The sequence below is a fragment of the Dermacentor silvarum genome, chromosome 1 (assembly GCF_013339745.2).
Source record: "Dermacentor silvarum isolate Dsil-2018 chromosome 1, BIME_Dsil_1.4, whole genome shotgun sequence".
Lineage (NCBI taxonomy): Eukaryota > Metazoa > Arthropoda > Arachnida > Ixodida > Ixodidae > Dermacentor > Dermacentor silvarum.
In genome coordinates, this window is record NC_051154.1 from 101004630 (window position 1) to 101070113 (window position 65484).

Here is a 65484-nt window from a genome sequence, read left to right on the forward strand (position 1 = left end):
CGGAAATAGGATTTTTTTTCTGCGTTGAGCTAAGAGAAACTGCTGAAGGTGCTCTATTGCTGTACTTAGCATATACATGATTTCTAATGCAGCATCTTAGCGCAACACATGATAGTGGATATGCTTTGAGGAAAATACCTTTTTAATATATATATATATATATATATATATATATATATATATATATATATATATATATATATATATATATATATATATTGGTTGTGCAAAACTGCGTGCACGTACTTTCTGTCAAACTCACACTAGTTTTATTTCTTCCATACTTCTGGTATTAAGATAAACAAAATGTGAAACCATGACGCTAAGGAAGAAAGGGAAACAATCGCTACGCATAGCAAATAACAAAACAACGATTGCGGGAACAGTCTCCTTTGCAAAAATTCGTCAGGTCGTCAGAAGAAAAAAAAAAAAGAAGAGAAAGAAAACACAAACGGATGCAGTCTGCTTCATTGACAAACAGCTTCGACAAACGACAAGGAAGTGGGAGAGATGTAAGATCGATTCTGTCGGTGTCCAACAATGAAATAAAATCGGCGGTAGCAGCCTAAGGAACTTGTTGCATGCATCGTCTGAGCGGTGCATGTGCCTTAGTATCCTGAGAGGGGAGGGACCCCTAAGTGAGCATCGGGGTTGGGGGACGCCGAAGCTACATTGGCGCAAAAGGTTTCTGTGCTATTGGGCTGAAGGCAGGCCGATAGGGCATATACATATGTACTCTGTACACAGCGAGCATATCGCACTCTCCTGACTCATGTCTCCGCGAAGCACCATCTAGGTAGGGTACGCTCGAAATGTGCCGCCCCGTTGTCGATTAATAAAATTTGAAGATTACACGCTTTCAACAAGAGGTCAAGGTCCGTTGTAGTGAGCGTCCCTGGTATATTCAGAGACTGCCTTCTATGCAGTACTCGGAAACAATAAGTAGTGAATGAAAATAGAAAGATTGTGACAATGCGCCCGTTTTGATGTGTCTGTGCATTTGTGTAACATTACTTTTTTGCCACACTAGCCGACGTTCTTATTAACTGCCTCCCAACTATACAGAAGACATACAGAACAAGGGCAGGCCAAAAAGTTCATCGGGGGAACTGGTGGGAATTCGGGTGCCGTTTTCTAGCCTCTATCGCCACGCTGTAACGGCTAGGCTGCCATTGAGAGGCAGGTGTAGCCGAGCATGCAGTGGCTCCTTAGTCGGTGATGTGGCCGTCCGAGCTGCTCAAAGCGCTTTTTTAAGCATGATGTCGGCCAGTAATTTGCTACCCGCGAGGAGTACGAAGCAACAGGGCAGTTTGGAACCCAACACTTGAGCACCGAGCATACAAATGTTTCCCCTTGGGGCGCACCCCTGGCCCCACAGCCGTAACGGCGACAATTCCCCAGTGTCTTCCCTGTCCGCGACCTCACGCTTACGATGATGTATGCAAGATATCTTACGGGCTGTCAAAAGTGCGCATGCGAAGGCTGGTGTGCGAGCTTCAAAATTTACAGCTTGTAACACGTTGCGCAATGCGCAAGACTGAGTTATGGTCAGTTATGTGAATGCTGCTTTTAACGTTCTAGCTGACAGTATGCGAAGGTACACATTGACTTTAAATCGCGTGTCATCAGGATTGTACTGTCTGTTGTTCGCGGCAGGTAGTGTGCTCATGTTTGGTATAGTGAAAAAAAAAAATTGGCCCGCAAGGAACCACCGCTTTTCAGCACGGGGGTTATAACTACTGGGACATGCGCAGCTAGCGAACACTTCGGGTATAGATAGAACATATTTGACCACGGTGCCCGAAATGCTAAAGCCGCACATGCATTCCATGGCAAGGTAGTTCTCCCACCTAAGGAAGATTTCCTACCGTGATCACGTGCATGTTACCGAATAGATAAACAATAAGAGGGAAAGAGAAAGAAGAAGCGCTTGGAGTGTTCTTCGCGTACGTGGGGGCCTCTCTTTAGGTTGAACCTCCATAGAACTCTGTCGACAGAGCGGGGAAGCCGTCTTTATGGCCAGGCAGCACCACTCCTTCTCTTCGAGCAGCAGCACACCCGTAGAATCCGCACTGCGGGCCCTCCAGAATTCGAGCGACGCAAGCGCAGTCTATCAGCGCGCGCCTCCGGCGCCGGCGAAACCGCGACCGCGTGTCGTCGTCCTCGACAGAGCACCGTGTGTTCCGCCGGACCACTCGCGTCAGACGCGGCAGTCGTTGTTGGACGTGAGCGTGAGCTCGGTGTCGTTGCTCGAGCCCGCTGATGTCGCGCTTGACGTGGTTGTTCCGGGCCGGTTGGCCCGCTGGCGGCGAGGGCCGCAGGCTGTGCGCCGGCTCCCGGCCCAGCCTGGCACCCCGCGTGTACTCATGAGTGAAGCCTGCCATCAGGCCACCCAACATGGGTCCCGCCCAGTAGACCTGCGGAGCCGTGAATCGCTGTTAGTACAGTGATTTGGGAGGTGATGAAAATTCTATATTAAGTAGAAAAGTTACCATCTGCACGGGGCAGAAGGGAAAAGAAGGTTCGGAGCCGGGGCAACTGGCCATCGCTGCGACTATCGTCTCGTTAGCACACCAATCGCTCTCATGAGTGGTGAAGGCCAGAACACCAGCCAATAAGGAAACGTAATGTAAGCTCTGCCACTACGGATCGAGTATCGTATGAGTGGTTTGTCAGGACAGGCGCACGGAGTCAATCGTGATACCGAATAACATACCGTAGAGATGTCGTCTAGTCAATGACAAGTAGCTCTTAGGAACGAAAAAAATAAAAAATAAATAAACGCTTTGCGAATCTCGTCGCATTCGCAAAGCTTTGCGATAACAGGTGACGACCCGATCCCTGTTTTTCTATCCAACGATAGTGTTCTTATACGAATTTTATATATATATATATATATATATATATATATATATATATATATATATATATATATAAGTTAAATAAGTGCAGGCGCACGTAGAAAAGCACAAATAATTGAATTTCGACGAAGTGCGCCTGCACTTCTTTTAACTTATTAAACACCGGATCCGCAGAAATACTTCCTTCACACATATATATATATATATATATATATATATATATATATATATATATATATAGAAATCGGAGATGTTCTGACCCTGAAACACCTCTGCTTGGCTACGCCTGTTCCCAATGATGAGATTTCCCCAGCGTATATAGAGCCATATCAGAGAACCCCCCAGTGTAGGGTAGCAAACCTGGAGCAGCATGATTAACATCCTCGCCCTTCCTCTTGTCGTCCTCTCTCGCATCAGAGAAGAAATATCGTGCTCACCAATATCAGATCGTTTCCCCGACATCTTACCGTTCGGCGAGGACGTGTAGAAATATTTGCTTCGTTTACTTCACAATAATGTAATACCTTGTAAACGTTCATACAGGAATGACCACACAGGATTTAAGGGACCACACAACGGCTTTGAATGGCCATCGTTCTTATAATAATCTCAGCGCTGTATGAGAGAGAGTGAGAGAGCGCTCTTAAATAGAAAGGCCGTGGGTTTAGCCAGCGTATATTCGCCTGCATGCTAGGGAGTAGAGCAGTCTATAGAATACAGATGTTGGCAGATGCACCCAGACGTTGTCAGCTACAAAATTCCTGTCAAGTGGAGAGATAAGACTACACGTGGAGTTATCGCAGAGGACTATTTCCTGCGTAAGTCAGGTGACGAGTGTGTCGCGACTCAAGAGGCCTTCAGTTACACGGCAAAATTTGAAACTGATACCTGAAGCACATCTTTAGGCGTGTTTTGTTGTATTGTCTGCCACGTGTGCTCCTCGTTGTAGTTAAACGTATATTTTCTTTGACATTTTAAGTTTTTAGTCCGCACCTGTTTTGTCGCTTCTTTTGTTTGTCTCTTCTTCAGTATAGAATATCCGGTCGCCCAGCATACAGCATACAGAAATGTTTCAAGAAAGTCACCGAGGAGTACACAGAGTGCCAACAATGTCACACAATGACCTAAATGAGATACCGAGCACAACGCTTAATGCATTTTTACGACTGATGGCGAATAAGAAAAAAAAAAAACTAATACACTGACCGCGTAACAAAAACCGGCAGCATAGTTAATATTCAACATTGCTTCGCAAAAAAAATATTACAGAATGACCCATTATCGAAAACGCGTAATAAGTATAACATTTTAACAACAGCATACGCAAGAAAATAAAAGCGCTTCGGGGATCTCTCATTTGAATGGAAATACAATTTTGCTTTCGCAGTAATCTACATCTATCCACTGACAGAGCTTCTCGTGACCAACAGTGTCAGCGTTTCAATAAAACGCAAAAAAAAAAGAGAGACAGAAATTGAGCGGACCGCAAGAGGTGTGACCCGATATCCTTATGATAGCTTTTTTGTCTGTGGTGGCGATCAGGCGGCTTCAGATATGCGTGTTTATCGGTATTGAAACAATTGAGATGTAGCGTGTAAAAAAAACAAAAAAAAACTTGGTGGCATCAACACGTCGTCGGCAGGCAAATGTCTATGCAGGGATCGAAGAACACTCACACTGTCGTAACGTGTATAATCAGAATAAAAGAACCACATAGTGATTTAGTTTGAACTCTTTCCGATCTTTCGTCAAAATATAGCTGATGATGATATGGGACTGTATACTGCCGTATACTGAAGAGTAAATGGAGCTAATGCTTTACTTTCTGTTTTCTGCTCGCGCACCATGGAGGAGCGTCTGTTATGGGCAGCAAAAAAATAACACGCCACCTCGAGCCCTTTAGTGCCGCATGAATCTTATATAATGTTTTTTTTTTTTTGCGACTTCTTTCTTAATTTTGGCAGCCCACTGAACACTTTCACGATCTGAGCCTCATGTGCGAATGAACCCTCGCAGTCGTGTAAACCGCAGAATTGCCAGAACAGCGTTCCTATACTTGCCGACAACTTTCTGTGGCAATTAAGGGAGAACTACGGGGGCGGTGACTATGTGTTACCGTGCCAAGTATTCCGGCAGCGTTTGACAGCGCTTTTGGTAATGATGCGAAATCAGCGTAGCTTCCATATGCGACAGTTTCGCATTTGCCCAGACGCGCAAGAGAAAAACCGAAAAAAAAGTAAAATTTAACACTCAGTAGTGTACCGTATAAACCGGAATATATATGTCGAGTGGGGAATGTAGGTGAACTTCTTACCTTCAAGTGAAAAAAAAAAAAAAAAAAACAACAGCAGAAATCTCTGGAACGAATTTTCTTTCGCAAGGGCGTTGCAGTTTTGTGGCGAATGGACTGCTCTGTCAACAGTAGCGAGCGCGCACGAAGCTCCCGCAAAAGCTCTGCAAGTACGTCCTCAAACTGGGGACGGACTGCACGACGCCAACGAAGTGACATTTTACGTGGGCTTGCACGCCGACAGTAGGGGCATTGACATTGCGCTGCTTATTAAGCCCGAGGGCACGGGATCGCATTTCGATAGGGGCGAAATGCAAAAAAAAAAAAAAAAGTGCCCGTGTACCGTGCATTGGTCGCATGTTGAAGAAGCCCAGGTGGTCAAAATGGTGCGCCTCATTATCATATCGTGGTTTTGCACGTACAACGGCAGAATTTAATTTTAATTAACGCGGACAGCTTTCCTTTTTTGTGCCCACCAATATCGCACGCTTTATGCAGCAACGCCAAGCTGGTGCTTAGCGCCATGTTCAAGGTAAATACATCTGGTAGCGAAGCTTCCATAGAAGCCCATACGTTCAAAACATGGTTGCTTGCCGGCGGTTCATAAAGTCCCTAAAAAAACTTTTTTTAGGGACTTAAGTGGTTCATGGGGCTCAGCGCCATCTGTGTGAGGAGGGAACACTTCCGGCGGAAGAAAAAATAATTTGAAGTCATATTCGTCAAAACCAGAAGTGACGTCATTTTGTTCTCATAGGCGCGAAATTTGTTTTCGGAGGCCTGCCATTGAGCTGTATATTCAAATGCCCCACCATTCGACTGCATGGGCGTTCCGAGTTTTCAGCGCGAAAAGCGATACCGGAAAAGATCAGCCGTACGGGTGTCGAAATCGCATCGCTGCACAGAACATACTTTCTTTGGAGGCCGACGAACGCTTTGGGCGTAGATTGCGTAGACTGCTCGTCCTTTCGTCGGACGTCAAGCCCGTCGGCCAGCGCTGTTGCACGAAAGCAACTAAAGTAAACAAGTATCTGACGGTCGCAACTCACTACTTTTGACTGCACAGGTTAAGAAACAATAAAACTACCCGCGTCACCTAATTCAGACAAACGTCGACATGCAACACAACACATGGGAGGGGGGATTATTGTAACAGGTGAACTTTACGAGCGCGCCTTTCCACGCACTCCAAGAGCTGCATTGCATTGCAACTGATAGCGGCGTCAACGCCCGCCGCTATCGATGGGCGCTCTCACGGTGGGCGCTGAAACAAGTTATTTATTGATAATGATCAAGTAAAACAGAGTGATATCTTCTTTTCTCGCCATGCGTATATAAAATGGATTAGGAATTTTATTTTAGTTGAATGAATCTAACTGCGTCTCGCTTTAATTTAAAAAAACGCTTTTTTTCTTTCCCATTGTTTGTTCCCTCCAAACATAGTCGCGCTTCAATCGCTGCTACCATAACCACCCTTGCTGATCTCGGTGACAATTGGTTCTGAACCGCTTTTCGCCCGAAGCTTCGCGACCTATGTGGATCGACCTTGCCATGTTGCCTTACGTTTCGTCGCCTTACGTTTTAAGTCTACGACATTTATCTTGAGCGCCGCTGAAAACTGTCTCTTCGCGTGCCGCTACTAATCGCTTACCAGACCCGAAAACAAGCATCACATGACACACGAGGTCGAACAGAAGAGCGCACACAAGAAGCCACAGCGACACAGAGAAAAAAATAAAAAAAGGTCAGCAGGACAGCAATCACATTTATAGATATGGATGCGGCTTTGGCTGTGCGTTCGCCAACATGCCCGCCGTAAGTGGCCAGACGACTCATATTATGCTAACGACTGCTATATAAGACGAGGTGTGACCAGATAGCCTACTTTTTAATAAAAAATAACTCGACTTATACATCGGTTTATACTGTATTTTGTCTTATCTTGTTTTTTTTTAAATATAGTATTTTATGTTTCTCTTCCCCCGCTGTTAAACTAACGCAGATGAGAATGTGGGACTGTTTTCAGGAGCGCTCTTCACTTGTGCGCGGTTTGCCTCCGTGACTTTCCCTTTGTTGCCACAGAAAGTTGTCCGCGAGTATACAAGACACGAGGCTATAACCTTAACCTCACTTGTCAGAGTGTGCCAATTTGACTGAACGTCTCGTGTCCGCCTTCCTGCAGTATAAAAAAAAAAGAAAATCTTAGTCGGTTTAAGCGTTTGCGTTAAAACAAACAAACAAACAAACAAACAAACAAACAAACAAACAAACAAACAAACAAACAAACAAACAAACAAACAAACAAAACATGTGGATGCTGCAAATGTTGTATGTGTATATGAAAAGACTTGTGGGCGCAAGCCACAGGTTAACCTCAAGTTTTTTGTTTTATTGTTGGACTATTTATCTAGTTTCAGCCTCACGCCAGCCAAGTTTCACTAGCGGGCTTTGCCAACGCAGCCTGGAAGCGCAAGCGGTGGTCACGCGGAATTTTGCGTTTTTTTTTTTTGTGGTTGTGAGAAGATTAAAGAGATAGGATAATTTTGCTGGTCCCACCGTAACTGTCCGTCTGACGACTGACAAACTGAACACGGGCCACTAGTTGGAAGGGGTAATATGGTGAACGTGGACGGAAACGGGACGTGGTCATGCCCTGATATGCAAAGGTTAGCGCACTTCGCGTTATTTTATTCGACACTAATCCCATTGACTGCCTACGAGCAATGCGTTTCATACAATAATTACTAGAGGAAACTCTGGCACTATTGTCTACGGCAGCTGCAAGCGGGGCGGTTCATCCAGCATGGGAATTATGGGAAGTACATGCATGGATTTGCCTAAACTTTGTCTTTTTGTCTAATTAAACGGCTTCGTGACTTTGCAAAGTGATCATTTTTAAGAAAGTCATCATCATCATTATCATCAGCCTATATTTATGTCCACTGCAGGACGAAGGCCTCTCCCTGCGATCTCCAATTACCCCTGTCTTGCGCTAGCTGATTCCACCTTGCGCCTGGCAAATTTCCTAACTTCATCACCCCACCTAGTTTTCTTCCGTCCTCGACTGCGCTTCCCTTCTCTTGGCACCCATTCTGTAACTGTAATGGTCCACCGGTTATCCATCCTATGCATTACGTGGCCTGCCTAGCTCCATTTCTTTCTCTTAATGCCAATTAGAATATCGGCTATCGCCGTTTGCTCTCTGATTCACACCGCTCTCCTTCTGTCTTTTAAAGGGGCCCTGAACCACCCTCGAGCTTTGTGAAATAACATAGTCCGCGGGTAGCATACGCTGCTGTGAACATCTCAGCTAAGTTTTGCTGTCGTACGTGGTGCGTGGAGCTCGCAAGCGGAGCGCGCAGTTACCTTTCTCTCAAACGCCCTCGTTTCAAGAGGGCCATGATCCTCACTCTCTTCTGTGTGCTTTATTGCGCAATAAAGCACATTCCAATACGCGGCTGCTATTCGTCGCATCGGTCGGTTACACCGCGGACGCCGCAGGTGCCGCCACGAGTCCACTGGCTAAGCGCACTGCGGCTCTCTGAGGACACCGTGTTTGGCATACGTTTAGCGCGGCGTAGGCACGAAAATCTGAAATTTTAACTACGCGCCACGGTGACGTTTTGAAGGCAGAGCGTTATGGCCCCAACCCACTCCGCCATAGCCTTCGCAGTGCAAGTCATTGAAGAAGGAAGGGGGAGGACAGCGGAGGCTGTGTTTGATTGCCAATAACTCCGCTTCCGCTGAACGCATTGAAGTACTTTTTGCGGCAAAGTATTACTGAAATAGCATATTTTCACCTCAAATGGCCAATTCGATAAAAAGTGGTTCGGGGCACCTTTAACGTTACGCCTAACATTTTCCGTTCCATCGCTCTTTTTGCTGTCCTTAACTTGTTCTCGAGCTGCTTTGTTAACCTCCAAGTTTCTGCCCCAAATGTTGGCACCGGCAGAATGCAATGATTGTACACTTTTCTTTTCAACGACATTGGTAAGCTCCCAGTCAGGATTTGGCAATGCCTGCCGTGTGCACTCCAAACCAATTTTATTCTTCTGCAAATTTCTTTCTCATGATCAGGGTCCCCAGTGAGTAATTGACCTAGATAAACTACTCTTTTACAGACTCTAGAAGCTGTCTGGCGATCCTGAGTTCTTGTTCTCTTGCCAGGCCATTGAACATTACCTTTGTCTTCTGCATGTTAATCTTAAAGCCCACTCTTACACTTTCTCGGTTAAGGTCCTCAATTATTTGTTGTAATTCGTCACCATTGTTTCATAACAGGACAATGTGATCTGCAAACCGAAGGTTGCTGAGGTATTCACCGTTGATCCTCACTCCTAAGCCTTCCCAGTCTAAGAGCTTGAATACTTCTAAGCATGCAGTGAATAGCATTGGAGAGATTGTGTCTCCTTGCCTGACCCTTTTCTTGATAGGTATCTTTCTGCTTTTCGTGTGGAGAACCAAGGTTGCTGAGGAATCTTTGTAGATATTTCCCAAGATATTCACGAATGCCTCCTGTACTCCTTGATTACGCAGTGCCTCCATGACTGCTGGCATATCTACTGAATCAAATGCCTTTTCATAATCAATGAAAGCCATATTGATTGTACTCCGCATATTTCTCGACTACCTGATTGATGACGTGGATGTGATCCATTGTAGCATATCCCTTCCTGAAGCCAGCCTGTTCTCTTGGTCGATTGAAGTCATGTGTAGCCCTAATTTTATTGGAAAATATCTTGGTGAATAATGTTACGGCAAGGAAGAAGCGTACTAGTATTTACAGATTGGTTATAATGCCTGCGTCGGGAAGCGGAACACCAGAATCTTCTTCGTCGTCTCCCAGGGCGCCAACCATGTCCTCTTATTTCCCCATTACATACTGTGACATTACCCCCGTCGTAAGAAGCACGCTACGGGTGCGACTCACTGGTTCCAGAAAGGAACAGTTTGAGGTGGCTGACGTGGATGATGTGAGATAGAGGTGAAGGCACGGTAGCATCCAGTGGAGACACTTCATATGTGACAGGCGTCACTTGCCGGAGGATGCGATAAGGGCCGTAGTATTGCGAGAGGAGTTTCTCCTAAAGACCGACACGTCGAGATGGAGACCAAACTAGCACAAGAGCACCTTGTTCGTATTCAACGTCGCGGTGGCGCTGATCGTAACGGCACTTCTGACGTGTCTGTGAAGCGGAGAGACGAAGACGGGCAATCTGGCGTGCCTGGGTCGCTGTGGTTATGACATCACGAGCATACTCTGTCGGCGAGTCGAGTGTGGTCGAAAGAAGAGTCCCGAAAGGCAAGGTCGGTTCACGGCCATATAGAAGATAGAAGGGCGAATGTCCAGCTGTGTCGTGGCGCGAGGAATTGTAAGCAAACGTGACAAATGGTAAAGCAGTGTCCCAGTCACGATGATCACAGGAAACATACATCGCGAGCATGTCAGTTATTGTCCGGTTCAGGCGTTCAGTAAGACCGATAGTTTGAGGATGGTAGGCTGTAGTAAGCTTGCGTTTAGTAGCATAGGATCGAAGTAAGTTGTCGGTGACTTTGGCAAGAAAGTATCGTCCGCGATCGGTGAGGAGTTGACGAAGGTGCGCCATGGTGTAGGATAACGTCGTGAAGCAAGAAGTCAGCGACGTCTGCAGCGCAACTGGTGGGAAGGGCTCTTGTAATGGCATAGCGGGTGGTGTAGTCCGTAGCGACGGCAGTCCACTTATTTCCATCGTTTGATATAGGGAAGGGTCCGAGAAGATCAACGCCAACGCAAAAAAATGGTCGGCCGGTATATCCAGAGGCTGAAGCAGACCAGCAGGATGTACAGCTGGTCGTTTTCGGCGTTGACACGACTCACACGCGGCTACATAGCGACGGACGGAGCGGTTGAGACGGGGCCAGAAAAATCGTCACCGAATTCGGTCATAGGTCTGAGAGACGCCAAGGTGTCCAGCAGTGGGAATGTCGTGCAGTTGCTGGAGTACAGTCTGCTGAAGATGAGACGGAATGACGATTAGCAGCTCGGGCCCGTCTGGGTGCATGTTGCGGCGATACAGGGTGTCATTTTGTAATACGAACATGTGAAGGGATGAGTCAGACGGGTCAGAGAGCAGGCGGTCGATAAGCTGCCGTAACGATTTATTGCGTCGTTGTTCAGCCCCAATGTCTTTGAAGGCGGAAAGCGAGAGAACGCAGATCGGTGCGGCATCCACTAAATCGTTCGGTGCATCGACGGGGTGACGAGACAGGCAGTCGGCGTCCTGATGTAAACGACCCGACTTGTAGATCACAGTGTATGTGTATTCCTGAAGGCGTAGGGCCCAGTGACCGAGGCGGCCAGTGGGATCCTTGAGGGAAGAAAGCCAACAAAGGGCGTGGTGTTCGGTTGTAACCGTAAATGGTCGACCATATATGTAGGGTCGGAACTTGCCCACAGCCCAAATGAGGGCGAGATATTCCCGCTGAGTAATAGAATAATTGCGCTCGGATGGGGAGAGGAGGCGGCTAGCGTAGGCGATAACGCGGTTGTGCCCACGTTGGCGTTGGGCTAAAATTGCGGCGATGCCGTATCCACTGGCGTCAGTGGGAATTTCTGTCGGAGCGGAGGCGTCAAAATGGGCTAGAACAGGAGGTGTGGTGAGTAGCGTGATGTGGCACGAGAAAGAAGTCGCTTGTTCAGAGCCCCAGCAGAAAGGAACGTCTTTCTTGAGGAGGTCAGTCAGGGGACGAGCAACATGCGCGAAATTTTTCACAAACCGGCGGAAGTAAGAGCAAAGACCGATAAAGCTGCGAACATCTTTGGCAGAGGTTGGTACAGGGAAATTCTGCACTGCACAAACTTTAGCGGAGTCGGGGCGAATGCCCGACGAATCGACCAGATGTCCGAGCATGGTTATTTGGCGGTGACCGAAGTGGCGCTTGGACGAGTTGAGCTGCAGGCCAGCGGCGCGAAAAACAGAAAGCACAGATGAAAGTCGTTCAAGATAGGCCGCAAAAGTTGGAGAGAATACGATGACGTCATCCAAGTAACACAAGCAGACGGACCATTTCAATCCACGCAAGAGCATGTCCATCATACGTTCAAAGGTCGCCGGGGCATTGCACAAGCCGAAAGGCATTACCCTAAACTGATAGAGGCCGTCAGGTGTAACGAATGTGGTCTTCTCACGGTCCATTTCATCCACGGCAATTTGCCAATATCCGGAGCGAAGGTCTATTGATGAAAAATAAGTGGCACCGTGGAGACGATCCAGAGTGTCGTCGATCCGTGGAAGCGGGTAGACATCTTTCTTGGTGATCTGGTTTAGATGTCGATAGTCCACGCAGAATCGCCAGCTGTTGCCCTTCTTTTTGACGAGGACAACAGGGGAAGCCCACGGGCTGGAAGAGTGTTCAATGATCCATTTGGCAAGCATTTTTTCAACTTCGCTCTGGATAACTTGTCGCTCAGAGGGCGACACCCGGTATGGGCGTCGGCGAACTGGCACCGCATCGCCAGTATTTATACGATGCTTCACAACCGTAGTTTGACCCAAAAAGCGATCGTTCAGGTCGAAAATGTCGGCGTAGGACTCGAGGAGGTCACGGAGCTCTGTGGCGGATTGGGGGTCGAGGTCCGGCTAATCATCTTTGCAATGTCGTCGGGCGGGACAGATGCAGAAGGCGCAGAACGAGCACTGGTCGAAGATGTCGCAACAGATAGAGCTGAAATATGGCACTCGCGGGACGGTGACAACGTGGCAAGCGACATCCCTCGAGGAAGTACCTGAGGGCACTGGCCGAAATTTAGGATGGGAAGACAGGTCTGATTGGCCGCTACAGAAATGATGGTGTGTGGGAAGGAGACATTGTGGGAAAGCAGGACTGAAGTCGCGGGAGTGAGGACATAGTCTCCGTCAGGAAAAGGTGGACAGGCGAAAACGGTGATGCAGTTTGCAGCTTGGGGAAGAAGACGAATAAAATCCGCAGAACAAAACTGAGTTGGGGCTTGAGCAGGAAGGTCAATGGAAAGGGGTAGGTCAAGTTGGACGACACCGGCTGAATAGTCAATCAGAGCAGAATGGGCGGTCAAAAAGTCGAAGCCGAGGATCACATCGTGGGGGCAGCGTTCGAGCACACTAAACAAAACGGACGTGTGGCGGCCGGCGACACTGATACGTGCAGCACACATTCCGAGCACAGCTAGAGTTCCACCGTCGGCGACCTGTAGCAGTCGAGTCGGAGCAGGAGTAAGGACTTTCTTCAGGCGCGTTCGAAGGTGAGCACTCATGATGGAAACTTGCGCTCCAGTGTTGATGAGTGCTGTAACAGGCAAACCATCCACATCCACGTCCAGAAGGTTCCGATCAGTAGGCAGGGTCAACAGAGGAATTTCAGGCCGCGGTGCTAGAGCAGCGTCACCTCCCGGAGCTGCCCCAGTCAGTTTCCCGTCGGAGAGCGGCGACGGTAAGCAGGGGACGGGGAACGACGCAGCTTGGGTGAACGGGGGCGGCTACTGTGCGGTGATGGTGAGCGGTTAGTCACAGTGACTCGAGCGTTGTCAGGTGCATCTTCGAACTCGGTGGATGGTGCAGGCGGGCGAGGATTCAGTGGGGAGCGGTGGTAGGTGGGAAAGCTTGGTCGAGAGAGGGCCGGCCAGAAACTTCGGCAGTGGCGAGAGATGTGGCCCACACGTCCACAATAGAAACAGATCGGTCGATCATCATGTGTGCGCCATTCGGCCGGGTTGCGATAGATCGGGTAAGGACCGCAGTGGTTCCGGGGAACAGGGGCAGAGGCAGCAGACGAAGCGAAGTCAGGATGGTTGGCGGAGCAGATGGATTGCAGACCCACATTGGAAAGTTCTTGGCGAACGACCGATTGAATGAGGCACACGAGCGGCCGGGAATCGTCAAAGCACTGCGTCACTTGTGTGGCAGGAGACGCGGCTTCAATTTCTCGACGGACTATACGTACGACGTTCTCGGAGGGGGTGGGCTCACGCGGAAGACAAAGGTCTTCACACGTCGATGAAGCAGCGGTGTTGGGTAGACGCGTGAACTGCTGAAATATGCGGCGGCTTTTCGCTTCTTCAAAGCGGCGACATTCGTTAATGATCTCACTGACTGTTGTGATGTTCTTATACACGAGAAGGTTAAACGCGTCATCCGCTATGCCTTTTAAAACGTGACTGACTGCTCTCTGTCATGTTTTTATCCACCTTGCGGCAAAGAGCCAAGACGTCCTGGATGTACGCCACGTAAGATTCAGTGGACGAATGTGCACGGGTCCCAAGGTCCTTCTGAGCAGCCCGTTGGCGGCCTATGAGCTTGCCGAACAAATCACGAAGCTTCTGTTTGCACTGCTCCCAACTTGTAATCTCTTCTTCATGTGTCTCGAACCAGACCCGTGCCGTTTTTTTGAGGTAGTATATTATGTTGGCCAGCATATGCATGTTATCCCACCTGTTGTGGGCGCAGACCTGTTCGTAATTTACCAACCAGTCATCGACGTCAACGTTGTCAATCCCAGAAAACATGCCAGGGTCGCGGGGCTGGGATAGGATGACCGTCGGTGGCGTCGACGGGGCCGCGGTTGAAGGCTCCCCTTCGGATGACATGGCGGCCAGGTTACGTCCGCTGCGGAGCTCCGTCTTGTTCAAGTGAGTACCCCGCACCTCCACCGATAATGCTACGGGAAGGAAGAAGCGTACTAGTATTTACAGATGGGTTTTAATTTGGTTTGGTTTGGCTTGGTTTGGTGCCTATAGAAATAGCACAACCCACTACGGGGGATTGGCCATGAATCGGGCGGCAGTGGGAAGAAAAGTGAAGGATACCTCAATGGGATTTTCTTACTTAAGAATGAGATAATAAATGAATTATAATCGTTAATATTAATTTTGATACTATAGCATCTTAAAATTTGAAGCAAAAATATTTGTTGTCTTGTGGGTTTTAATGGGTGCGTCGAGAAGCGAAAAACCAGAACCTTCTTCGTCGTCTCCCAGGGCACCAACCATGTCCTCTTCTTTCCACGTTGCATACTGTGGCAATATTTTATACAGTACTGAAAGCAAGCTAATGGGCCTATAATTTTTACAGCGAAGCTGTATAGCTCTAACAGCCGAGGAAATTTTCGTGTTGGCATAAGCAAAAAACGCCATACCAGCTGATAGCTTCGCCGAGCTGGGGAAGAGAGAGCTGAGAGAGTGAAAGCAGAGTATAAAAAATAGCATCGCGCAGCATAGCGGATGCGAGGTGGAGAGGAGGAGTGATGCATGTGGTAGTGGGACGCGTAGAGCTGCTGCTGCCGACGGTGCGCGCGTTTCCTCGCGTTCGCGCCGAACGCGCCTGGTGTCCGTGACTGCAGCCGATGCCTCTGGCGGCGGCTCGGTAGGTTTCGACCAGAGAACTGGACACTAGTTGCTTCTGAAAGACTGAAGCGAGAGCTAGGGAAGCTGAAACCAAGCGTAGCAGAAGAGAACATCCCGAGTTTAGATTGAGAGAAGCCGAGAGCTCGCGTAGGCGAAGAAATGAAGATCCGGAGGCTTGTGAACGTGGCCGGTTGAATTCATCGCGATACTGCGCAGAACATCGCGAAGAAATCCTGAGCGCCAGGAAACTGAGTATGTGGTTCCCCAGCTCCGCTGTTCTCTGGTGTTTGCGGTAGCAGAGCCACGCATACTTTTTTATTGCGATAGCAATTAATGGACACTCCAAAGCAGATTTCTGTCGTCCGCGTCGCCGTCGTCGTCGCCATCGCCGTCGCCGTGAGGTTTCGTATGACGTCAAAGGCGATGAAATTGTCGCCGCGCGCCGAACGCTGTATGTGCGAGTGAAAGGGCGCGAGGGACGCGCGCTTTCACGGGGAGTGAACGCACGGCGGAGAACAAACGCGCGTTCTGCGCCGTGCTCCCTTAAGGGCTGCAGAATTAAGCGTCTCTTTCCTCCTTTACAATCACCATATATGTAGAGCAAACGCGACTTCTTCAGACACGCGAAAGGCCGTGGGGAGGGGGGGAAGGGGAGGGAAGGGAGGCGACGTTTAGCTGCGGCACAAAGTGCCTATTTATATAAATAATTGCGGAAGAATCGAAGGAATAGAAAATAACACGATGAATTTGAAGTGTAACTAAAAAGTGGTCGCAGTTTCACCTGAAAGGCGAAGCATCAATTGCGATAGCAAATTTGTAGAGAGCTATACGGAGTAAATGATAGTAGCTTTATCAGCTGTATAAACTTGGACATGCAGCAGCACCGGCAACACGCAGAACTAATGTCGACGCCGTCGGCGTTTTGCCCGCGTTCGCACAAAATGCTTGCGGCGTTGCTGACTGGTGCCGGAGCCTCTGATATAAATAGGCACTTGGTGCCGCAGCTAAAAGTCACCTCCCATCCCTCCCCCCCCCCCCCCCCCCCGACCGCCCTTAGCGCGTCGGAAGAAGGCGCGTTTGCTCTACATATATGGTGATTGTAAAGGAGGAAAGAGACGCCTACTTCTGCAGCCCTTAAGGAAGCACGGCGCAGAACGCGCGTTTGTTTTCCGCCGTGGGTTCACTCCCCGTGAAAGAGCGCGTCCCTCGCGCCCTTTCACTCGCACATACAGCGTTCGGCGACGCGCGGCGACGATTTCATTTCCATTGACGTCATACGGAACCTCAAGGCAACGGCGACGGCGACGGCGACGCAGACGGCAGAAATCTGCTTTGGAGTGTCCATATAATTGCTATCGCAATAAAACGTTGTGAGGCGAGACGGTGGTAAAGACTTCCGACGCTGCTCGACGAGTGTCCCGTTCTGATCTCGTCGAAAACCTCCGAGCCGGCCCCAGAGGCTCCGGCAACAGTCACCAACGCCGCGCGCGTTTTGTGCGAACGCGGGCAAAACGCCGACGGCGTCGACAACAGTTCTGTGTGTTGCCGGTGCTGCTGCATGTCCAAGTTTGTACAGCTGATAAAACTACTATCCTTACTCCGTATAGCTCTCTACAAATTTGCTATCGCAATTGATGCTTCGCCTTTCGGGTGAAACTGCGACAACTTTTTTCTCTCTAACGTCTCCTTTCTTATGGATTAGTATAATGTTGGCATTCTTCCAGTTCTCTGGTACACTTGAAGTCGTAAGGCATTGCGTATAAAGGGGCCGCAAGATTTTCAAGCATGATGTCTCCTCCGTCTTTTATTAAATCAACTGTTATTCCATCTTCTCCAGCCGCTTTTTTACGGGTCATGTCTTGAAAGGCCCTTCTAACTTCATCGCTAGTTATAGAAGGAGCCTCTATATCCTGTTCGTCACTAATTCGAATCAAAGTGTATATATATATATATATATATATATATATATATATATATATATATATATATAGCTTGGCTGCTCTGGGAACTGTACAGGTCAGTATAGAATTCTTCCGCTGCTTTTAGTATGTTGTCGAAATTGCTGATGATATTACCCTGCTTATCTTTGAGTGCATACATCTTGCGTTGTCCTATGCCAAGTTTTCTTCTGATTTCATGCTGCGTCCATGTTTTACGGCTTCCTCAATCTTTCCCACGTTGTAATTTCGAATATCGCTTACTTTATTCTTGGTGATCAGTTTTGACAGTTCAGCGAATTCTATCCGATCTCTAGAGTTGGAGTTTGACACTTTAATGTTTTGTCGTTTCTTTATTAAGAAAGCACCGAGTTATAAATAATTGAATTACCATTATTAAAATTGTCGTACGGCAGGATTCGAACACAGAACCTCTAGCACAGAAGCCCGATATTAAAACCATTACGCCACGGACGCGCATAGACGAGCGGAATCACTGCAATTGGCGGTGATTATGCGTGTTGGTAGAGTCATTACTTGCTGCACTTAAAATAAAGTATTGATGGTTTTGAAATTGAGGCCGATGAAGAGAGATAAAGCGTAATAACCGAAGCCACAAGGACCTCTGAATCCACAAGTACGAAGATCAGACAAATCCATGTGTTCCAGACATTCAGGCGCTGCGGTCGTTCAGCCACCATCATTCCTATGGTGGCTGAACGACCGCAGCGCCTGAATTCCCTCTGTGTGATTACAGGAAACGCTATGCCTATGAGCTTGCGCTTCTTTTTTGACGTATGAATGTTGCGGCTGCGTTGTTCTTTCCTCGATCAGGTTGATGCACAAATATGGATGTTTTCCATATTTATATATAGAAAGGACTTGTGTGGAATACTTCATTTCTGTGTGATGCATTGGCGACCGTCCCAGTCACTGGAATGTGCTGATACCCGCAGAGGCACTCTTTGTGCGCCTATGACGTGTTCATGCGTAGAGTCATCGTTGACATTTTCTTCTTGCTCTTCTTTTTCTTATTCTGGCCTGAGTGAAGAATAGAGGATTTTGGGATAACATACCGAAGCCAACCCTTCCCATTTTTCTACATCGAAAATTAAACCAGTGCGCCTAACCAGCCGCAGTAGCTTAGTGACTAAATGGCGTTGCACTGCTGAGCTCGATGTCGCCGGCCGTGGCGGTCTCGTTTCGATGGGGGCGAAATTCAAAAACGCTCGTGTACACTTAGGCACACGTTAAAAAAAAAAAACACCAGGTGGTCAGAACGGCGTGCCTCATTATCAGATCACGGTTATGGCACGTAAAACCTTAGAATTAAATTGTTATTAAACTGTGCCAAAAGGCGGTTCGCGAAGCAAATAGCATAAACAATTTTTTTTTCTGTCGTATGCAGTTCCGGCGTCGTCCTGAGGAGATTACGCGATTCACGTACATTGATGCGTGCCTAAGAGTCGGAATGAAAAATTATCGGAAGCGCTTGGCTGGAACCGAAGTTTCGTGCAGGCTTCTTCCTTATGACAGATAATAAGAAGCCATTCCGAATTCATGCTGTGTCGGCCGATTTGGCTCAGCGGCAATGACGTTCTGCTGGTGAGCACATAGCTGATGCCGACCGTGTTCCGACGGGAACGGAATGCTACGAACTTTGCCTCTATTCTATGCACATCTCAGTGCGCGGAGAACGCCTCAGGCGGTGGAAATTAATTCCGTGATTTTTGCGCCGGCGTCACTCGAAGCCTAGCTGTGTTATTGGGACTTCAAACTTTACAATCAGTCACTCGACTCATATTTATATGTAATAAAGCGCGGCAGCCTCGCGTACGTGGAGAAGTGATGGCAATCAGCCGAAGTACGCTGTTCGATGCGAACGGCAACAGGAGAAACACAGGTGATAAGAGTCGGAGCCAATGCAAAGAAGATCGGATAGGGGAAAACGAAAAGAGATGGAGGACAAGAAAATAGCGGAAAACACCGAGAGCGCGGACGGACGAACTGATTTGCACTCCAATTTGTTTCCAGAAAGCACAACAAAGAGAAGAACGACAAGAACAAAAAGACGAAAGGAAGGATGAAGGCGCGCGCGGGTTAGCGTGAATATATTGCAGCTAAGAAGGAAACGACGAGAGAAACTGTGAGAAATCCATGGAGGGAGGCCTCGGTATGTGGCGAGCTCGCGTGTGTTCCCAGCGCAGGTGTATCGAAAAGCCTCGCGTCCGCCGCAAATGAAGTGCAGCTTTCCCCGGCGCCCGAAATCCCAGGGGGGGCTTTGGGACCGAGCGCAGCAGCGGTGGCTCTCACCGCTACGCGGATCGCCCAGGGTTTGTCGCGCACGCTCCCTAAAGACTTGGAGCCTTCCTGACCGGACGTGAGCGAGTAGGGGCTTTGTGCCTACGGGGCCTCGGGACGCTGATTGGACGGGCCAGAGTCGTACGGCTCTCTCTTCGCTTGCGCGGCCCGAGGGGGTTCGAACGTCGGCTGTCATTAGCGGGCAGGCTGCGCGCCTCCTTCCACCTCCCCCGCCCCAACACTCTCCGCTCCCTCCAGGTGCTTTCATTTGTTAGCAGCAGCACGACATCCTGCTACTTCTGAACCCGGTCGCCGGCGCGTCTGCCTTATCGACGAAACAGAGTGGTGGTGCCGTCCGTCCTTCCTTTAGGAGGGATCGAACAATAGCCTCGAAATCATTTCCTGCGGTTAATTCCTTTTCTTAGAAAACGAGAGAAAAAAAGGAGAAAGAGGAATGAAACTGCCCGTGTTTCGCTCCGTCACTCTTTATTTATTACTTTTTGTTGTTTGGGAATAAATTTTTCGCTTCTCTGAAAGGAATTGTGGTGGAGATGAACGTGCGGGGAAGGAATAGTAATTTTGTTCCGAAACCGACGACTTAAACATAAAAAAAAACACGATGGAGCCACCTAAGCAATTCTTATGATGTGTAAGTACGAGAGCATTACTTGTCGTCGATTGTGCCGCTGAGTTACATCGCTGAGTTTAGTTATGCGGTGAAATGTTTCCGAGTGTAATGCTGCTGCTTATGAGGTCGCAACAACGCAAGACGGCAAATCGGACATATTGCGATCTGCCAGCTGAGTTTTATTTCCACAGTTCTCATTAAAGCAGTGTTTCACGCAGATTGCGTTGAGTGTTCTTTCTCGATGACACTACTTCTCAGCACGATGACACCACTTAGCCGAGCGATGACAGTACTTTTCCGACACAACATTTCTCATCGGGTTCGTAGGCGAACTTCCACCTGATACTGTGGGGGGATGTCGTAGTCGTCGTCCGACGGGTTATCTGAAGCGCGTTCCATCTTATTCGTCGTCGTCATCAGTATTGGCTCCGGCGACGGCGTCTGCGGGACCCCGACAACGCGAAAGGCAGAGCAAGCGGCTGCGGCTCGCCGTGCTCGCTCCGCCGCCGTTCGCTCTGCGAACTAGTGAATCGCCCGCCAGGCAGAGCCCAACCCCGTGCACAGGCTCGAACATATTCATCACTGTCGCCTGTTGCAATGGTGACGCAATGCAGCACTCCTAGATTGCCGCATTTCACGTGAAGTGCAGCCTATTTCATTCTCCGATCACTGGTGATTGCCCAGGTTGGTGGTAATGGTCGCACTAATTTCAAGCCCAAGTGGACACTATGGAAGCCTAATGTAAGCCTAATTAGCGATAAAGACTCCATATCTCGAGTACGTTAATTGCTAACATATAGCTTTTGTAAGAATTTACACTCGTTTGCAGCTTGGGGAATGTTTAAACTGGGAATTCGCGAGATAGCAATCGGAATTAGATCCATAAGGTCGTTTCCCAAAAAGTGCGAATAAAAAACGTTGTGGAAAAGTCTTTATAACCTTCGTGAGCTGGAATCAAAAGCGCCTGGTGCATGTATAAACGAAATCACGCTTGTTAAAAGCCATCTTCAGAAACCCGATGCTGAACGCTATGGATGTGCTCGTATTCGCTCACGTACAATCATTGCCTTGCACTCTGAAGAACCAACGCGCCAAGGGCTACTTGATGAGCGTCAACATGCAAATTCTAAGCGTATCACAGACATATATTCTAATGGTGCGCTTGTCACAAACACAGAAGATATTATCAAGGAATTTCAAAGATATTATACAACGCTGTTCAGCTCTACTCATATGCGAAATGCTGATATCCTGACACATTTCGTCTTCCTAGTGAACCCTATCTCAGAGGATGATGGTTCTGTTATTAATGTACCATTTTCCCAACAAGAGATAGAACTTGGCATTGATTAGTTACCGCTTTCCAAAACACCAGGTCGTGATGGAATCTCCGGAGAATTTTATAAAGCCTTTAAGTTTATATTCATCCCTGTTTTACTTAAAGTACTTACTGCTGGTTTTGATGAAGATTTCCTACCATGATCATTTACTAAAATCGTATTATCTTAATTCCTAAAAGTAGTGACAAAGAAAAGTTTGGGTCTGTAGAATGCTATATACCCATTACACTGACGAATGTAGACTACAAAATTTATACAAAAGTCTTATCTAATCGACACCAGTATGAATGTCATTACTTTTTGGACATCACCAGACTTGCGGATTAAAGGCAGTTTCATACAAACCAACTTACATCTATCCCGAACAGCTCTTCAGTATTTCTCATCCCACTGTGACCACTTCGCACTGCTTCAGATCTATTTAGCAAAAGCATTTGGCCGGGTGAACCACGCCTTCCTTTTCAAACATTTAGAATACGTTAATGTTGGCTCCGTTGTTTACAAAGGTGTTCGCATGTGCTACACTTACTGTTCTACCAGCATCATTGAGTCTATTCTACAAATTATCGGCCGGTTTCTATTCTTTCCTCTGTAAAACAGGGTTGTCTGTTATCGCCACTTCTATTTTCCCTTTATTTAGAGCCATTGTGTATGAGCATTCTAATGTGCAGTGACATTCATGGTTTTAACATTTTGGGCAATGAACTCAAAGTATTGGCTTACGCAGATGATATTTCCTTTTTCTGCTCAGACAAACCGAGCAGTGACAAAGTTATATCATTGACTGAAAATTTTGGTAAAGCTTCTAGTACCCAGATAAATTGGTCACAGAGCTCAGGTCTTTGGTTTATGGGGATGTACACCGACTCACTATGCTGGTATAGAATGGACAACCGTACCACCTAAATGCCGGCCTTGGTGTTCCGTTTGATGCGTATAAGCTTAGTGCACATTTCTGGCGAAAACGTGTACCGGCACTTCAACGTAATGCGGATACCTTTACGCCACACCGTCTTTCTGTATTTTGTAGGGCGGCGGCTTGTAACTTGTTCCTGGCTACAAAAATATTTTATGTACTGTAGATACTTCATTGAGCCCGGACTTACATTCGACGTTTTCACAGAATATTCGGTACTTTTGTGTGGTCTTCTACCTATGAGCCTATGAGGCGAGGTAATATCTTTAGACCCATATGTGCTAGTGGATTTGGTCTGGTGCATCTATTTGTGCGACAAACTGTTTGTCGTTTCTTGCTTTTTCGAGATATTTCACACGAAATACTACGATCATTCATACAAGTTAACTTAGGCAATGCTTTATTCAACCTGGTAGTTTCATCCCAATATTCTGAATGACCTTATTTGTGGTGTTTTATGTATGAATTATATTACGCTGTGCAGTTCCTCTTGGTTCGATTTTCTACAGAATATCTCTGCACAGTGTCCAGAAAACAGCTGTATAAAGGTTTGATATCAACGATTTCCCCACTTCCCCTTTGGCGTCCCACATTCTTCAGTCTGCCAGGCTATGACGTACTTCAGCTAGTCCGCAAGATGCATTTTGTACAAAAACATTTTACTTTAAATTTCACAGTTAAAAACTACCTGTGAAAGCAATTGGTAGCACAAAAAAGGCACTGTTGTATCTACTATGAATTGTCACCTTTGCGATGTAACCGAAAACATAGAGCATTGCTTCATAAGTTGTAAAGATGCAATATTATTTTGGGATGTGCTTCAAAGTACTCTTAAGAAAGACTTCATTTTGAATCAGCATACCATCCGATACTTGATTGCACCCCACGGAGAAGACGCGCCATTTGATATATTTTTCCTAATTGGACTACATAGCATATGAGACACGCATGTTCGAACGAAACGCTGAACACATTGTTTCGTCGAAATTTCAGTATGCTCAAATGATAGGTCACTTGGAAGGACATGTACGACTTAACAGAGTTTCAACCGGACTAGTAATACCTCTTGATAATTTGCTTGTCGTTGACACTTTTTAAAGTTCAGAACTACTTGTAGTTTATGTGTGGTGCATGGTGTGCGCAGCGTGATTTATAGGTCCTTTCTAGGCCATGAATACGAGATGTGTTGGCTAGTGCTTGCACGTTTCTCGCGTTTATTACGTTTCTCGTATATACATGATGCAATAAATACCATGTACAAAAAAAAAATGGTGGCGCAGTGGTTAACGCGCTCGGCTTCTCCGGTACCATGCAGTGGCGGTAGAGCAGATGCTCGAAATCTTACCGTGGCTACTTTTTGTTTTAGTTAGATGAAGATGACGTAATTTGGGTGCCGTTTTTCTGCCACGGCTTTTTGATGACGGTGGACTCACGCAATGAACCAAGTAATGCTCTCGTATTAAAAGAGAAAAGTTTCATGGAAAGATGTCTTAGTCTGCGTGGCGTGTTCAATTCCTGCACGCAGGCGTTCTTCTTCTTTCTAGGGTTTTACGTGCCAAAACCAGTTCTGATTATGAGGCACGCCGTAGTGGAGGGATCCGGATTAATTTTGACCACCTGGGGTTCTTTAACATGCACTACAACGGAAGCACACGAGCGTTTTTGCATTTCGCCTCCATCGAAATGCGGCCGCCGCGGCCGGGATTTGATCCCGCGATCTCGTGTTCAGCAGCGCAACGCCTTAGCTGACTGAGCCACCGCCGCGGGTCACGTAGGCGTTCGTAAGCGCTTTGAATGTTCGTATACTCACTCTTCTTTTGCTTATTTAACTGTTTTACGCTATCCATCTTGCCGCTTGTCACCCCTTACGCTCTAAATACACGTTGTTCTGAATCTTGTGACATAAAGGGCAAGTTATCTCGAATTTTTTGTCACGACTAGAGCCCGTAGTGTTCGAACAAGAAAGTGTTGCTGAAACCGCACGATAAAAAAAAATAATAAAACAACTGCCGACTTCAGCTCTGAACTCAATTACTGCGACAGCAATTACTCGAGTAACTGCTGTCACTCGTTGACTATACCAGCAGTTTTATACAAGAACTCCAGTAATCCTGTGTCAAGTCCCCCAACTGTACGCCGTAACGACGAACACACGATGATAACAACGGCGGTATGAAAATGACGGCCTGGCAATGACACCTTGTTGAATAAATTCCAAGATTGCGAAGATCCGTCTTTGCGAGTGGAATGCTGAGAATGTCATTTGCGCCGAAAGCCGTGCTGCGAACGACTCCCGAATCGCGCACCAGCTATGCAGTTTGAGCTAACTGCCTGCTGGGGCCTCCGAAATACGCGCACAAGTGCCACTATATTTTGAGACTGCGTCGCGAACGCTATACGACCCCTGCATGCACAAACTTCCAAGCCCGGAAGATGCGCGATAGCTCAGCCACGTAGTGACACTCCTGACCAATAATTTCTCGTTTCCTTTCTTTTTTTCTTCTTTTTGTGGATGCTCTCAGCCGTTGCTACGGGCATTATCGCAGGCGAACCTCGTCAACATTTCACCCGATTTAGTAGTTTCAACGTACTTTTTTCCTTCATGACTCTATTTCTGGGAATCCGTTCATGATTACTTTCTTTGATGCGACAGCTATCAGTGACCCGAGTTGGGGAGAGGTTTATTCAAGAGCGGCACATACCCACTGCGTTCATGCTCACTAAAGAGTTGGCGTGAAGTGCGATCATTTTGAAAGGCGGCACATACGCAGTGCATTTGTGGCGCAGCCTGCTAGTGCGTTGGGTTGCTGTCTCTGAGGAAAGCTTGCGACGCGAGTGCGATTCCGCTCAGCGTCGGAGAAATTCAAGGGATCTTTTTCGCCATTGCAGAGCGGCACATCCCCAGTGGCATGTACCTAGTAACCCAAGTTATCTTCAAAGACGTTCACTGACTACCCAGGTAGGCGGGAAAATGGTCACATACAAGCATACAAACATGCAGATAGATAGAAAGATACACATAGCCCCCGGAAAGTACGTGAAGTACCCAAAGAATGCTAACGCATGAAAAGATTTAAGAGGAGGAGGGAAAACTTTATTTTCGTCAGATGCAGAGTTATTTAAATTACTGGGTTTCTTCTGCTAGGCGGCGTGAGGTGGCCGTAAGCCCTTGACTTTCGGCGACCTCCAAAGCACAGTTGACGGTCCGGAGCTGGATTGCGGGATCCGAGCTGGACACCGCTACCTCCCAGTCTGAAGTGTTATTAAGTTCCAGTTCCGCCCTAGGTTTGAGCCCGGGGCAGTCGCTCAATATATGTGTCAGGTCCGCTTTATAGGCGTTGCAGTTCTTGCATTTAGGTGAGAAGCAGCCCGGATATATTAGTGAATACTTGTAAGGGTTGGCAAATGAGCCAGTCTGCAACTGTCTCCAGGTCACCTGTTGCAGTTTATTCAGTGATTTATGCGGAGGGGGGTATTTTTGTCTACCTTCGCGGTAGTGCATAGTAATTTCATGGAATGTCACCATGCGATCCCTCGCTGAACCCAGGTCGAGGCCTTCCACCGCCCGGCTGACGAAACCTCGGGCATAATTGTGGGCAGCCTCATTTCCTGGGTGCGAGGAATGTGCTGGGACCCAGATGATTTGAATCTGGCGATCAGGCGGTGGATATTTCATTAACACGGATAGGCGGGCTAGTTGGTTTGGCATCATAATGAAACTTTTGCGCACACAACACGAAACCACAACGAAGAATTAAGTACACAAGGACTAGCGCAGTCCTGTGTACTTCTTCGTTGTGGTTTCGTGTTGTGTGCGCAAAAGTTTCATTATGGTGGATATTTGTTTAGAATTTGCATGGCCGGTTTGTGGATTTTGCCACTGGCAAAGTTTCTAACTGCGGTTTTGGAATCGCTAAAAATGATTTCCGCGGTGGTGCCATTTATAGCCAGAGCTATAGCTGCCTCTTCTGCTTCCTCTGCATGCATGCAACAAATTGTTGCTGCGGAGTGGGCCTGGCCTTGATTGTTGACTATGCCTAGATAGAAGGCATCTCGCGACTTGGGTACTCCGCAACGTCGACGTGGACTATATCCTGCAGACCCGAGTAGTGTTTATGTAGAGCTTTAGCTCTTGCTCTCCTTCTGTCCTTGTGATGTTCAGGATGCATGTTTTTTTGGTATTGGGTCTATCCTTAAATTTCTGTGGTATATTAGGGGAAGTTTACATATTGAGGAGTGTGTGGATCCGTATCGGATCCCCAGGTCCTCCAGTATGTGTCTTCCTACTTGAGTTTTGGATAGCCTCTCCAGTTGGGCTAGCCTGTGTGCCTCGACCAGCTCCTATAGGGTATTGTGAATTCCCAATTCAAGGAGCTTCTCATTAGCCGTGTATCTAGGGAGGTGAAGGGCTGATTTGTATGACTGTCTAATTAGGCAATCGATTTTCTTCTTTTCAGCCGGGTAGAGGTGCAGGTAAGGAAGGGAATATACTATGCGGCTCAGGACGAAGGCTTGGACAAGTTGCCTGAGATCCGCTTCCTTCATGCCTTTATGCTTGTTTGCTACTCGCCTAATTAGCCTGTTTGTTTGGCTAACGCATCCTATGATTTTGCACAGGGTGAATGCGTTCTTTCCGTTGTTTTGTACGTGCATCCCCAGAATTCTAAGGGTCTGCACCTCTTGTACGTACGTGCCATCTACCATCACCTTGATGTCCGGGTGAGGTGTCTTTGCTCGTGGTTGAGCCCTTATAATCAGAAGTTCTGACTTTTGGGGGGAGCATGACAGGCCTATTTGATTCACATGATATGACACTTGATCTGCTCCTGCTTGTAGTGTTTCCTCTATCGCACTATCACTTCCGGTATTAACCCAGAGGGTGATATCGTCAGCGTATAGTGAGTGTCTCAAATCAGGGATTGTGCTAAGTGCGGTAGCTAGCGGTATAAGAGAGATGTTAAATAGGAAAGGGGATAGTACTGATCCCTGTGGAGTTCCTTTGCTGCCAAGTTGCAATATGGAAGATGCGACGGAGCCTAGCTGGAGTTCGGCAGTCCTGTCGGAGAGGCTTTGATATAGTTGTAAAGAAAAAAAAAACATGGTGCAAGATACAATTATAAGACCTACGGTGTTCGGTCTTGAGAGGTCTGACGACCGAACACCGTAGGTCTTTACATCCAATTTTGCAAAATGTGTTTTTTTTTCGCAATCATTTTTTTAAAATTTTTTCTTTGTACAGTTTGTCTAACATTAGCTGGGACACCTTATATACGAATCATTGAAGGGCGCTCGGCTTTGTGGGTTATCATCGAAAACAGCTGAGAGAGAGGAGGAGGCATGTGGAGGCGAAGGAAGAAGAAAATATGCCAAGGCGTGATGGCGGCGGGGAGGAAGAGGCAGGCACAGGCCATTTCGTCTGCGTCACATGACGTTGGTGTCGCCGTCATCGGAAATGAGGAGTGGAGGATGCGGAATTTATCGCTGCACCGATTGCATCTTTTTCTGGGCTCCAAGGGTTGCGCAGGGCGTGTGGCCGAATGCATGACCCTTTCCGCTCGCTACCTAAGGCGTCGGCGGTGTGGAGTGCGTTATTTGCTAAGATGTGTCTCCCCAAGAAGAGTGTCGTGTCCGAAGAGAAGGTGGTCGCTGCTGCGGCGGAGACATGGCGTCGTCGGACCATAGCAGCGCGGAAACATCGGGCTGCCCAAAACACCAGAGCAACGCGTCCCTCGCTTGAAAGGCGTTCGGGTATTAAATATGCGTCGTTTTCAAAAAGCGATGGTAAAATAATGCGAAGCTCTTCATCGTGCTAAGGCTGAGGGCGAGGGGAGCGGCGTCAACGCGACACCCCTTAGTGGCGCCAAGTGGTTTATTAAATACGAATGTCTAGTGGGAGATCATCGAACGATAGAATCCCCCCCCCCCCCCCCCCCTCCCAATTTTATTCGCATTACATCTCTCTCTGGTGATAATGTGAGGAAGCCGTAAACTTGTGGTCACTTAAGCTCTAAAATAAAGATTTTTTTTCCTCTGTCGCGCGTAAAACTTGAACACTATAAGAGCTGTAATTTTTCCGCCCTCAATGTGCCCCTCACTATACTTCGGCTTGTCTTGACATGACGTACTTGCACGAGCGTGGTGTAAAGTTCCTAATTATCTTCGCCCCATAACATTACTTTATTAGGTTCGTACTTAACCATTGCTTGTTAAAACCTGGTACGCGCGAAAGGTATTTTTGTGTCTTCGATTAATTGTAACCTATAATAACGTACCGGAAACCACACAGCGCCGTTTTATTAGCTACGAGGACGCAATTTTAGGATGTCCTTTAGAGAAATTTAGAGAACGAGTTCGATCTCAGTTCTGATACCATGCGATATCTCTTGGCAACTGGCAGCAACGATGTGCCGCTTGACATGTTGCTACTCATATAGTTGCGCACTTTATAGATATCTCGCACGTTAGACGGAACACTGAACCGATTGCTTCTATTGCATTTCGTAGAAATTACTCCGCAGCTGAAAACCTTTTATGAACACAGTGACTTCCGACCTCACTGGCATTCTCTGTTGATGAAGGGCTTATGCTTATTTCAGTCTTTAGCTTCGAAATGTCATCGCTTATCGCATGGAGGAAGTGTTTGCGGTGTTAGCTGTCCTGTGCAGCGTTGGTGCTGTGCTTGTATAGACGCGACTATGGCTTGTTTCGGCCACCACGAATACTTCGTGCACGTATATATTCTTTTCTTTCCATCATGTAAAAAAAGGAAGAAGAAGAAAAAAATGTACATATTCGCGACAGCTGAGTGGCTGAACCGTCCGACTCCGAGCTGCCATAGTCGCAGTGGTATAAGTGCGACGCCCAGTGACGTGCGCTGAGCAACGTTTCGTACTTCCTCCCTCTAGGGCGAGGGGGGAACTGAGAGATAAAAAGAGATGGCCTAACGACGACGACTACGCGACTCGGCGACAGAATGATGACGACAATGTAACGGACACAACCGACAAACGGGGGGACGAACGGACACAGCAAACCTAGTTGCCAGTTCATACGTAACTACTGTCGCAGCAGAGAATTTCACACCCTGTGGTGAAACACCGATCCCGCGGAATAAGGGGTTGGATTTGGAAAGCCGATTTTTTCTCTCGATATTAATGTCTGTTTGTCATTGGCCTGCGCGTCTGCTATCACGATTGGCCGTCGCTCCTCCTCTAGAGTAGTTCATGCGAACGAACGGCTTTACGAATGCGGACCAAATTCTTGGATTTGCCGCAGTGAAACTAAAAAAGCTAGAAGCCAGCAAGCCATGCAGGTATTTATCGATGACTATTTCTTTCATTTTAGGAGCCCTGCAATCCTCTTTTTACTTCTGCAACCCATGCTTGTTAGAGCTAAATAAAAACAAGAACAAAAGGAAGAGGGGAAATAAGAGAAGCTAGAGATACCCACTGTTCTCCATCGGACTCTCGCAGTTCGCTCGATCGTAAATCACAACTCTTTCTCTCGAATGACCGCAATGTCGATTAATGACATATAAACGACCTACCCTGCCGCGTGCAGCGATATTCGACCCTTCTGCTTGTTTTTCACGCCTCGGCGCCTCCCTCTTGGCGCAGTTTGCTTAATTTTTCCTTCCTGCACTTCCGCGTCAGTACCGTCGTTCCGTTTTATGCGCGCGCGCGTGCGGTCTTTTTATTATTTATTTTTCTTTAGGTGGACAGATAAATTTGCGACAAGGAAGGTCATGCAGCGGAGGAACGTCAGAGGCTGCCTTTTTTGTCGAGGGGCGTGAAGCCGGGTCCCCAGCAAGTGTCGTTGGCATAGCGACAGCACCAACGCTTGCTCCCGCAGGGCATTCGAACGCCAACAGAGAGACGGTTCGATTAAATGCCCCGGACGCGGAAAGGCGAGGCACGCAACCATCACGCTGCAACGGAGCCGAGCTCCCGCCATAAACCAGCTCTTTTGTACTGGGGCTACTGAGAAGAAAACAAGTATAGAGAAAGAAAATGAATGGATCGAAAACAGGACCGGAAGCTGAGGGAGGGCAGGCGCTTCTCTGGAACGAAGAGAGCGGAACTCCGGTGCGAAGGTATTGCGACGCGGTCCCCTGTAACATACGTGTAGAGCGCAGAAGCAGCAGCAGCCGCGGCGGTGAGCACAGAGGAGGAGGGAGATGAACCTGTAACAAGTCGTCGAGAGGAAACAGAGGCTACGATCTCGACCCGGGGCGGTCTTCGAACAATGGGCTCGTTTCGGAGAGCCGGGCGCGCTTTTGTCTTTTCCCTCGCTTTCGCCTCCCGCCTTTTTCCGTTGTTCTACCGGGGGTAAGTGTGTACGCGACAATAGACGAGTCCGTTTGCTGTTTCGCGACTGACGTGAGGGAGGCTTTCTCTCGCGCAGCGGAGCGAAGCGGCGGAGCACGCTTGCCGGTGGCGGCTCCTTTTTCTGCGTCTTTCGGTGTCCTGCGCACCTTTCATTCTCCCGCGCTCGCGAGAGCCCACCGTGGCCTAGAATGAAGAGAATAGCGAGTATGATGCTTTTCCCTTGCTCACGAATGAACGAACCTCACAGAAAAAGAAACGCCACGGAGGAGACAGACAATATATTCATCTTTCTTTCCCATTTACTTTCTTGCTGGGGCAAACAAAGCTTCTTTGTTATCTGTGAAGTAAAGTGGAACAAAAGCAGGCTACGTCTCCGCTTACAATTTTAGCGACAGAATTATACTGGTAACGGATTGAGTTTTTTGAGAATGCTGTACTTTCCAGATTCGTTACCGATATTTAGCGCCCGTGTACGATGCGACAATGTCATCTCCGTGACGACATAGTAGCGTACAACAGACATTGATTTTTTAAATCTTTCTACGGGTGTAATGAAATCTTCGAAACAATGTTAGGACGTGGTAACAACGATGTGAGATATATGCCACCCAACTAGTAACTGTCATTTATGACACAGTGTTCAAATATTATCAGTTTTTTCTTCTTCTTGCTACGCTGTGCCGCAGCAAAAATAAATGAATAAGTAAATAAAATAAAAATAAGGAAACAATTTCTTACGACAAATAAAATGTTTTGAATAATTCGTCTCATCTGGCTGCGCCATTTGATTTGCCCGTGCGGAAGGCTCGTTGTGCAGGAATCTGTCAACAAACGCGTCACTATTCACTCTGGCTCGAGTTTTCCATGACTGTCTCAATTTACCACCGCACTTTCCTATGCTCGTGTACAGCCTCTCCAGATCACTGCCTCTTGTTTCTTTTTTCAATTGTTCGGCAACACTGGCGGACTTTTCACGGTGACATCTCTCTCGTATTACCCTGCAGCCGATCACATTCGCGTGTGACCCTCATATTTTTATGCTGAATTTTAAATGCAGAGTCGCACGAACCAGGGATACCCGACACCATCGGGCCACCGTACGTTGGAAACAATGCGCGGTGTGCAAATTGGGCGACGTCAGTCCCTCTCTATCGCTCATTTTGAAACACCAGGATTCTCCCTGCTTCGAAGTAATTTTATGCAGGTACTTGCTGTAAAATTGTTCTGCTGTCTGTGTGCTTCCGGCCTCTTCCAGAGGAGAGGAGAGGAAGGCAGCTGGGGTGATGGTCACTTGTCCACCAATGCAATGTCCGGTAGCAGTCTTTAAAGAAGCAATCGCTCCGAAAAACAAAAGGAGGGTGGGGGTGTAAGCGACTATACCGATACCTAGAGATAGAGTGCTTAAAAAGGGGAAAGAAAAAAAAATCTGGAAATGAAAGCAGTTTTTTACTTGTTTTCTTGAGCATAAACAATCATACTATGGAAATTTACATCTTCTTTCTGGGGTGTTACGTGCCAAAACCAGTTCTGATTATGAGGCACGCCGTAGTGGAGGGCTCCGGTTTAATATTGACCACCTGGGGTTCCTTAACGTGCACTACAATGCAAGCACACAGGCGTTTTTGCATTTCTCCTCCATCGAAATGCGGCCGCCGCGACCGCGTGCTTAGCAGCGCAACGCCTTAGCTAACTGAGCCACCACGGTGGGTATGGAAATTTACATAACATAATGAGAAGCATTGTGGTATATTACGACAAACTGTCGTCGATATCACCTTCAGCGTACGCACATTCATGTTAACCATCATTTTATCTAACTTTTCTTATGTGAAGCAGTATGCAATATATAAAATTTGTCCCCCTGAGCAGCAAGCTATAAGACCATCTGCTGTCGCCAGACGTGAGCTCCGAACTGTTTTTCGAAGATTGTGCTTTAGAAATGTTCTCTAATTTTCTAGACTTTATGTCAAACGGCCACTTTCGCGATCGCGAAATTTAAATTCACAATCTTATTGCGTATTGAATATATACAGGGTGTTTCAGCGAACACTTTCAGAATTTATTTAAGGTTGCCTGTGGCAGATAGCCCAATTCTAGTTAATGAGCTGGTCTACTCGAAGAGGCGGACATTACTTGCACAAAAAATTGACATGCATAATCGACTAATTAACAAAAACTCACTAATTAAGTTTTTAACTAATTATCTGATGGCCCATATTGCAATTTACAAATTGTAGCCGTGGAGTTCGCAAGGCGGATACACTTGGAATTAATTCTCAGGCTGACACCAGTATCGAGATATTAATTCCCGAACTTTGCGGAGAAATGCATTGGCGTTCCAGTTAAATTCTTTAAAAAATGTCGCTTTATGCATTGAAGCACAAAATTAACTGGAACGCCAATGCATTTCTCCGCAAAGTTAGGGAATTAATATCTCGATACTGGTGTCATCCTGAGAAGTAATTCCAAGTGTATCCGCCTTGCGAACTCCACGGCTACAATTTGTAAATTGCAATATGGGCCATCAGATAATTAGTTAAAAACTTAATTAGTGAGTTTTTGTTAATTAGTCGATTATGCATGTCAATTTTTTGTGCAAGTAATGTCCGCCTCTTCGAGTAGACCAGCTGATTAATTAGAATTGGGCTATCTGCCACAGGCACACTTTAAGAATTTTTGAAAGTGTTCGCTGAAACACCCTGTATAAGGAATATAATGGATGGATTTGTTTATTTGAGGTAACAGTCACGTGACTAAGCTGAAAGTGAGCACCATGTCACTGTCGCAGCGCGGGCTATTCGTACCAGTATGAATGTGAACCTGCGACACATTGATGGTGAACAGTACACTGAAATTCCCAATAAACTTGCGGTGCTGATGGCGCAAAATGTTTACCGCAAACATTGATTATTCCACTATGCGTGTGCACCCTTTCATTACGGTACTGTGGTGAGGAAACTTTTGAACCGTGAATTGCCAAGCAAATTGGTGGGCAGGATCTTATTTTGAGCTAGCTAGTTTTTCATTTCGAAGGGTAACAAGCGGCGGAAAACTACTAGGACAACGCCATGTTGCGCTGTGTTCCTGTCCTCGTCGTTCTGCGCCACCTTTTACCCTCTGAGATTGGTGGGAAGTAGAGGGCCTACATAATGTCCAACCTGCTCTCCTGATCTCGCAGCCTGTGATCATCATACATGGAGATATATTAAGGAAGCAGTTTACGTTTAAGAAACTGCGAGATATCGCCATGCTGAAAACAACAGTTGAGGAAGGAATTCACGACATTCCAGTATCCATGCTTCACGAAGCTGTGTGCGACACTTGAGAGAATTGATGGCTTCGTTTTGCTGTGGTGGTCTATCGTTAGCTTAAGACATTGGCCTTTTGAATGGCGTCGTATCTGTATCCATAATGCAATGAAACAGATGAAATAACGCGTGTAGCCGTATTTCTGACCTACCCTGTACATTACTTTCCTGAAACTTTTCTAACTGCTCAGAAGTAACGCTGGCTGCAGTTGCGTAGAGCGTCCGTATTTCCAAGTGCCACACACAGTGATCTATCGGGTGGGTGCAGTATTTGAGAACCACACAAACCCGGTATTTGAAGGATACTCGATGCACGAAAGGCACGTACCCAGTGGTGATTCCACGTGTTCGTGATGAGCGCGGGCCCCAGCGAGCGCGCCGGGTTGAGGCCGGCGCCCGTGAAGCGGTACTGCATGAGAGAAAGAGCAAGTGCTTCATGGCGCTGTTTTTTCAAGAACACGTGGTGAAATTGTTCCGTATAAATGCTGCCTTGTTTGTTCTGCACTGTTTTCTATTTGCATTCATACCAATACTTGCCAAATTTTCAACACAACTTAAATAAAGCTAGCTTTGTGTAACAAAATGTTCTTGAATAAATAGTTCGGTTTGGGTAAATTCAGAAATCTGCAGGAAATTGCTTGCCTAAGCAGTTCTGTTTGCCTAAGCAGGCTTCGGAAACACCTTACAATTCTTTGACTGGTCCGATCAGCGACAACGATCAAGCTAAAAATTCTGCAACCGCTGACGTTTTAAGGCTGTTGCATAACTTCAGCAATGTTTGTTGAAATAACAATTCCTGAAGGCCGCTAGCGAAGATTCTTTTTGTTTGCTTTTCAGCCGTCGGGAAAAATTATTTGCGCGCGAACGGCATTGCTGATATACTCCGTGTGCTTTAGGCGGCCAATCGTGCCGATATGAAAATATTGAGGCGCCGCCAAAGCGCGCCAAATACAAGCGGAGATTAGATCGAGTCAGCGGTTGTGTCACTGATGGTCAGCCTATAAAGAAAATTGTTTGTAGAAAATCTATCAATGTTTACCTTCTTACATGTATTAAGTATCTGTAGACAATTTATATGTACAGTTTCTCAGTATATAGTCAATATGTGGATCGTAGTTTATATAAGACTATATGTAATGTTTCTAAACATACGGCCTAACACTTCTAATCAATCTTTGTGCGCAGCATGCCTATAAGTTTTATGTATAGGAAAAATAAGAGCAACTTATGAGTAGACAAAATATTCAGTATATAGGACCTGCACAGATAATCTACAGAGTGTTTATTACTATAGACGGCGTACTGCTTAGCGTGAGTGTATGGGCGCTGCCTGTTGTCGTTCGAGTAAACCATATACGCTTCCTCATTCGCACAGTTCGCCGCTTGCTTTGTTTACGAGCGTTTTACGGACACACGTGACGCCATCGACCATCTAGACACGTTTCGTGACGAAATCTATATTGGAATTCCCGTGTAACTAACGGACCTTGTAACAGAAAATTTTTATACTTGTAGCATCGTTCACTATCGCAAGTGTATACATCGTTGAAGATTCGCGGTTATGTGGCAGATAATTGCCTCGCCGAAGTGCTTCTTTATCACACAGAAGCTATCCTATATAGCTGGCCTTGCCCAACGACCCAATGTCGCTCCCGCCAGCGCACCGGATCGACCATGTTTAGAATTTTCACTGGGCAGTCCTGACACTTCGCGGCCCGCGCAACTTAGCCGTTTGGTCAGTGCGCTCGCGGAATGATGTCAAAAGGGGGTAAAAAAAAAGGGGGGGGGGGGTGGAGGGGGTGAAGTCGAGCGTGGAAAGTCGGGAGATTTCGCGCCAGCCGTCGCGTGGTCGAGGGACGACGCACGGCTGGCGCGACTCTTCCCATAATGGTTTCTTCCTCTGTTTTTTTCCAGACCACAATTGGATTCCAACAAGAAGGCTGGTGGCCCAAAGCAGAAATTTATGTGGCCCCGGCCACAAGGGGCGACGAGCTCTGTCTGGCCGACTTCGATTTTGGCCGCAATTTCTGCCGGACCGCGACAGCGGCCAGCCGACTGATGGCCTTTCCATTGAAAGGCAATAGACGTCGTCACCCAGCCTGCTTCCCTTCGCGCGTATATCCCGAAGCCGCAGCTTCATTTCGACACTGCGGGCTGGCCGGTCGGGAGGCCCGCAGACATTTCCGCCTCTCGTGGTCCTCCGGCCAGCGCAGTACGCGTGATAAATGGGCCCAGCGCCGAGCCCACGCAGCCACGACAGGATAATGGCACGCTGGCGCGCCGGGTACGTCGTCGGCCGCAGTGTCGCGCGCGTATACCACTTGCGGAGACGGCAGCGAGCCGGGAGCGGGACACATGCCTGCTGCGCGCTGCGAACGGGAATTCGTGCTCAGAGTTAATCTCGCTTCTCTAGAGTATGCGTCGAATCATATAAGTTAAGAAAATGGCCCGAGTATAGCGCCCCTAACTCACCAGTGACACGGCACTCTCGCTGGCCAGAGCTTTCGTACGCGGTGGCGTATAGGCGAAGCCCACAGAAGAGTGTTTCTCTTTCTTTTCTAACTCCTTACTTACGACGGGGGTTCTAAGCCGTGCGTTTTGTCTTCTTTACACCGCTTGTTCTTACAAATGGTGCCTGACAGTGGCGCTGAAACTCTCAAGCATGTTTTATTTTGAGGTTGGCCCGCTGAAATCTATCGACTACTGGGAAACTGGCTGAAGTTTCTGTTTTTTTCGCCCTTCAAAAGCGAGAGCGTAAACTTGAACTTGAAATAAAGAGGGATGGCACACTGCAATACACTTTCGACGCTGAAAAATCTGCAAGTGGCCCGTTCAATGAGTTCGACACACACTGTTGGTTATGGCTTCTCAGTTTAGGAAGATAGACATGCAGGCCACATGGTTCTCGATGTATGTTTCATCTTCTTGCAGCATTCGTACGCTTGTTTCTAAGAAAGTAAAACAAAATAAATGTGAAAAGAAGGTATGCTTACTGCTGGTTAAGTTAGATAGATTGACTTTTGAAGTTAACCGCTTGACTGACGTAGCACTTTCAGCTGTGTCTCTTTTATCCCACATTGAACAGCAGTGAGCGAGTATTACTGAATAACGCTGACGTCATTGCAGGGTTGTTCCTTGGGATTTTTTTTTTTTACCTTCATCAACTCATAAAGGCTTACATACTCAAATGTGAAATATAGTATATGAAGCCTGTTGATTATTGCCAGCGTGAACAACAAAGATCAAAATATAAATTGGAAAACCTAAAAGAAGTAGCTGGAACCGTATTTTGGTAGAATTATTTTCCTCAAATTCATTTGTTATCATCTGTCACACCGGTCGACTCTGGCGATAGCGAAGGCGCGGCTTCGTGCGAGGTATTGACAAAGGACAAAAATGTGTTAAATAAAAATATTCGCGCAAAATACGGCCTCATGGTGAAACTTAAAGTGGAACAATGAGTTTAGTTAGTGGCGGTTTTAAGATACCATGCTCGCAGTGACGTCGTTGTCTTATAAGCCGAGCTTTCTTAAAAAAAGAAAAGCAAAATAAACTCTACTGCATTGCAATTGAATGATGTTTAGGCATGGAAAGACGGCTGACTTTAGACTATATGCAGCAGTGAAAACATACCGGCAGAGGCCTCGCGTTGGACACAGCAGACGGATTAACGGCAGAAAAATATTGAATGAAAACAGCTGAACGTGATCGCCAGAAGTCGTTCTAATGCGAGAATGCGGGGCATTGCGGGCGAATGCGCACGGCGACCCATATGATTGAGCAGCATGAGTGGAAACGAAAGGAAACGAAACTTGCTTGGCATACTTATGCTCCTTGATAGGACATTTGACAATTAGTATAGTCACCTGCCCTTTAAAGATTTGCTGTGCTATGCCCATGTTGAACATGCGAAGCGCAACTGCCCAAAGCTCCTTAACTTTGTTGAATTCGTTCTTTCTGCCCTTTTCAGTAGTCTGAATGCGAACAGAATATTCTCAATGATAAACAGCCTGTCGAGAAACGACTGAATCAAATGCGAGTGAAAGGCGTTATACAGTTTAGCTGTAATTCAAGGCGTACTGGGCCGCTTTTAATGGGACAAATTTACCAGTATTACGTTCTAGAGAAAAATTGCGCATTGAAATATTGCGGGCAACAATACGTTAAGGCTGGTACCCCCCGAAACAAAACAGCTGCGAAAGCCGACACAAAAGTTGCAGATGTCACCAGCGTATTTTACACTGTGCCTCCGCTACTATAGCCCAGACTTACTCAACGGGAGAGTTAATTTTTCAATTTATACCAGACTTGCTTACTTAAGACAGAGAAGGGCTTTAAGATCGAAATTCGCAAGGTTGCATATAGGCATCTCTTATTTTTTAACATTCCTGGAGCGTGCTGACAAGAGGACTATTGTAATGTAAGAATACTTGTTAATCTAAATAGGACTGTAGTCAACTCTGTGAACGCCTAATCTAAGAGGCGCATGCTTTGGGAAAAAACATTTTGTCTATGTTTACAGCATGCTGTGTTGATTAATTCTTTCAATATAGATCATTAGTGAAATAATGTAGCAGTGCGTATACTTGTATCCGCTGATTGATACTTTCAACCTTCACAACAAAGCTGTCGGGGATGCAGATGGAGCGCTGGGGTTCTGCATTCGTATTCACAAAGCAGTGCGTATAGGCTACGGAGGTATACTATGTAGGGGCAGCCACCAGACAATCGTGATAGCTCACATAACATTAGCGAAGGCGGCAGGACAATTACGAACAGTTCTTGCGAAAGAAAAGCTTTGCGAATCTGGCTTGTTGGCCTGTATTCGCCAAGCTCCTCTGGCGTAAATGCGGTCGTTCGCCTCTCTCCCCAGCACTTTTTCCAGGGCGTGTTCCAGTGTCAGCGAGTCAAAAACACCTCACACACGCTTTTTTTTAAAAAGGCATGCGCGGGAAAACACGGGCAGAAGAGGAACGAACAGGACAGCACAAACGAAAACACATTTTCACGGCAACCTTTATCTGTCAATAACCTCTTCAACACCCTTACCTCTCTCTATCTTACATCATCGCTTGTGGGCTGACGCTGTCATTGCTTAACTGGGTGACTGACTGTTCTTTATAAGGTTTAGTGAGGCGAATATAGCGTCAATTGCTGTTTATGTATTTCTTTCATTCTTCTTTTTTTCGGTCTTCACTTCTGCACGAAGTAAAATCGACATAAATGTAGTAGTTAAATTTCTCAGAACCTCAAACTTTCCACAGCAATGAAATCAGAACAGCGCAGGAAAGTAATGTAACAAGTGGCCGGCGCAAGATTAAGAAGCGTTCATGTGCTGACGTGCGAGCGCGTCAGCACGGGAAAAAAAGAAAAAAAAAAAGAAACAGCACGCATAAAGTGGGACTGATGTGTACTCATGTCATAACTACCGCCAGTAACGTCCATATACCTTAACACTTTATTGGACAGTGCCAGTGAGGTCATGGCAGTGCATGGCATTCCCAAGCGACTAATCTCACTTGCTTCGAGGATTTTTCTTGTCGAATGATTGCAACGCGCGTGAAGAATCTTTTTGCGCTTGAAATCCGGGCCACTCATACACGCTGCTGGCTATGAATTACCGATCTGGTATCTTATTTCGTTCTAAGGTTGCTTTCGTGCTCATTTAGCTCATCATTAACACACCTTCCAATTTGTCTAATGTAATGCGTGCCGCCAAGATTGTCGAACATCGTATACTATCTCTACTGCACATGTTACTTTAGGGTTGCGATGCGTACAATACGTTTCATTTTTTTTGTGCGGTTTTTCCTTCATCTATCTTTTCGATTTGTTTATGTAAGTCCCCTCTTGCAGCATCAAAGTGTTGGAAGTCAGCGTGTCCTCTTCTGTAGCTATCATGTGTTTCGCTGTTCCAAATTCAAAACCCCATTTAACCCGAACAGTCTTGTGAACACGGGTCTAAGCTTACCAATATCACGCGTACAGCGCTTTTTGTCTAGTCCAGTTGTTTCTTTCGGTACTTGCTTTCGGCGTCCACTAGCATATCGATCAGCGTATCCGAGGAAATTGTGCAATACATTACTCGAATGTGAGCATTGGCTGTTTAATGCCCGCGATGACCAAATTGAATAAGAATGCTTGGATTTGAAGCAAATCGTGAGATATTACAATGACCAAGCTATAACCGTACCTTCTTTTCGATAAACTCATTGGTTAACAGTTTGAATACATTTCAAAGGTGAGTAAAGTTGTGGTGTGCGGTAAAATAATTCACTGCATCGTCTCCATTAGCACACTCATTTTCAGACACTCGAACTGTCACTTGACGAGAAATCCTTCACGCCGCCGCTGGAGCTGCCGGTGCTGCTCTCAGTCTTAAGCGACCATTGTCGATCCCCATCTGTTCCACGGAGCCATGTTTATGATGACGTATTTTTAGAATTCGTTACACGACATCGGCTTGAAGGCCACGATCGCGAGTGTTACTTAGCTAAGTGATCTTTCTTTTTTTTTTCTCCTTGCGCTGCTGAGCGCTGCTGAGGACTGTATGCAGCAAAATTAAAGATCCATTCTTATAGTACGACACCAGGTAAAATTAACAAATGTATGTTTCTACTGTGCGCTTATCCAACGAAAAATTGCTAGTCAGTTGTATCATGATGTATCGCTTTCGCACTGCCAGCGTTTTCTGGTGGCATGTGCATTCTGTGAGAGGACACGCGATAAGCTAACCTGGTCGCCTCTCGGTGATTCTCGTGAATGACTGCCTCTACACTATTCACGCATGTTCGTTTTTGCTTGACAGTAGCATACGGCTGAAGTAGGGTAACTGTGCTTCCTTTGTATTTTCTAGTTACCACCTATAATTTATCTCCATACTATATTTTCTTCCAGTTTTTCTTCGTTGAGCAGCCTGCACTGGCAGCGACTTTCTACCGTATAAAGACAAACGAACGTGGTTTTGAAAACAACACGGGCGCATAATTTTTCAAACCCTATTAGCACTTCCTTTGCTCGAACCAGAAGAGCTGCTTTGCGCCTTTTGCGCGAGTGAGACGCCGCGAAGTGACGTGCAGGACACGTGTCTGGCACCACGCCTAATACGCGGGGCGCACACACTTTTTTTTTTTTTGCCAGGTGTAGCGAGCGGCCTGCAGCGTGCACGCGCGCGCACTCACCGCGAATAGCGCGGCGGCCGCGTACGCGACTCCCAGGGGACCCGAGGCGGCGCGGTCCGTGGCAAGAGCGCTCAGTGCCACCAGCACGGTGCCCAGGAACTCGACCCCGAAGGCCTGGCTGGCGTGCAGGCCCTGCGCCAGCTGCTGGGGCGGCTGCTGCGCGGGGCGCTGGTCGCGGGGCGCCAGTCCGTACAGGGCGGCGGCGCCCAGGCAGGCGCCCGAACACTGGGCGGCCACGCAGAGCAGGGCGCGCACCACGCTCAGACGACGGCCGACGAGCCGCGACAGTGTCACCGCCGGGTTCAGGTCGCCGGCGAGGCAGTGCGCGAGCGCCGCCGCGCTCGCGCCCATCGCCACGCTGCACTGCAGGGGTCCGCTGTCGGCAGCCTGCGGCCTTCGCGGCTGCAGCGGCACCGTGAACACGGTGAACAGCAGGCTGCCCAGAAGCTCGACGAACACGCGCCGCCACAGGGGCCGGCTGGCCAGCTCGCGCCGGCACGGCGGGGGCTCCTCGGGCAGCGAGTCCATGAGGCGCCGCATGCGCCGCAGCGGCGAGCACGGGGCGCTGGCCATGGCCGCCGCCAGCCACCGGCTGCCGAGATCGATGAGCCGTGCGCGCTTTTATACGGCGCGCACGCGAGCGCCACCAGGCATTCCCAGACTGCGCGGCTGCTTCAGCCGACGTCCCAAGGTCGTGGTCATCCGTGAGGAACAACACGGGACGCTCTTACGCCAGTCATAAACGTAAATCAAGTTGTCTTTAGAGGAAGCGTCGTGATTTTTTTTTTTTCGTTCAGTACAACGCTTCACGATATTGAGTCTTACCGGCACTGTCATGACATTATAATAGAATAAAATAAAGCTCCGACTAGCTTGACGAGTTCTCGACTTTTGGGCATATGCAATGGCAAGGCAAACATGCACGAATTAAATTTCATTATACGAAGATGCATAGTACAGTTCTTTACACGAAGGCAATGCATAAAGGAAAAGAAGGCACGATATTACTGCACCTTTTGACGTTGGAGGGTGCACGATATTAGTGCACCAGTTGACGTTGGAGGGTGCACGAGTATATAAAGATGAAGTGTTCGTTCTAAAATAAAATAGTTGCGACTGCAGCGAGTGTCGTGTGTCTCTCCACTTTGTCAGTGCGCTGCTCCACCCTTACGGTATGATGATTACTGCACCTGATGGACGGCGAGCAATGTATGACTTTCGCGAGTGCAAACAATAAATAAGGACTTCAGATGGAAGTTCACTCACATTATTAATGTTTTATTTTGCTGCAAGAGATTTAAGAATTTGATTAGCTAATGATAAGAGCTGTTCAATCTAATTTGTGCGCAGTGTCTGCATGCTCGATCAAGCCGCCTCGAAAAGTGTCGGGTGTTATAAACCACAGTAATATGATTTAATGAGGTCAGTGTTTTCAACTGGTTAGGGAACTGCACGGCCTCGGGCTTACCCGAAAGCCCGGGTCGGGTTTTCGGATAAGGCTGACTCGGGCCTAGGATAGGCTGACTCGGGCCTAGGACAAGGCTAGGCTCGGGCCTAGGAACTTCGGGCTCGCGTCAGGCTCGAGCTTCAGTCGGGCCCATATGTACCCGGGCATGCTGTTTGCAACTCGGCAGAACTGCAGATTATAAAAACTGCAGCATTATGAAAATGTTAGGTCAGTGGCGCCTGTCTGGTTCTAAGAAAGCCGGGGCAGGCAGGCCACGACACAGCTGCGGTACACTGCGCAGATTAGTGTACATTAGCGGCCCTCTTTGTTCACTGGGAAAACGGCACACAGGAAAACACTGGTGAACGTTGCTCGCAGGTTATAAAGACCTCGGATTGCTAGAGGTGATCATGCTCAGGCGAGAGACCGACGACCCGACGTTCGAATGGAGGTGGCGCGGTGAGGTTGACAGAGGTCCCGCCTGTCAATGAGGGGAAGCGCATTAGCCAAGTAGGAGTGGTAGGGAACGATCGAGTTTCACTAGTGGCAAGCTGTCACAGAGTCAGAAAAAAATGACAAGTTATACATATATTTGCATTGCAGTGGCGTTGAAGATAAGAAAATCAACTTTATTGAAAATAATGGGCCAGTAGTTCTGGTGGCCTCAGGTGGCAGCTCGAAATCCTTGGACTAGGGCGGCATCTTTGAACTCGCTGAAACAAAAATTAAAAAAGAACCCCAGACTGTATTCAGTTGCCCAAAGTATCATTAGTATAGTAGCCACAAGAAGAATCAATTTTAAAAAATTCAGTACAACTGGTTACATTTTTCAAGAGCGGACATGCCTAAAGGTAGAGTCATTAGCAATATTTCGTTGCTGTCCAAAATATGTAGATTTTCGGCGGCAGTAATTGATGTGCTCGTTTCCATTGCCTTGTGTACGATCGTTTTAACGCAAAAACAAGACGAAAACAAAATTTCAATGCGTTTTTAGAGTATTTAAATGAAGTGGCAGCGAATAAATTCTGGAATATCCATCCATAAATTAAGTTGTGTGTTAGGGCATACTGCAACTGACAAGTGGTTTCCATTTATTTTTCTTTATTTGTTCGAGCGAGCAGAATAATCTGCTGCTGTTTAACTGTAGTTAAATTAGTCTAACTAATTAGTCTTTCAAATTTGGTAAAAGGGATGTGAAAAATAAAACAGAACGCACAAAAATTTACGCTCTCAGTGCAGTCTTTTTTTTTTTGCATGATATTTTCACGCATTAAGTGGCTCAACGCTCGTGTTCACGGTCTTGTATTTGTTTTTCTAGCACTGCACGGGTTCACTGGGATTTAACGTCAACAAACAAGCATCATATTTTAAGGGGAAAAATTTGCATAGATACCACGCACTGTGGGAATCGATGTTATGCGAAGCATTTTGCAGGTATACCTGGCTATCCAGCATTGTTTGGGCTTCCGTAAGGCGTTGCCAGGTGGACCAACGCGTTTGTGCATTTCGAGTAGCTGTAAATGACAGCAACAAGACGACGACGCCGAGACGGCAACGGCATGGTTTCTACTGTGTCCGTTCGGCGCGAATTGTTGAGTTCTGCTATGTAGGTGGCAGAAAGAACAGCGCTTCATTACGGGGAACAAGGGAAGAACCGCACACACATTGCGCTGATCCCGCACTGCGCTGAACCCCCCCGTTCTTCCATTGTGTCCGTCTGTTCTCTCTGCTAGCCCGTCAGTCAATCCTTGCTGCTATATAGGTATTTAAAGGGGCGTAAGCGAGAGATACACGTATTGTGACGTGATCTGCGAGGTAACTGTTATGCCATCGTAAGTGTCTATGTCTCTGTCATGCGGTCTATGTTAATACGTCAATGACATTTGAACTCTTGCGAAGAAATGTTAAAACGCGATCAACCTGGGTTGATCACGAAGGCAGTACAACGTCGCACAGTTTCTACGTTGCCAAGAGGAAACTATTGGGGAGTGTGAACCGATCCCGAAGACGAGGGTACAGTGTTTACAGCATTGGGCTTCTGTGCTGGAAGGCAGTGGTTCGATTCCATTGTCGGCCATGCATTTCTTCTTACTGCAGAGGTCCGAAATGGGGCGAGACAGGAATCTAGCGACGTACGCCAACCTATCGCAAAGTGCCCGGAATGAGGCAAACAGCATGTTTAAACAAAAATAGAGAGAGTCCAAATATGCTCATGTTACGAAATACGGATGCCTAAATTGACGACTGAAAAATTGATGCCGTTAAAATGAAGCCGAATAAAGCAATAAAAATTGTATGTTCCGTGTGACAATACGATTGCACATAGAGGTTACCCTTGCGTCTCACTCTTTTAGTGAAGCTAAATTAGTTTATAGGGACAGTGTACTATGGCATTCTGACCGCCAGTCGACCAGCGTATCTAAATTTAAATTCCCGCCATGTTTATTGGCTCGAGCTCCATCATTGTACGTTACAATGGTTATTGTAGGTTTAAACATGAGATGAAATGTTCACCTATGCTTCGCTTTACTATATTGCCGCACTATTTGAAAGATCTAGTAAGGGCGTTCATATCACTCTTTAACGCACGAGTATTGTGAACAGAGAATGTAATTATTTCCGTGTTCCTTAATTTTTTTTTCAGCAGTAACTTAGGTGGGGCAATCTGATGCAATGAAATCTGCATCTTACAAATAATATGTTTGCGGCTAGCTAGTATTATCTTTACAGTTACCGAGAATTGGACCATGGTTCGATGAGGCTCAAGGGCTAATGGGTCGAACCGTACTGGGCCGGGTACGGGCCACGTTTGAAATCACCAGGACGGGCTCAGGTGCGCCAGTGCATGACACTTTCGGGCTCAGGCCGTGCCCGGGCCAGAAAAAAACGGCCACGTGCAATGCTTCATATTCAAGTGATTAAACTGTACTCTACAATTTGTAGTGTCATCAAGCGAAAAGCTGAAGTAAAGCTGATGTTATGGAACGGGACCTCACAGCAAGGCATCGTTTGTTCTCTATACTATATATAACGCCATACTGGTGCAAAATGAACAATATATACACGAGGAAACTGTGCTATAAAGGACGCATACATAGGATTTTCTTGGTAACAAACCTGTTTATTCGGATTTTTATTCGGCTAATCAAGTCTTATCCGGCTAAGCAAGTCTTATTCGGCTAAGCAGGTCTTATTCGGTTAAGCAGCTCTAATATGATACGGCCCCGAAGCTCAGAGTCGTGACTTGTACCGCATAGTCTCCGGCCGGTGCTAGCGGGGTAACTTGCGCTCCATCTGGCCGAGCATGTGCACCAGACCGGCGACCATGGAAGCGCTGAGGTCAAGATCCTGGCTCTGAATGCCGGACACGGTGTCGGCTTCCGAGTGGCGCATGTCGTCGTGGTAGTACCAGGCCGTGTTGAAGCCCGCTACAGGGACTCCAGCCTCGCGCCAGTAGCGGAGCTCAGGCGCGCCGCCTCCACGCGTCAGCCCATTAGCGTCGATGGTTTCGAACTCCTTGAGCATTTCGCGCACGATGCAGATGGTGTCGTTGCTGCGCACGTTGGACAGCGCCAGGCCCGTGGGCGCGAACGCCGCTAGGTCCAGCTCCATGGCCATCGTCGTGTTGCTGCTGTCGGCGGCGTAGCGCCGGAAGAACTCGGTGGCGCCCTCCATGCCCTGCTCGCGAGCGGTCCAGACGACGAAGCGCACGGTACGCTTCGGCCGCAACTCGAGTGTCTTGAGCGCTGATAAGGCGCGCCAGATGATGAACACGGCGGCGGCATTGTCTGCAGCGCCTTGGCCGATGTCCCAGCTGTCGACGTGCGCGCCCAGCAGGACGTACTGCGCGCAAGGCCCCACACCGTAAGCTCCATCACGAAACGACGCATCTGCGACACTCAGCAGGTAAGTACACACGATTGTCTATGTGTATACCGCACACAGGAACAGAGACACGCGAAGACACGAAACGACACATACAGCGTATCGTTGAGTCTCATCAAGTGTCCTTGTTCCTGCATGCGCTATATCTATATATATACCTTCAGGAGCTATACCAACAAGCCCATCTCGCCACACCGGCACACACGGTTCTGTGGCACCTCTCTTAAATCTTCACGCTCCGCGATTTCCTCTTTCCGCCTACTCAAAGTTCCTCCGCGGACATGCTCTATTCACGTGTCAGATCTGGACTGATTCCCTATCAGACATTCACTCCATCCTTTGGCTGAGCCTCGAATTCCCACCACATTTTTTTCTGCACGACACCCTCAGGAGATGTATAGTAGCATACAACCATTGTTCTTCAACCCCACGATCGCGCCATACTTTTCTTTCTCGCGCATGAGACTCTTAAAAAAAAAAAAAAAAAAAAAAAAACGCCTGTTGGAATCCATGTGAAGCGAAGCCTTTCTGAAGCGCTTAATGAAATGCTATAAATTTCACCCTTTCATTCCTGCGTCTTTGGCGCGAAGCAAACGGGCTAGCACATGCACTCGCGTACTCGTGCTACGGAATGTGACAAATCTTGTATAAGCTTGAGTTTCTTCATTTCTTCTTATTTATTTTAAATGTACCGGCTGATTTTTGGCCAGTCCCCCGTTGTGAGCATGTGTCGTAGTGTAGAAATCATAATCATTATCAACTCACAGCAATAATCTCAAAGAGCTAGTTGACGCTGGCACGATATAAAGTTGTTTTATTTACGCCTCCTTGCACGATATGTACCTCCCGCTTCTTGGCCAATCACCCTTTCTGGGTATGTTTCATTGTTAGGAAATTATAATCATCAACACACGGTGATCATCTCAAAGAGCTAGTGGGCGTTAGCACCAGGCAATTGTACATGCGGTTGCGGCCTAATAGTTAACCCTAGTCAGCCTATCTTGGCCGATTGCACTCTGTTTTGTCTTGTCAAAATCGGTAAAAAAGAAGCAAGAAAAGCGGTTGTGGCCTAATGGTTAGAGCATCGAGCTGCTGCGCTGGGGGGCCGAGGTTCGAATCCCGCCACTAGGCACGCATTATTTTTTTAAAGTGAATGCGAATCTACTCGGCGAGAACCCGACCAGCGACTGACCGACCCAGACGAAACCATGGAATGGTATAGGCAAAGAACTTCGCTTTAAAACGCGTATGTTTTATCAAGAGGTTTGCCAAAGCGACGCTCTTGCAGATGAAGTGGACTTGTTAAAGGGCGGCGAGTAGCTTCTTGTGTAGCGATGTTCTCGGTTATGCGATTCGTACAAGACGTGTGCTTGACACTTCATGTCTGCTTTACCCAATCACACTATTGGTTTAAACGCGAGACTGCATGTTTATGTGTGTTTTACAAGTGGAGACCTGTCCTTCAGGGCTCGCCTAGCAGCAATGCGTGTCAAGACGGAGAGGGCGCAGCAGACTTACTTCATGCGAAAAATGCTATGCCGATATTCAGCGTTGTTCTTGGAGAAGGAGGAGCTGCAGCACTGAGATATCAGAGCAGTGGCGGACGCACAAATTATCGCTATGTCTGGCTTCGAATTAAGATTTCTAGCGGACTTCACTTTTCTCGTTTTAACCATATTCCCCTAATGATATGTATGCGCTTTGGTGGATAGATCTAGCGCTATTCGCTTTAGTGTGGAGGGCTCGCATTTCCTAAGAGCTTAACGGTTTCCTTCACATAGGCTGCCTCTATGGTACAGTATCAACAGTGAGTTTGAACGAGATGATTTGGTGCTGTGATCGCACACGCAATCTCTAAAAAAGAATGCAAATGCAGCAGCTAGCGCGAGTTTTCATCCCTCTTACTTGGCCATTATATCCGTCATACTCAACCGCAAGACCTATGCGCGACGAGCTAGACGCGAAAACGCGCCCACCGCCCCCGTGACCTGCACTCTCCTAGTGACTCGCCGTAAAGTGCAGCGAAATGCGTACAAGCGCTGATCCAGAGCTGCCCGATAGAAATAGCGTAGTCACCTCTTTGGGGTATTTGGTCCCCTTCCATTCCACAATGATGTTCCGGGAGACGACCTGCTGCGGCTCGCCGGGGTCCATGCTGAGGTGGACGATCACTTCCTGTCCTGCGAGCGCGCGGCATTCGTTTTCGCACGGTGCGTGCCACACCGATCACGGTCGATCATGCATGTTGTTTTTTTCTTTCTCTCTCTCTCTCTCTCTTTGTTATTCGATGATCCGCAGTAGGGGCGGCTCGCTTTAGGAACGAGACAAAAAGAAAGAATGGTGAGGTTTGTGTTACTGCGAGCTGCCCCTGTCTTGCAAACGTGACGTTTCTTATGCGATGTAACACGCAGTGAAATTAACCAGGAATGTTGGCTGGACACTTGAGGGCCTCTCTTTTTTTTTCTTTTTTTTTGTAATGGGAAGGAATTATAATTTTAGCCGCGAGGAGGTTATGCGTTATGTTGTGTTCGCATACTTCGGTCGACCATGCGCGCGAGCAGGTCGGCGTCCTGCTTGGTGAGCACGGCGGCGGCGATGCGCGGCGCGTCCTTCTCGTAGCCCGTGAGCCCCGCAAAGAGGGCAGTGCCGGTGAGCGGCTCGGGTGCGCGGAACAGCACACCCAGCGCACCCAGGCGCGCAGCCTTGGTGGTGCCCTGCAGCAAGTAGCCGGCGTAGTTGCCGTGACCCTTCCACTCCGGCATGTAGAGCACGATGTGACCGTTCACCTGCGATCGCCGCAATGCGGAAAATTGATCAGCGCGGGGGCTGCCACGAGGTGCGCCCAGACAAGCCGAGACAGCTGCGTGCACATTTGATCACTGCAGCCCTACGAAGCCATGCGTTCTGTCAATTCGGGCTCAATATTGAATCGCCATGCTTTCCAACTGGTCACTGTGCTATCGAGCACACCATTCACGATTCGGCAGTGAGGCAGGCGTGATTAGTTATAATGTTGCTCTACAGATTAACACGAGTATATAGATTTCGATATCGCGCTACATGATTCAAGCGGGCGTACGCGACGCTTTTTATAGGGAGTGATAACGGCGCGCACAGATGTCAAACGGTTCGAAGTAACTGCGTGTGTGACCAGATCTCCCGCCGAGGTGCGTAAAGAGGCTCATATGGAATTTTATTTCATATGGAACATATATGCATGAGAAGGCGTTGATGGTTAGCGTTACTCCCGCTCATGATGGGAACCTCAGTAGCACTAAAGAAACAGGGACAGACATAGAAGCTACAACACAATATATATGTCTGTCCCTGTCTCTTTAGTGCTATCGAGGTTTCCAGTATAACAGAACAACTAGCCCGAATCAGTGCCTTGGCCCTCTCATGACTTTCGGTGCACTGGGCGTGATAGGCGAAGCCAGAAATGGCCCACCGACATATTTTTTCACTTGTGTATAGATGCTTCGAAACTTTTGACAAAGACTGCGTAAGTTTCCAGTGAGGACCGGAAAGAAACCATTCGAGTACAGAGATATCGCAGAAAACTTTCCCGTGGCACTCACATTAAACTTACAGGACCAACCTTGATGCTTTTCTGTTATATTCGACTCAGGATTTCCACAGTGACTTATTCTCCGCTCCCCGCTAGATCACTACGATTTCAAATTTTAGTGAGGACCTTTACTGCGCATCGCCATTAACCCCATACCTTCTCCCGAATTCTTCTGACTGACAAGCTACCTTCCATGGGGCGAATGTGAGCCGTGCCATCGTATATTAGAGGCAGCCGAAAAGAAATCCTTTATCTCAAGTCGTTGTCGTTTCATATACTACGGGAGGGAGGGGCACCTCACTTTTGTGAAAATAAGTGAAAACTCTCCAACTGCAGCGAACCGAGAAACATCAGTATAATAACGCTTTCAATTCGCATGCACTGGCCCACAAGAGTTTGACATCTAAGTAGCTCATGCCAATTATAGCCTCGTGCTGTACTGAAGGCATTGGACCAAGCAGCGCGCCGCTTACGCTGACGCCCTTCATTTCGAGCTCTGCGAACGACTTGACCACGTCCAGGGGCGCCGTCACTCCTCCGGGCGGCGTTCCGGACGACCCGCCCAGGCCGAGGATGTGAAGCACGTGTTCTTCGGGGCGCACGAGGCGCGCCACTTCGTGTTGTCGGCGCCAGCGTACGGCGAGCACGTCCTCCGTGTGCACGTCCTGGAAGTGGTCCAGCTGGAAGCGCTCCACCAGATAGTCGATGGACTTCTCCAGCTGCACGCTGCCGAGCATGCGACTGCCAAACCGATCGGCGAACTGCGCCAACTCGCGGTGCGTCACCCCTGCGGGGGGGGACAGTGGTGGGCGCTGAACCATCTGCGTCTCCGTTCGTATAGTTCTGAAATGCTCATACATCAGCGTAATGTCATATCACTGTCTAGTGGGACCGAATGGGCGAAGTTGCTGCGTTCGCAAGAAAAGTTTGTCATTGGGACAGCCTGAGCTGATGATGTTTGCTTTCGCTATATATTGGCAGACGCCTGTTCCTTACGAACTGCTCAGTCGTATGAACTTTGTTAATGCGGGACTTGTATGGTATCAGCGATGGTATACCGTGTGTCCCAGCTAACGATAGCCAAGCTGTTCAACGAAAACAAAGAAAGATTTCAAGAACACAGTGCAGGATACGACCTTAAGACCTACGGTGTTTGGTTGTCGCATGTCTGACGACCGAATACCGTAGGTCTTAAGGTCGAATCCTGCACTGTGTTCTTTTTGTAGTGTTTTTCTTTTTTCCGTTGAACGTATGAATAGCGTTAGCTGGGACACATGGTATGCACCGCGAAAGCAAGATGTGGGCGCTCGATCTAGTCTTAGGTTTAAGCGCGACCGAGCGCAAAGTGTGAATATTCCTGGAGTGGGGCAGATGGGCCTTTTTTTACAGCGTAGCAAGATGATCACGAACAATCGCTTACACAAGGGAAAAAAAATCGTGTAGGCTGTATCGGGGATGCGGCCGCAGTTGGGTACGTGAAGCGTCTTGTGCGTACTGCTGATGGTGTACGGACACTACGGAAATGACGTAACCAATAACACAAGTGACATTTATTCGCGCATTACAAAGCTCACGTGCTTAACTTACTATACAGGTAGTGGGAGTCCTATATGGTGTAATCTTGCAATCATGCTCGCTCCCTACTCGTAGTGGACCCGCCGTGGTCAAAGGTGGTGGACGCGAACTGGCATCCCTCTGTCTGGATGCCGAGTCTTTAACGTCATTTCTGGACCCAGCGTGTCGAATGCGGGGGCGCCATAACCGAACAATTAAGAGTGAAATTTCTGCAACAAATTACACACTTGTAAGCCCTATAACTGCTGCTAAGCACACGTTTGACTTTGATACCTATACAATGGCTTAGTGGGCTCTCTCAAATGCAACAATTCCTGCTCGGATGGACAAATGTACTCCCGAGCTACGCCTCCCTGAACGCCGCGCGCGATACTAAATTGAGCTCCGATTGCGTCATGCGTGGCGCAACAACGGCGCCATCTGCGCACGAGGCATGCATGGTCGAGCAATGAGGTCGTTCCTCTACACAACGATACCAAAGTAAAGGCGCGAGGGTTGCAAACATGTAAGCGATTATAGTATTTACATGTTTTCATTACATGCGGTATTTTAGCAAGCGGCCCCATATACGCTGACCGAAGTGAAAGCTCTTTCACGTCAAAAAAGGAAGAAAGAAAGAAAGAAAAAAAAAAGAAACCTTGTAACCGCTTAAGGGAACAGGGTAGGACTTATACCTGTCATGCAATTTAGGCCACAACTGTTGACCCTTTTTCTCAGGAACCGTAGAAGTTACCATAGTTAATAATGGTATCGCTGTGTTCAGAATTCTTTCTTTTATGTAGTTTAATTTTACCTTAATATCATCAGGCTCTATCTTTGTAATGTGTTTACTGTTTGTACCTAAATTTTAGTTGTTATTAGGCAATCAGTTTTTGTTGAACAATAACTCTTACCTCAACGCAAATTATTCTAGTGCAGTAGATGTCTTAGTTGGCGTACTAAATACCGGTGAAAAGTTGTTCATAGCTTTGCGGTTTCTGAGACAATGGGCCAATGAAATGTTGAAACAAATTGTTGTTTTGAGATAATTGTTCTTAAAGTGGAAAAAATGTCTTTATTACACCAATAAAATGCAAGAAAAACAAATTGATGGAATTATTCAATACGCACCAGCCAAGTACCTGTCACTAAAATAGCTTTTTTTCTTTTCTTAGTTAAGTACGTGTATCGATTTCCGGGAACATTTTGTTGCCTGCTATGTTTATAGCCATATCGGCAAAGTGAAGTCAATGACAATCAAGGTTGTGTAACCCCTGCACTAACTACAGCTCTTAGAAAATGCCGAACGACTTCATGCCATTGCGTAAGATAGTGCTGCCGTCATTAAATGTCAGGGCAACATCTAACGCGGCTATTTTCTATGTCTCAAGAGCAGGCGACATCTGAGCGCACTGTAGTGTTTTCTATAACAGCAGGAAGTTCCCAGCGCCCTTTGCACACACACCTTTCGGTGACAGCAGCGCATAAAGGGGAATATGTCAAGCAACGCGTAACCACTGCCAGCAGAAGTTTCTATTTGCCCGTCTTTGCGCGCTGGTTATTACGCGAGCGATACGGAGCCCAGCGTGACTATGCGCCTCGCGCTGGGCCCCGTTGCCGGGATTCGTTACCATGGCGGGTCAACGTGTATCGATTGCATTAGAAGCGACGCTTCTAAAAGACCTTGTTTGATCTGGTCATCGCATCAAGTTCCGTATCGTAGGCTCCGAACCAGAAACAAATCATTCTGCGTCACGATATGAAGCCAAAGGAGCTCAAAAGTAAACAACTTACTCCAGGTAATACGTGGAGCTTCACTTAAGATGGGCCAAATTTTAAAAACATGCAAATGCTATATACGTATACCTTTTCTGAACAAGAATCGGTCGCTCAAGTGCGTGGGCGCGAGATCTTTCTGCCGAAAAATGGCGTTTTCCCAAACTTATGTAGCGGCCTGGAACGCCCCCTACCTACGCCCTTATTTAACTTTCTCCAGTACGTAGCCTTGAGCACCTAAAAATGCTGCAAAGTAGAACCCACTTTTAGAAGTTTAGCGAGAGTGTCAACGTTCGTCTAACCGCACCAAAAAACTTTTCCAGTGCCAAGTCGAGCCCCTAACACGGCCTACGTGTACCGATGTACCGGGTGTTTCACTTGGGCCAAACTTAAAAAAAAAATATCTGTGGCTTAACTCAGTTATGCGTGGGTGTGCATAGCGAGATGTACGGTTAATATGATTGTTTAGCTTGGTTCTCTCTACGGTTACATCTTTATCGTTTAGCTTCGTACGCCTGAGTGTTTGTTACCTCTCGTTAAGTTATAGGTTACATTAAAGACTAGACATTTTTAAATTGTAACGCATTTATTTTGAAAGTCTTCATTTTGTTGTTTTTCAATTGCCATAAAGACGGCCCGATGGTCGGTGAGGCGGGAGGATAAGGGGTTGTCGTCCACTGACTTGAACACGTTTCGGGTGCTATCCACATCTGAATCCACTCGCCTGGCCGATTCGTACTTACGACGTTTCTCGAGGCGTGCGTCTCGTTCTTCGTCCGTCTCCTCGGCTCACTGCCTCCTCTTGGTTTCGTTCCGACGACGAAGCCTGGCTTCTTTCAGTCTCGCCGACTCACTTTTATATATACGATGCAACGCCGGCTCCTCCTCTGTTGTTGCAACGCGGTTTCACCGGCTCCTCCTCTAACGTCATGCCAGATGGCGCGGCGAGCGGCGCTGCCAGCTGCGGCGGTTGCTAGGCAACAGCTCAGCTCACGGTGCGGCCACCGGCCACAGCGAAACGGTGAGAATACGGCCAATGTAGCTCTCGCTACAATATGCAAATGCTACGTAGCTGTACAGAACTAAGGTAATATTGTTTACCGTCGCTTGGAGATACTCAGATTATTTATTACATTCCACCCAGTTACATAATCAGTCTTAATTAATTAATAAACTTCTTAATTATTATAATTAGATGAAAGGTGTCCATGATAATTTTGTAGAGCAGCATGAGAAACTCCCGATACAGCTTTCTGTTGCTCAATACGTGCTACATAAAAGTGTTTTTCCGGACGTGAAAGATTCCCGCGATTACAGGCCGAATTTCCGCGCGACTGGCCGCTCGAGGCACTTTGCGTGTATTCGCGGGCATCTTTCACGCTCGGCAAAAACACTTTTCTGTATTGAGCAACAGAAAGCTGTATCGGGAGTTTCTCATGTTGCTCTACGATTTTATCACGGACCCTTTTCATCTAATTATAATACTTGAGAAATTAAACAATTAATTAAGACTAATTATGTAATTAGGCGGAATGAAAAAAAATAATCTGGGTATGTCCAAGCGACGGCAAAAAACATTACCTTGATTCTGACCAGCTACGTAGCATTTGCATATTTTAAAAACTTGGCCCAAGTTAAGTGAAACACCCTGTACATCGGTTCACATAGGCCGTGTTAGGGGGTCGACTTGGCACTGGACAGGTTTTTTCTTGTGGTTAGACGAACGTTGACACTCCCGCTAAACTTCTAAAAGTGGGTTCTGCTTTGCAACATTTTAGGTGCTCAAGGCAACATACTGGAGAAAGTTAAAAAAGGGCGTAGGTAGGGAGTGTGCCAGGCCGCTACATAAGTTTGGGAAAAGGCCGTTTTTCGGCAGAAAGATCTCGCGCCCACGCAGTTGAGCGACTGATTCTTGTTCAGTAAAGACCAGACATTTCAACTCGCGTACAAACAATACAACTTTTTTCAATAGCTAGATGACAGAAGTGCTCGTAAACTTTTTGGAATGAGTGTCTTCAAAGCAGCTGCCTCTACACGGAGCGACTCAAAAGAACCTTAGTTTCATAAGTTTGAACGCCGCAGTTCTAATGTCGAACACGTCACCTATACCTTGGTATTGACGTACTGATTAATTCTGGTGATTTGAGATCTATTTTAAAGCTGTTGAAGCTTTCTAGGCGAACACTTCCCGGACATCGCTGACTGGGGCAGGCGCAGTCTTGCCGAATAACTCACGCAGGGGTTAGCACTCATGTAGCGCAAAAACGCAAAACACAGGACAACGAATGAGAAGACAAAATGAGACACGTCGTTTTTTTTCCCCGGCCACTCGCGTTGGGTGAAGAAAGAAGCACTCTTTCTCACTGATTCAGATCATTAAACGTTTATTCTCTCTCTTCCTTGCGTATTTGCTTCCCAAGGTGTGTATACAAAATGGTCATTTGGTCGCGTTGTGCCATAGCACCACTGCGATAGGCGCGAAACAGTCTTAACACGCAATGAAATTAAAGTGACGCTTAAGACAAACATTCAATCAATTTACAATATAGCGGGCTATAGCTTCAAAACTCTCTTGGTACTTTTTCATTCCAAACCATAGATGTTAAGATAAACGAACAGTCTGGTCAATAAGCAGACATTGAGATGACTAGCTGTCGGGATAGTTGGTTTTTCATTGTAACTATATGGTAACTTAGTGCAAAGTGGTGACCGACACAACCACAATTCAGACTAGGAGGAACGCAAAGTGCCCACGATGAGGTCGAACTAAGCGTTATTACTATATAGAACAAAGCCGACGGGTGTACCAGGTTTGTTCTGGTTCATCTGTCATATCAATTCCGGAATGCCTGTCGACCAATTAAGTGACACTCTGCCGCCATCGCCGTTTTTTTCTTATTTTAACCTGACAATGTCGAAAAGCCACCGTGGAGTTCAAATACGCGTAATCTGGCGTTAGCATTCTCTCTCTCTCTCGGATTACTTATTTTACTCGTTTCCGTGTCTAAGTGTTAGCCGTCAAGCCCTTGTTGGCGGCCATGGTCTGTACCGTTATCATGTTATACAAGCTCATCCAACATAGCTATCGAGCAGTTTTTTTCTTTATATTTCTCAAAAAATCACACTGTGCGTCATAGAAATGTGGTTAAATCATTGCCTGCCACGTGTGGGCAAGCAGAATAGATGGTCACTAACTCACACTCACTGACCAATATTTTTTTTTTTCAAGATGCGCGCTCACTCTCACGTCCACTCACGCGTTTAGTCAGTCATTCATACTCACTCATCACCACTGTGAAACGAATATGAATTCACGAGTGAGCATGCCAAACTAATGCACGTATACCTTTCTCCGCGCCCGTGCGGAAGTACTGGATGAGGCTCTGCACTTGTTCGCTGGCGTTGCGGATCTCCCGGAACGGTTCGTCCGGCACGATGCACACTGCGTGGGAGCGCAGCACCGAAGCCGCCAGCAGCACGGCCGCCCGAAAGATGGAACACGCCATGGGAGAGCAGCTACCTGCGACTCCGCTGGCATCCGCGCGTCTCAGGTGGCGGACGCCGGATGCGACGTCTCCGACGACGGATACACCGGCGCCAGTCGCCGCCTGGAGCGGCTTCACTCGCTTTGGTTGCCAACGCGAAAGGGCGTCATTCGTATCTGAGTGAATAATTATTGGCACGCAAGCTATTTGAGTCATCCTTGCGAAGTTGAGGTTTGCAAACGTCTTCTATCAGCATGTGGTCGACTGTCGTGATGATAGTAAAAAACAAAATTAAAATCGAATAAAGGCTCGTGGTCGAGGTATTGTTTTTGGGAGAGCAGAGGTTTAGGTTGACAGGGGGTCCGGTTGCGGTACGGTGCGTATTACGAGCTCGGCACCGGTAGCGCGTGCGCGGTCGGCTCGGTTGCAGCGGTGTGTGTGCAGAAATGGCGCGACGTATTTCCTTTCAGACAAAAATCTTGCGCAAACGCCTACATAAGCCTTGTGTCGGCTCCTGTTCAGATGCGCACTTCAAGAAGGCCTGTCCTTCCTGCGAGGAAGTTATTGGGGTTATGGTCTGCACTGAGTTGGCGTTACGCTTTCTTTTGTCTCTGGATCAAATTGCAACAAGACGTGTACTGCTGATTGTAGCTGTCATACATCAACTACGATCGGAGCAACATATTTGCGAAACGGGTCACTTCACGTCAACTGGAACGCAACTTTAAAACCTTCATCGGCCTCGGCAATATGAGCCTTCCGTATGTATGGTAGGTGATTATATGTTGCTGGCAAAACGTTCCGGCAGTCAGGAGCTCCTTGTGCAAATTAGCAGGCGTTCAGAGTCTCGAATGGGAGAAACGGGCGCTGTGATCTGACTGATTGAGAAGTAAAAAAAGCCTGAAGATGGTCAGGCGAAGGCGACGAAGGCGCTACTGAAGTTCCTACGTTCAAGTGACATATATAGCTGAATGACCTTATGACACCCCGGCGTCATTTTTGTGAGCGCTTCTCTCTCTCTCTCTCTCTCTCTCTCTCGCGCGCGCGCGTTTTGCACATATTGTTCCATTCTTCGCTTTCATCCGTTTCATTTTTATATCTCCCCTTACCCCGCTCAAAGTTTAGGGTAACGAATCGGTTATCACTACTTTCGCAATCCCATTTCTGTCTCTCATCTCCCTGAAGACGATGCCTAAGCCACCCCTATATGTGACGGACGTGTGGGTCAGCCGTGTTATTAAGATATATAAAAGCATGAGAGCTTAAGAAAACCAAAGACCTCAATTAGCCTGCGGTTCATAAACAGACGCTCTAACCCCGGCGCAAGGCCACTAGCTTCCATGAAGCACCACACAATACGGTCCCTCACACCTCGTGAGGAGCCATCATTACGTCGCCACCACGAAATATTGCAAAAATGTGTTAGTTTTGAATATTGATTCTCTAAAAAACTGCAATATTAACTTATGACATGAAGCCTGTAATATCAAATGTTATTTAATACGTATTATGTTCATGACAATTATTTTCGAACTGAATTTTCACCTCGCGAAACAGTACAGTTGTAGTCATCAGGTTTCCGTAGTAACCAAAGCTCGCCACATTAAATAAATGTTTCTTGAAAGTAACTTGCTAGCCCGTCCCGTTCTATTCGTTTTATTTGTAAAATATATTTTTAACACCTGTTTCAAAGAGCACATTGCAAGGTTCATTATCTATTTAACTATATTCCCTAAGTCACTATTGAAATATTGGCTATTAGGGTCACTGTGTACGGTTATACCCCTATAAGAGCTTCCTCCTACTCATCCCAACTGATCACTCCTTTCACTCATGCTTCACCTTCCCCAGTGGAGAATTGCAGTCAAAAGCGCAGCTGCTCGGGCCAATTAGCCCGCTATACTTTCCCTGTAAATAAAGTAGATCTCTTTTCGGATGTCATATTTCTGGGTGATTACGTTTAAAAAATTATTTAGCGAGATGCAAAGCTTTTCAATAAAAGCAAATAATTCTTCCCCCTTGTGTTCATCCGTCTACATTCTAGACTGCGTATTGAAAGGGATCGCGGATAGAAAGGCCTTAGGAGAAGGGCCGGAAAAGGAAAAACAACAAGGGTGATAAATATATACGAGCAGTTATACGTGCAGTCAAGACTCAGAGGTCGTGCAGATGTAGATATTCTAGAGCTTGTAAATTGCGACACTGTCCTAAAAGAGTGGGTATAGGAAATGGAGTCGCAAGCCTCACGTTGCTTTGAAGGCCAGATCATGGGACCTAGTATACTTCCTAGCTCTAGTGACACTCAAAAGTTGAGCGCATTCGACTAAGTAGCAAGTCCGTAGGTTCCAATACATGTGTTCAAGGTGTAAGACGTCCTTAGCAAGGAAAGGAGTGTTTCAGAATCCCGGCCCAAGTGTTTTTAACGTGCCACACAGCACGGATTGATGGTCAGTACAAGACGGCACAGGTAGCTCTTGGTGAATACTGCTTTGAGACGAAGCCAATGACGCAGTCTGATATGCTGACGAGGAAGCTGACGCGGGAGGCTCGAATTTAAGGCGGGATCAGAAGAATGAAGCAAGTGACGCTGATGAAGCGGCAGACTCCGCAGGTGATCCCTTTCCGCATGTGGGCCTAATTATTCACCAATCCTGGTGCGTCAAATTTTGTAAAATATATTAAATTTTTTTTGTAAATTTGGAGCCTCTGTGGGTAGCTAGATCCGATTTTTGATTTCCTCATATGCCAGTGTCTAGGAACCCCCTGTAATATGACAATGTGACATGCTACAGTGGTCAAATTGTGAATGTATCAAATGTCTGTAGTCATTGGCTGATGGTTACGAGTCCTTTTAAAATGACAAATTATCTATAGGGCTAGTTTTGAGTCCATGAAAATGAGCCATCGTCCTGGTGTTTCTCGAATGATCTAAAGGACGGGTTATTTGCCACCATAAAGTACAGTTTATGGGATGTTGTTAACCGTTCAAAATGGTATACGAGAAGCTCTGCACGTTAGACGATACACATAAACAATATGAAGAACTCTGATGAGAACGCGACACATCTATGAAGATATGCGTAGTACCCGAATATTCTTTGATAATTCGGCCCGTGGCGACTTGAAGAATTTTAGCGTGAGTGAAGAAAGAAATGCCTTAACAGGAGAGCGTATGCTTTGGTCCATCTGTATTGTTTTTGTCTGTTTCCGCGTCATCTTGACGCTAGCGGCCTGCACTACGGGAGACGATCTTCATAATTGGAGAGCCAAACGCGACTCAGTGAGTAAACCATGGAGGACCTCGTCATCGTCGTTCGGGCGTTGTTGACCACTTCGACTCCGGAGCAGCCATACTTGCGTCTTCCGAAGAATTATCAATGGCCTTAGACAATCACTTCACCTTCGTGTGAAGCCACCATTCGAAGCAAAATAAAACGAAAGACTTCACCAACGAGCAGCTTCGTACCAGAAAAGGCGAATAGCAAGTAGTGCTATACGATCGTTTTTGTACCATATTCAGCTACGGATGCCTTAAACTCACTGAACAGACAAAGCTTGTCGGACTATTTCGAGCGCTTGCCGCCAGGCCAATTAAGTTAAAAATTCGAATAAACGCCCGAAAGAACGTTCTTTTTGTGGACACCAACACATCCACAGTTATGGATATTCTTAGGCGATCTCTCGACTGGGAAACATCTCCGTTCGTTCTTTCCTGCCATACAGGGAAGGAACGACAACCGGTGTTATTTCAGATGTGGATCAAGAAATTGCGGAAGATGATCTTGCTAAAATTCTCTCTTCATAACATTCTCTCCATTCATAAAATCCATCGATTTCCATGAAGCGGAACATAAAAATAGTATTTCAGTCGAAACCCTGCCTTTGCACGTGAAAATCAGCTACGTGAGACATTCAGTACACACTTACGTGCCGAGACCACCGCAGTGCCGTAGGTGCATGGAACTGGGCCTGTAAGCGTGGTCTGCATGAGTGATATGACATGCAAAAGGTGGGGTGAATCTCATGAAGACGAAAACTGCAAGGTCACAGTGAATGTCCAAACTCTTCTGGCCAACCACGAGGCACGATCAAAACTATGCAAAAAAAAAAGAAAATTGAAATGAGCTTTCTTCGGAAGATGACTCGAGGTTATTATAAGCACAAAGAAGCTGCAACAGCTCCCCGCCAGCGCAGGCCGCCGCTCAAGAAACAGACACCAAAGGGCTCGTGGAACGTCCCATCGATATGAGCTGTCCCTTTTAGACCAGCCTTCTTTCGTCCCACGTGAGCCATTCTCCGTCAGGCAATAAGATAAATATAATTCAAGTCATCCACATACAACCATTGCAAAAGGCAGACATTCTTCGAAACTGGCCTCTTCGAACGTGGAATGGCTTTCATTGACTTCCAGAGCCACGCACAGCACCCCACTCAGCACCGCTCCTCTGCACAAGGAGAACCAACAAGCTGACGAACCTAGTGGTGCTCTAAGCCAAAAAGAGACTGAAACGAAGGTGAAAGAGAAGATTCAGAGCTAGGCTGGAAAATCTACTGAACTCTATGCACGTGGTTCTTTCTGTTTTCAAACGCCGGCTGCTAGGTCCGCTATACAGAGGCTCGCCGTAATGCATAGAGCCGCTCATTGAAACTCTTCTGTAACACCTCACGAAGCTTGGATTTTATGGGCCTTTCGTACGCCCGTTTCGTACGCCCGGACACCAGTTTATTGTTTTCATACGTAGCGAAGTCCTGCAGGTTTTTAAGCACCTTTCCTTGCGCCACTGGTCGTCTGACTAGATATACAACAACCTTCATTGAGGCATGTCCTGGAACATTTCCACAATATCGATGTGGGCCCGTGCCTCTAACAGTGCTGCAAGATCGTGAATCTAGCATCTCTCTAGTCTGTACTCATCATAACTCCTCACCACACTTCTTCCCCTTCTCTTCTGCCCTCTGTGCAGAGTAGCAGGTACACTATAGCTCAGGCCGAGCTCTCTGCCTTTCCTTACAAAAAAAGCTCCATCTCTCGCTCTATCGTGAGCTACGGTATTACGTTGCGGTGGGCTACATAATACCGCTGACTGTGATGCACCTTCATTGAAATGTCCCAACTGTCCTGGCTCTCACGAAACAACGTCGAAAGATTGCCCGAAGTTGCAGCAGGAAGTTCGTATTCTCTGGAAAATGGCAAAAACAAGTCTTCCCATAGACAGGCTGTTCAATCTGTTCGCCGAGACAGACAACGCTCGCGTAAGAAGCGCCATCCAATGACTTCAGAAGAACTGGATTGTGGGGCGCAGGGGCATCGACAACCTCTGCATGTGCCGGCATCGAGAACGGTAACCGCGCCTACTGCAAATTCAGGATCTCCGAGAGCACAGGGCGCACATTCGTCGCCACTGGGTGGCACAGACACGGAGTGGCCTTCGCTGCCCAGTAGATCCACGGGCACGATACCATGCCGTAGTGTTCCTCTACGTCAAGAAGTGGATTCTAGGACTAGTAAAGCCGATGGCCCTGTGGGCAAGCAAGGAGCTGAAAAGAATGACAACGAAAGCGTTGAAAAATGCTGACAGACCTTCTAGAATCAATGCGCGTGATTCTCCGTGGTCTCCAGACTCCAGCCGCTAAAAGCGCCGTGCATGTCCTCGCCGTACTGGAGCAGCTGATCGCTGCTCTTTACATAATTTAATTATATTTCTTGTAATTCTTGTTGTACATCCTTCTTCTATGTCATCCTCACCCCTCATCCAGCTTTTATGTCCCCGTTTCCCCCTCCCCCTGTGCAGAGTGGCAGGCTAGAGCATGCTAGCTCAGGCCGACCTCTTTGCCTTCCTTGAAATAAATTATCTCTATTTATGGTTTTCTTGTTACTGACCCCAGCAATGTCTAACTCAGCTCTTAAGGACGAGAGCGTCCAAGGTGCGAAATTCAAAGTCATTAGCTGCTGCACCATATGCAGAAATAGACTCATATATTCCTCGGACGGCTTGCTCGAAACTGGAGGTGTGGAGCCTTTAGGTATGCGTCTGAATAAACGCTTCCCAGCTTAAATGACGTGTTGAAGACGTGATACTCATGCATAGCATACGTCAGATGACATGCTGAACATTATTTGCGAAATTAGGCCGTGAAGAGAGCGGCACTGTACTTTAGCCGCAGTTGCGAGGACCGCATCCACCACACGCACCCACACCCGCCACACTCCACGCCATGCCACGAGGCGGTCCTCCTGAGACAAGCACAAACGCTCACTACGTCGACCCCTAAACATTCTGTACTTCAGGCTTGAGCCGTGACTCGCAGATGGCAGAACGGGTGGCGGCTTTCCGGACAATATCCACTTACTGCGAGAGTTCCCGGGGAGCCACTTCGCTCCGCAGGAATGTCCTGGCCAAGTACTTAGAAGAACTTTCTGTGGGCCTAGTTGGTGCATACTTGATAAACTTTTTAGAGCGCAAGCAGGAGACAAGGCACAAAAGGGAGGTCAATCACAGGACAGCGCCTGTCCTGTGATTGACCTCCCTTTTGTGCCTTTTCTCTTGTTTGCGCTCTAAAAAGTTTATCTGGCCAAGAGCCTGCGTACACAAATACAACCAGCGAAGAGCTGGCTACCGGATTCATTTCCAGACGCCCAACGTGTTATGCTAGCGCTCATCAAGACCCTTGTCCTGACTGATTGACTTGGCTTGGACTGACTCCCTTACATATGCCCTTATCGCCTGCCCCATGGACCTGGACTTAAGTCCTGAAGCCAAGAAAGTTGTTCTCTCTCTCTCTCTCTCTCTCGAGAGAGAGAGAGAAAACAGTGATTGGTTAGTGCCCGTGGGCGATCTCTTCAATCAACGAGACGACGTCTAAAACCTTATTGACAGTGGACCTGTGTTGATGAAATCCGTTCGTTTCTCTGTGGCATCGATTTCAATTTTCCAAAAGTCATGTTAGTCTCTTGTCTATAATTTACTCCATCAGCTTTCCCACATAGCCCAAACAGGCGTGGCTCTGAAAGACGCGTCGCTAGTGGGTTGCTTTCCAAACATAGTAATGGGACAAGTTTCACCAGTTTTCACTCAGCATGCAGGAATCTTACCACTCATCCATGATTTTTAAAAAATTCTGTGGTTTTACGTGCCACAACCACGATATGGTTATGAGGCACGCTGTAGTGGCGGACTCCGGATTAATTCTGACCACTTGGGGTTCTTTAACGAGAATCAATGCACGGTACACGAGCGTTCTTGCATTTAGCCCCCCATCTTTTGATCGTTCGTCACCCACAGCGCACCGCCATCATGGGCCCATGCAGATGAATTTCGGAGTCTCAAGTAAAGTTTTCCCCGAATACCGGCACAAGAAAAAAGAGGAGATTCGCACAACCCCCCTCGCAAAAACAACAAGAAAAGGAAACCGATTATTTAGCATTTCCAGAGCTCCTGTAACTAGCCTACGCACTTCCATTTTAAAATTAAGCTGTTTAGTGGTTATTGAAGCGTTTAAAAGCGTTTAAAAGCGTTATATGCCTGCTTTCACGAATTTAAGGAAAATAAAATATATGATCACTTGCGAAGTTTACATTTATTATAAATGTTAGCGGCGATATGCAGGGAAATTTTTGTTTGTGTGCATTCTTTAGAGCTTAAATGAAACTTGCTAAATCCTCGTTATCGGCCCGTTTAGAGGCGTTATATGAAATGCCTACAAAGTTTCCCGCTTGTTCGGGAGGGCCAAAAGATTTCATATTTAAAGGAGATGATGTGTACTGAAAGTTTGAAGTGTGTAGGTTAATTATTTAATTTAAAAATTACCAGTCTTCCAAATTTTATTTGTTAATTAAGCGAGGCATGTAACTGGTTTCCCAAACCTATGAGAGGCACGTTGTATATATTTCGTTGAAGGAGCAAGCATGTAGAGAGTGACGAATGACAAAGGTTTCATCACTGTAGATTAATAAAACTTAAAAAAAAGAACATCTTATTCAAGCGTTCCAGGGTGTCACACCGCCGCTATACACAATGTTTTCCAGCGTCGTAAAACAACTGTGAAAACACCAATTGCAAATGCAGTGAAAATAGGGGGAGGGAGAAGGAGGAGATATGCTAAATGTAATGTTTGAGAAAGCTTTCATGTTCCTGGCCTAAATAAAAGCTTTGAAAATAATCATTGAACCTTCTAGGATGACCACAGTTGCGAGATACTATTTCCCAAAGTGTGGGACGGAATACAGGGGCGTTCCAGTTACTTTTGGCACCTTAATATGTAAAAGAGAGTTTTGCTAAAAAAGTAAGTGGAACAAAGTGCATTTTACGGCGAGTTTGATGGCGCGTAT

At 47.1% G+C, this 65484-nt stretch overlaps 2 protein-coding genes across 2 annotated transcripts; both read right to left on the bottom strand.

Annotated features, from left to right (window-relative positions):
• Window positions 1-227: 227 nt before the first annotated feature.
• LOC119433655 (lens fiber major intrinsic protein) lies at window positions 228-42059 on the bottom strand. The gene is made up of 3 exons (XM_037700908.2): window positions 41441-42059; window positions 34588-34668; window positions 228-2417 (listed from the first exon to the last, which is right to left on the bottom strand). The coding sequence occupies exons 1-3, from the start codon at window positions 42011-42013 to the stop codon at window positions 1965-1967; spliced, it is 1107 nt and encodes a 368-aa protein (XP_037556836.1). The 5' UTR covers window positions 42014-42059; the 3' UTR covers window positions 228-1964.
• Window positions 42060-45997: 3938 nt separating this feature from the next.
• LOC119433663 (carboxypeptidase Q) lies at window positions 45998-57327 on the bottom strand. The gene is made up of 5 exons (XM_037700917.2): window positions 57017-57327; window positions 50814-51127; window positions 49309-49558; window positions 48849-48952; window positions 45998-46730 (listed from the first exon to the last, which is right to left on the bottom strand). The coding sequence occupies exons 1-5, from the start codon at window positions 57174-57176 to the stop codon at window positions 46158-46160; spliced, it is 1401 nt and encodes a 466-aa protein (XP_037556845.2). The 5' UTR covers window positions 57177-57327; the 3' UTR covers window positions 45998-46157.
• Between the last annotated feature and the right edge of the window lie 8157 nt (window positions 57328-65484).

Coding starts and splice junctions, on each gene's coding strand:
- LOC119433655 (XM_037700908.2), bottom strand. CDS start 42,013: ATGGCCAGCGCCCCGTGCTCGCCGCTGCGGCGCATGCGGCGCCTCATG. Junction 34,669..41,440: donor CGGCCGCCGCGCTATTCGCG/GTGAGTGCGCGC, acceptor TCTCTCATGCAG/TACCGCTTCACGGGCGCCGG. Junction 2,418..34,587: donor ACACGTGGAATCACCACTGG/GTACGTGCCTTT, acceptor ACGGCTCCGCAG/GTCTACTGGGCGGGACCCAT.
- LOC119433663 (XM_037700917.2), bottom strand. CDS start 57,176: ATGGCGTGTTCCATCTTTCGGGCGGCCGTGCTGCTGGCGGCTTCGGTG. Junction 49,559..50,813: donor TCGAAATGAAGGGCGTCAGC/GTAAGCGGCGCG, acceptor CGGCGATCGCAG/GTGAACGGTCACATCGTGCT. Junction 46,731..48,848: donor GGACCAAATACCCCAAAGAG/GTGACTACGCTA, acceptor CCTTGCGCGCAG/TACGTCCTGCTGGGCGCGCA.